At 43.5% G+C, this 71014-nt stretch overlaps 2 protein-coding genes across 3 annotated transcripts; both read left to right on the top strand.

The window, feature by feature from the left end:
• The first annotated feature begins 24736 nt into the window (after window positions 1-24736).
• Window positions 24737-29434, top strand: CKS2 (CDC28 protein kinase regulatory subunit 2). Its single transcript, XM_068974606.1, has 3 exons — window positions 24737-24906; window positions 27788-27915; window positions 29228-29434. Exons 1-3 carry the CDS (start codon window positions 24848-24850, stop codon window positions 29278-29280), a joined length of 240 nt encoding a protein of 79 aa, XP_068830707.1. The 5' UTR covers window positions 24737-24847; the 3' UTR covers window positions 29281-29434.
• A 2209-nt stretch (window positions 29435-31643) lies between these two features.
• On the top strand, window positions 31644-70096 carry SECISBP2 (SECIS binding protein 2). Of its 2 annotated transcripts, XM_068973892.1 has the most exons (17): window positions 31644-31756; window positions 32765-32913; window positions 37631-37901; window positions 38092-38215; window positions 39404-39633; window positions 42776-42857; window positions 44534-44622; window positions 47272-47394; window positions 48704-48793; window positions 50070-50202; window positions 58277-58443; window positions 59149-59296; window positions 60269-60392; window positions 61028-61248; window positions 67951-68105; window positions 68425-68617; window positions 69284-70096. In XM_068973892.1, exons 1-17 carry the CDS (start codon window positions 31721-31723, stop codon window positions 69385-69387), a joined length of 2439 nt encoding a protein of 812 aa, XP_068829993.1. In that variant the 5' UTR covers window positions 31644-31720; the 3' UTR covers window positions 69388-70096. The 2 variants fall into 2 exon arrangements, with proteins under 2 accessions (XP_068829993.1, XP_068829994.1); XM_068973893.1 differs by lacking the exon at window positions 31644-31756 and having other exon boundaries at window positions 32845-32913; window positions 37631-37880; window positions 44417-44622.
• The last annotated feature ends 918 nt before the right edge of the window (window positions 70097-71014 follow it).

The raw sequence follows: 71014 nt of genomic DNA, 5'->3' as shown, positions 1-71014 counted from the left end.
TGTGGGATCTTAGTTCCCCAAACAGGGATTGAACCCAGGCAGTGAATGTGCAGAGTCCTAACCATTGGACTGGCAGGCAATTCCCAGTATCTTTAATACTGGATTCAATAAAAATATTCTCCTTTTTTCTACCTTCCATGCTATCTGTTAGCTTTTTTGTTTTCCTATTTTATTTGCTACTTCAAAAGTTACTGATAAGAAAAACCCACATTTAAAGATAACATCTTTCTAGCTCCCTTGTCCTGAGACTGGCCAGTCTTCACCCTGAGCCCCAGCCCACTGCCTGGGTCCTACAACCAACCACGTGCTACAAGTGACCCAATGTTAGCTTTTAGAAATCCAGGAGCCTGTTGCTAAAGAGTTGGAGCTTGAAACCTGGCACTGGGGGATGATTTACACTGAGAAAATAGGCGCAAATGCTAGACCCTGGAGTCAGTTGTTAACTTAGAGTACCACTGCCAACACACCTACAGCAAAAAATAAAGGAAAGAGGAAAGGAAGAAGGGAGGGGCAGAAAGAAGGAAAGAAGGGAAGGAGGAAAGAAGAGAGCTTGGGAGGGAGAGAGAGGGAAGAAGGTAAAAAGAAGGAAGGGGAAAAAATGAAGGGAGGAAAAAGGAAGAAAGGAAAGAGGAAGGGAAAAAAGAAGAAGAAAAAAGGGAGGGAGAGAGAAGGAAGAAGAGTATCTCTGAAGCCAAGGTTTATAAACACGAGGAGCAGCAAGCCCTCTTGTGGTTGCTGCTAGAATTGCAGAGGATGAGGGGAGATGGCAGCATGGTGGATTTCATCCTGGACACATTTTACATAAGGCTTCAGAAGGAGAGTGCTGATCGTTTAGTTTAATGTCATCTGTCTCTGAGCAGACTTTCCTCAAACCACCCGAGGACATCACTTAAATATTCCTTTCTCAAGAGCTAGAAATACCTTCTCATGAAGAGTAAGCTTTCCTTTGTGTTAGTATAGAAGGACTACATTACTTCTTTCTAAGAATATGAATTCCCTATTGTTTACTGTGGACAAGTCGCAGCAAGGCAGCATGCCCTGAAATTGTCTCTGACCTCAGCTGTCCAGTGAACCCATGCCAGGAAAGCAAACGCCACCAGGCCACCCCCTAATCAATCAGTTCAGTTCAGTCTTCAGTCGTGTCCGACTCTTTGTAACCCCATTGACTGCAGCACTCCAGGCTTCCCCGTCCATCACCAACTCCCGAAGCTCTCTTAAACTCATGTCCACCAAATCAGTGATGCAATCCAACCATCTCATCCTCTGTCATCCCTTTCTCCTCCTGCCTTCAATCTTTCACAGCACCAGGGTCTTTTCTAATGGGTCAATTCTTCACATCAGGTGGCCAAAGTATCGGAGCCTCAGTCCTTCCAATTAATATTCAAGGTTGATTTCCTTTAAGATTGACTGGTTTGATCTCTTTGCAGTCCAAGGGACTCTCAAGAGTCTTCTCCAATTCCCCAGTGGTTTCCTGCTGTATCTAAAATAAAGCCCTAATTCCTCACCAAACCCTGTAACTCAGTCCCATAAATCCTGCTGGTGCTCAACTCCTACCCTCCCTGCCCACCCCTCCCCTCCCCCGCACTCTCCTATTCATTAGGCAGGTGTCTATTCCAGTGGCGTGAGGACCTGCTTTTTTCTGGGGATCTGCCCTAAAGCAGTGCCCACCCACCATCTGTCCCTCAGTCACATCACCAGGTTAGCTTTCCTCTATCTGTCTCTACCTGGAATCACCCTGATTGTTTCTGCGTTTAACTGTCTGACCACCCAGCAGAATGGAAGCTGGAAGCTCCGTGTGAATAATGCCTTTGTCTATCTTACTAGCAATGTTTCCCATATGAAAGGCCCTGGCATTGAGAAGGCAACAGATGTTCACAGACAAAGGAACTGGAAACCCTGCATGTACCCAGCCTCCCACCTGGGTGGGTGTAGGGTAACCAGCTTTCCCAGTTTGCTTGTAGCTGTCCCTCTTTTCACTTGGAAAGCCCTTATCCTGGGCAACGTCTCAGCCCCAGTCATCCTCTAACTGGGTTATATATTTATCTAGAATTACCTTCTGGAGTGATTGTGAAAAGTAACTTAAAAGACACACATTTTTTTTTTATATGAAAGCTTCCTCTGAAAACAGAATTTAACTTGCAGATTATCCTTTAATACTCTGTGAAAAGAAAAGTTATTCAAATTAACAGAATTAACCTATCTTAGTATATTCTTTCAGAGAAGGCAATGGCACCCCACTCCAGTACTCTTGCCTGGAAAATCCCATGGATGGAGGAGCCTGGAAAGCTGAGGTCCATGGTGTCGCTGAGGGTCAGACACGACTGAGGGATTTCACTTTCACTTTTCACTTTCATGCATTGGAGAAGGAAATGGCAACCCACTCCAGTGTTCTTGCCTGGAGAATCCCAGGGACGGGGGAGCCTGGTGGGCTGCCGTCTATGGGGTCGCACAGAGTCGGACACGACTGAAGTGACTTAGCAGCAGCAGCAGCAGTATATTCATTCATATTTGCCTTAGCACTTAAAATATAAATGTACCATATTGTTTTTAAAAAAAGGATCATATTGCATTTCTCAGGTAGTGTTTTTAATTTTAAATGTCACTGCAGAAATAATGTGTTACAAACACTGCACACATGACTCACGGCTGGTAGGATTTGAAATTTCCCACTTGAAGTCATTTATATTCTTAAAATAAGTTTATTCTTATGTTTCTTTTACATTCTATCTTCCTGATAAGAACTCAAAATATTGCATTCTTTCCCATTTAATTTTCCAAAGACATATGCTTTGGCATTTCTATTTCTCCTTGAAACTGAAAGGAAGGAGTGATGGTCTTCAGAGACAGAAGTGATTACACCTAGGATACTGGCTAAGCTATCAAATTTATCTAAGTTGGGAAAGGATCTGTTGGCCTTCTGCTTATGTTTATCGGAATGAAGAACCAAAGGCGCCAAACTTTTCAAATGGCAAATTTAAAATCTCTAGTGAATTAAAATGCAACCATGTGCAATCTGAGACTGCTCAAAGTGTGCAGAAGAGCTGTGATCTCTACTGCATTGCTGAAAACGGGTTAGAGGCCAGAAAAAATATATGTGACTATTGTTTGTATCAACCGATAGATGAGGAGACATCTACTGGTGAGCAGGTGAAGAGGCCAATGGCCACTGAGGACATCGGGTAGTGATGTGGATAAACATCAGCCTCCCATTTCTTTCCAGTCCTCACCCTCACCCTTGTCAGGCTGTCCACCTGCCCTCTGAAAGCAGGAAGAGCCAACAGGTGTGGAGGGAGCACAGAGGCAGCTTGTGATCTGCTCTGGTCTACACTGACCTTTGATCTTGCGGAAGGAACTGCCTCTCCCATGTCCCTCCCCTACTGCTGGTCATATTCCAAGGCCAACAGGAGACTTCCTAATAGACAGTCTTAAGTGACTTACTAGACAAATCTGTGAAGTCACCGCCTTAGTTTACACCCATGGCATTTCTTATGTGCAATCCCGTGAGCACTCACACCCTGAAATCACAGAGGAGCTTTTTAAGAACACAGGTTTCTGGGCTCCACTGAATCAGAATCCCTGGGAGGGTCCCCAGGAAACTATATTTGTAACATGATGGTTCTGGTGCACACTATGGTTGAGGCTCAGTGATCCTTGATCTTCAGAGCATAGCTAACTTTCATAAATCCCCCCTCCCACCCCGCCAAAGACATCTGGCATCCCAGCCCTGCCCATGGACAGCTTCCTTCCAACCTCCCTCTCTGTGGAAAATACCCATGGGTCCTGAGGATCTGAAATGAAGTGCACACAAAAGTACTTCCCTGGCCTCATCTCCTGAAAAGAAGAGCCTGGTTCCTGAGTCAGTGTCACGTATGAAATAGCACACACATCAGTTTTCTCTACAGGACTTGGGCTTCCAGACTTGAAGAGGTCAACTTAATGTTGGCCTGTCCTTGAGCCTGGTTTCTCTGGCAGACAGACCATGAGCCATTTGGCAGGAGGGGCTGTCTCTGTCTCTTGCACAAACCCCAGACCCACAAGCCAGACTCAAAGCTGCCTGGGATGGTGCCACTTTCACACTCTTGCTGACATTCTTCAGTTTGGCAGCACCCTGGTAGGTATTTTTGGAAGTAAAGCTTCACTGGATGCTGAGAAAAAGTAAATATTAAAGCATAACTAAGTTTAGCAATAACTAATTTATTATATGTAACTAAAGAGTTGGACATGACTGAGCAACTGAACTGAACTGAACGGATGGATGCTTTTGAGCTGTGGTGTTGGAGAAGGCTCTTGAGAGTCCCTTGGACTGCAAGGAGATCCAACAAGTCCATTCTGAAGGAGATCAGCCCTGGGTGTTCTTTGGAAGGAATGATGCTAAAGCTGAAACTCCAGTACTTTGGCCACCTCATGCGAAGAGGTGACTCATTGGAAAAGACTCTGATGCTGGGGGGGATTGGCGGCAGGAGGAGAAGGGGACGATAGAGGATGAGATGGCTGGATGGCATCACCGACTCGATGGACGTGAGTCTGAGTGAACTCCGGGAGTTGGTGATGGACACGGAGGCCTGGCATGCTGCAATTCATGGGGTCGCAAAGAGTCAGACACGACTGAGCGACTGGACTGAACTGAACTATGGCACAGAATGATGCCAGATATATTGACATATTACATAGCAGCAGACTTTAAAACACAAAAAGATGGATTTAGATAAGTGCCTAAGTGCAAATAGGGCTTCTCTGATAGCTCAGCTGGTAAAAAAAAAATCTGCCTGCAATGCAGGAGACCCTGGTTCGATCCCTGAGTCAGGAAGATCCACTGGTGAAGGGAAAGGCTACCCACTCCAGTATTCTGGCCTGGAGAATTCCATGGACTGTATAGTCCAAAGGGTCGCAGAGTTGGACATGATTGAATGACTTCCACTTCCAAGTGCAAATAAGTTTTAAAATGCATGCAATTTAAACTACTATATAGTGATTACAAATAGGAATTCGGTGGTTGTCTTTATAAATGTTCCTACTTATTTTTCTGGTTACCAGAATCAAATTTTGGACCAGCTTATTTTGGACTATCTCTAAATGCTTCCCTGGTGGCTCAGCAGTAAAGAATCTGTCTGCAATGCAGGAGTCGCAGGAGACACAGATTCAATCTCTGGGTCAGGAAGCTCCCCTGGAAGAGGGCATGGCAACCCACTCCAGTATTCTTGCCTGGAGAATCCCTGTGAACAGAGGAACCTGGTGGGCCATGGTCCATAGGGTCTCAAAGAGTTGGACATGACTGAAGTGACTTAGCACACATGTACTAAATGCTATGGCTGCTATCAGAAAAGCACCAAGAACTGTAACAATAAAACAGTGAACAGGTATTTCTCTGGTGGTCCAGTGGTTAAGACTGTGCTTCCATCCCTGTAGGGGCCACGGGTTCCATCCATGGTCAGGGAACTGAGATCCCACATGGTTCAAGGCATGGCCGAAAAAATTAATTAATCAAACAGTAAAACAATGAACACTGTCTGGGATAGAAGACCCTCAGCTGACATCAAGCGCTGCCCACCTGCCTCCGTGACACTCAGATGATTGAGTTCCCATTGATACTATCTGAGAAAGGGCATTGATCTTCAAAGCTGGCTCCAAAGAGATGACCATCCTCCCCACAGGGCACCTCTCCCACCTGGCTACTCATTATAAAGCCCAAACCAGCTCTCTCCAGGTTGAGAGCAGCCCCAGCAACTCTCCACCCTCCCAGAAGGTTCTAGACTGGCAAATCCCAACTAAGCAGAAAGCTGGTAGAAACTCAGAGTAAAAGGCATCATCTGGACAGTGAAAATAAATAGCATGAAATTCATATAACTTAATTCATCAGAGTCCCTCACAGCCTTCCTCAGGGCACACTGACTATTCTCACTTAAATTTGTGTAGCCATTTCTGATCACAAATAGCATTAGAAGGAAACATATAGATGGGGCCAAGGAAACTGCTTAAATAATAAAAATAAATTTGTCAGTGATCAGACAAAGAAAAACAGGAGATATTTAGTACCTACTACAAACCAAGCATTGTGTTGGCCCTGGAGATATAACTGAGCCTATGAAGTCTTCACATAATAAAACCTCACACATGTTCTCTGCTTGCGTTTTGTCTGTAGAAAAACTTAAGTCAAAGAATGAATTTAATCACAGAAGTGAGAAAAGGCATAAAGAAAGGAAAACTGTCAAGCATGACAAAATAATAATACTCTAGTCATTAAAGTCAAGGACTTTTAGTTCTGCCTTGAGGACTATGGATAATATTCTGAGGCATATTCTTTGAACAGTTTTGCAGATATAGAAACCCCCACCAGGTGGGAGGAGTTAACTGTGTGCTGCCCACAAGCACAAAGACTCCAGATCAGTTAGAACCAGAAGGTTGATGATGTTGACGCCCAATTACCTCAGTTCAGTTCAGTTCAATTCAGTTGCTCAGTCATGTCCACCTCTTTGTGACCTCATGGACTGCAGCATGCCAGGCCTCCCTGTCCATCACCAACTCCCAGAGTTTACTCAAACTCATGTCCAATTACCTCACCACCAGCCAATCAGAAGAATGCCCATGAGTTGATCATGTCCTGCTCCTTGAACACTGTGAGACTCCTCACTACCCACTCAAGGGCAGGACCCACAGTCTTAAGGGCGTGAGGCCATTGTGGCCTCCTTTGCCTGGCAAAGCTATTTCTTTCTCAGTTTGGTTCAGTTCAGTCACTTAGTCGTGTCCGACTCTTTGTGACCCCATCGACTGTAACACACCAGTCTTTCCTGTCCATCACCAACTCCCAGAGCTTACTTAAACTCATGTCCATCATGTTGGTGATGCCATCCAACCATATCATCCTCTGTTGTTCCCTTCTCCTTCCACCTTCAATCTTTCCCAGCATCAGGGGTTTTTCCAATGAGTCAGTTCTTCATATCAGGTGGCCAAAGTATTGGAGCTTTAGCCTCAGCATCAGTCCTTCCAATGAATCTTCAGGACTGATTTCCTTTAGGATGGACTGGTTGGATCTCCTTGCAGTCCAAAGAACTTTCAAGAGTCTTCTCCAACACCACAGCTCAAAAGCATCAATTCTTCAGCCTCACCTTTCTTTATAGTCCAACTCTCACATCCATACATGACTACTGGAAAAACCATAGCTTTGACTAGACGGACCTTTGTTGGCAAAGTAATGTCTCTGCTTTTTAATATGCTGTCTAGGTTGGTCATAGCTTTCCTTTCAAGGAGCAAGTGCCTTTTAATTTCATGGCTGTAGTCATGATCTGCAGTGATTTTGGAGCCCCTAAAAATAAAGTCTGTCTACTTCTCCCAAAATTCTGTCTCCAAGATTTAATCTAGCACCAGTACACAGAGGCCAAATTTCAGCAACAGAGAGACAAAAATGAGTAATGCCTTGTTCTTGCCCTCATCTGAGACACAATCTGCATGTTAAGACCAACACACAAATGATTAACTATAATATGATGAAAACAAAGTAGCAATTACATTAGTACAGGTGCCAAACTTGACCTAATTCAGCATAAATGGCATTTGCTGGTATGGTGTTGGTGGTATAATTGTTGGTCAGAATAGACAATCAGGGGCTTCCCTGGTTCAGTGGTAAAGAATCTGCCTGCAATGGAGGGGACACAGGAAATGTGGGTTCGATTCCTGGGTTGGGAAGATCCCCTAGAATAGGAAATGGCAACCCACTCCAGTATACTTGCCGGGGAAATCCCATGGAGAGAGGAGCCTGGCGGGTTACAGTTCAAGGTACCACCAAAGAGTCGGACATGACTGAGCTCACATGCAATGCAACTAGGCAATCAGCCCTGGTGGGAGACAGAAACCAAAGCAACCCCAAAGACCTCAGTAACTAGAACTGCTATGCCATCACCTAAGGCTGCTGCCATTCCAACTGCCTTCCATGTCAAGATTCACTTTCCCGAAATAAAAAATGTTCTAAATTGCATTACCAACTACTGTGGTCAGGGAAACAAAGTCCCATAGTCTGCAGACCAAGGCCTGCCTCTCCTGGAGTAAGAACTGAAGTGGGAAGTACCTTGTCTTACCAGTACTCATGTAGATCCATCCTTCCATACAGATCTCTGCTTTACCAAGAGGCCTCTGACCAACATTTGGCAAATACCACCTACACACTCACCTGCTCCCCAATGGAATGCAACCCAAAATGACATCCAGGAACTGCATCCAGGGTAAGATATGGTACCCAGTTGGGGTTACACATTGGGTTATGTTGCTACCAAACTGGACACTTGGTTATGGCTAAGTGAATTGTATAAATAGAAGTCCCTGTTTTTGAGTCCAAGGTAGCAGTTGATTGATTTGTTGGATGGTAAGCCAATAAGTCATGTCTGACTCATTTGTGACCGTATGGACTGTAGACTGCCAGGCTCCTCTGTTCATAGGATTCCCTAGGCAAGAATACTAGATTGAATTGCCATTTGCTTCTCCAGGGGATCTTCTTGACCTAGGGATCAGACCTGCATCTCTTACCTTGACAGGTGGATTTTTAACCACTGAGCAACCAGGGAAGCCCCCAAAGTAGCAGAAGAATTTGTTAATAATTGGTCATTCAGTCCACCTAGCTGTTAAGATCTCTCCTATAGAAAGAGCCCTCTGGTTGGCATTCAAATTGAGCACTGTATTCTTGGATTCTGGGCCTTTTCCAAGAAACTCATTCTCATGTCCCTGTCCCATATCTTCTTGCCTGAAGACCTGTCTTTCAGTCCTTCCAAGATCCTGACCAGTTATAGGATCCATGTAAAGGATGGAAACAAGCATGAGGGAGGGATCTCACTCCTCCCTTGCCTTCTCTCTCATTGGCCACTTTTTTCTTCTCTCTCATCAGCCACTTTTTATCTCTCATTGGCCACTTTTTTCTTCTCTCTCATTGGCCACTTTTTGACTATCTGCCTTCCCTGTCCCATGAACTTGGACTGCCCAAGGGACCCCAAGGCTAGCAAAAGCAGTAGTTGGTAAGTGGTCATTAGTATTGCACCAACCACTCCAAAGAGAGAACATGAAAAGAGGAACCCCACACCCAAGTTTTGTTAAAATAGAAAATGCTCCCTGTGTTAAAACTGTAAGGATGTATACTCAACTTGCTCCTGTCCTATAAGAATGCTGACCCGTCTTCAGTCAGGGGGTGATGGGTGCTCACTGGTGCTGAAGAAAGTCTTTAACCTCTGTTTGGTCTCTTAACTCATTTTTGTTTTTTCCAAGAATAGGTCCAAGTCTAAATCTCAGACTGTCCTGTTTTGCAGGCTCAGTGGATATTGAGATGTTCTACTCAAACAACGTCTACTTGGAAAACATTTGTCCTTCTCTGTTATCCATCAGAGCCACCTAAAAGGGATGCACTGCTTCAGTTGTGCCTTTCTCTTAAGTGCAGCCATATCCTTATACCTTATTGTTTAATTTTTCATTTATGATTCTCAGTCAGTCTATCATAGGACCACATGCTTCCTATGTTCAGACTAAGAGAGAAAGAGTGGAAATTCAGGCAATCTAAGAGGTCTAAGAGGGGGAACAGGGTGATCCCATGTCTTCAGAAGCTTTCTTCTGTTTTCAGGGACTCAGCAGGCCCAGCTTAATATTGACCACCTCCATGTGATCCTGCAGTGTTGTTGGAGGAGGTCATCGAGAGGTCATGGCTTCTGATTGATGTGAGAGCAGGACCCTGGCAATCAGAGCTTCCTTTCCCCTTCCCTGTCCTTGGAACATATGTACACTCCACCCACCATTCCCACAGTTGGAGCTGTTTCAGAGACTTAGCCTTGAAAGAGCAATGTGTTGTCAAGACCATCTGGACTAAATATGAGACTGAACCCAGATAAGGCTTCTCTACAAACTCTTAAGATTCTTGTGGGCAGGTTGAAGGCCTACTGCTCTGCCACCACATGACAGCATCCTATGTAAGTTTCATTGATTATTAAGGCTGTTACCTGCCAATCTGGAATGGTCTGCCTCTTCCTTCGGTCTTTCCTTGCCCTCTGCGTATGGAGGCCACTTTGCAAACCAACAAATATTCCTGGGTACTACTACCATATGGCCAGGTGAATCAGCTGAGCTCAAGTAAGGATGGTAGCTTGGAGCCCTGGGATTCATAATCAGAGGGAACCCTGTGCCCACAACAGGTCTGTGTCTGTACGCTTTTGTTCTGACCGTTTACCTTCCTTCCTATATATTTTATGCCAGGATTCCTGGCCCTATAATGATCCTTTGTTTGACCCAGCATTTAGTCTAGGCTTATGTTAGCCAACACAGGAAATTATTGCAATTGTAACCAGCTGCAAGCCAGCAGCTGAATGCAGAACTCCTGGAAAGGACATCCATAAAAGCAATGTCAGTACTATCCAAAATTAAGTTTTGCCCTTCTTAGTCTCCCACTCTTGAAATTTCTTTCCTCAAGTATTTATTAGTAAACTCATGCAATTCCTCCTCTCTCTTACTCTGTTTCTGTGACACACATGCCCACACACCATATACCACACCCTCATCACACACACAAAACACAACATACTCACACCCCAGGCAGGTGAAGTATGAATCCTGGGAAGTCAAGAGCAGGGGGAAACTGTTTTTCTGTAGAAGAGGCAGCTTCTGTGAGCTAGAGAAGCATAGGGTAAGGTGGTACCTGAGAGGACTTGGGGTCCTCTGAGTCTTCCAACTCAGCCCTGATGACACCAGTTGCTAATTTGGGGAACCCATCCTTTCCAAATTAATGCTGTAACTTTCAAGGAAGAAACCCAGTGAGACAGCAGATTCAACTGGCACTCCAGCTCAGGAACCTATAAAACCCAACCCTGAGGTTTGGTTTTTCGGAGATATCAAAGCCAAAGCATCAAGAATGCTTCCAGGATCCAAAGAAAGACCCCCAGGTTTATCCCCTGCCTCACAGGGGAACTGAGATTCACAGTGTGCTTTTCTCATTTTAAACCAGTGCCTGAGTCTAAAACAATCCTGGAACCCTCTGATCTTAGCAGTTCCCTTCTCCTTTCATGAGTCTCGAGATCCATCTGGAAACCCAGAGCCTCAGGGAGCTGCAGGCAAAGGCTCAACAGGCCAGCTCTCCACTGTGCACTGCCATAAGTAAGGATCAGCTTCACAGAACAGGAGCTGGGGCACAGCCCTGCCTCAGGTAGCTATCAATTTTGATGTCTCACATTTCCTCCAAGGTCCCACAGGCCTGTAGAACACTCCTGCCAAAAGCCTTTTTTTTTTTTTTTTTAACTAAAAAGTCTTTATGGTTGTTTAGAGCCTAAATCTGTAAAACTAAATGACTGCCAGGTCACTCACAGGATCCAATAGTAGGAATGGGGCAACCAGGGGTCTGGGAAAGACACGCAGCCCCCACTGTGGGGACATCGCCACTGGACAACTTGCTTCACTGGTGTTCAGTCCCACTCAACATCCAGACTCCAGGAGACAGGATGACTTGCTCGCATAGGGCCATGTGCTCTTCAGGCAGTTGAGGGTTGGGGTCCTAGGTTCTGTAGCCACAAATAAAAGTTGTGATGAGACTAGTGGGAGAGAATTAATAGAAAGATCTATGGATACAGAAAGAAAAGACTACACTGATTCCACTTGGCTTAGACAGAGGAGTGGAAAATTGCCAAACAGGAAGGAAATCAGGACCAACACATTCCTCAAAAAACTCGAGTAATAATCCTGAGACCATGGGTAATAAACCTCAGTCAGCCCTAAGCTAGCGATCAGAACCACTGTGATTATGGGGAAGGGCACACTCCCCATGTTGGTGTGTCCCATGGGCAGGTGTGGGCTGTAGAACCAAGCAGCTTGGGACATGGAATTGATGAGTTCTTAGTCAGTGCTGTTCCCTTAGCCTGGCCGGGGTCACACACTCTGGCAGCTCCCTTGGGGATGCACTAGCAGGCTCAGAGCACAAGATGACAGATAGCGTGTCGAGGGTCACTAAGGATCCACAGAGGGGTTCTTCTACATACAGAGAAGGGGGAGCGCTGAGATCATTCTGTCCTGTGGCTTCCTCATTTCTTCTTAGATTTATTGTCATTTATTGTCATCCCATTGGTGACAGAAGTCAGGGTCTGCAGACCCAAAGCCTGTCCAGGGAAGCCAAGTGCTTCCATATTAAATCTCCAAAATCAATGCTAGTTTTTTAAAAAATATTTATTTATTTAGCTGTTCCAGGTCTTAGTTGCAGCATATGGGATCTTTAGTTATAGCAGACAAACTCGTACTTGCAGCTTGCGGGATCTAGTTACCTGACCAAGAATCAAACCCAGGACCTCTGCATTGGGAGCATGGACTCTTAGCCACTGGACCACTGGGGAAATCCCTATGCTAATTTTAACTTAGGAACTTCTAGGGTCACATACAGTGACTTTTATTTTTTATAAAACCATGCTTAAATGTATAATTCATTCTGATTTTTAAAAATGTTTTACCTTGAAATAACTTCAAATTTACAGGAAAATTACAAGAATAATATAAAAAACTTCCCTATTCCCTATACCCCCAATTCACATTTTTTAAAATTACCCCAAATCACAATTTTTCACATTCAATCATATTTGTTTTATCATTTTCTTTCTCTTTCTTTATACACTCACAGACACATTAAAGAATGTCCTCATACTGAGGAAATTACTGTATTCATATATACTACAGTGTTTTATATACAAAATATACATAGCATGTAAGATATGTAGATATAGTATAACAGTTCATGCATATTTAAATTTTTAAAAATTTCTTTGGCTGCACCAGGTCTTAGTTGCAGCATGTGGGATCTTCAGTTCTGTCTTGCAGGACCAAGTTCCCTCAACAGGGGTCAAACCTGGGCCCCCTGCATTGCGAGCATGGAGTCTCAGCCACTGGACTACAAGGGAAATCCCAGTACATGCTTACTTTTGAACCATTTAAGAGTAGGTTGAGGACATGCCTCTTGAGAAACCTATATGCAGGTCAGGAAGCAACAGTTAGAACTGGACATGGAACAACAGACTGGTTCCAAATAGGAAAAGGAGTACGTCAAGGCTGTATATTGTCACCCTGCTTACTTAACTTATATGCAGAGTACATCATGAGAAATGCTGGGCTGGAAGAAGCACAAGCTGGAATCAAGATTGCCGGGAGAAAATATCAATCACCTCAGATATGCAGATGACACCACCCTTATGGCAGAAACTGAAAAGGAACTAAAAAGCCTCTTGATGAAAGTGAAAGAGAGTGAAACTGAAGACTGAAAAAGTTGGCTTAAAGCTCAACATTCAGAAAACGAAGATCATGGCCTCCGGTCCCATCACTTCATGGGAAATAGATGGGGAAACAGTGGAAACAGTGTCAGACTTTATTTTTGGGGGCTCCAAAATCACTGCAGATGGTGACTGCAGCCATGAAATTAAAAGACGCTTACTCCTTGGAAGGAAAGTGATGACCAACCTAGATAGCATATTCAAAAGCAGAGATATTACTTTGCCAACAAAGGTCCATATAATCAAGGCTATGGTTTTTCCAGTGGTCATATATGGATGTGAGAGTTGGACTGTGAAGAAGGCTGAGCACCGAAGAATTGATGCTTTTGAACTGTGGTGCTGGAGAAGACTCTTGAGAGTCCCTTAGACTGCAAGGAAATCCAACCAGTCCATTCTAAAGGAGACCAGGCTCGGGTGTTCATTGGAAGGGCTGATGCTGAGGCTGAAACTCTACTACTTTGGCCACCTCAGGCGAAGAGTTAACTCATTGGAAAAGACCCTGATGCTGGGAAGGATTGGGGGCAGGAAGAGAAGGGGAAAACAGAGGATGAGATGGCTGGATGGCATCACCGACTCGATGCACATGAGTTTGGGTGAACTCCGGGAGTTGGTGATGGACTGGGAGGCCTGGCGTGCTGCGATTCACGGGGTGGCAAAGAGTTGGACATGACTGAGTGACTGAACTGAACTGAACTGAGGACATGCTCCTTTATCTTTAACTGAAGAATGTATTTCTTAAGAGTGAGGACACAATTTACCTAACCATAGTGAAGTGAAGTGGAGTGAAAGCCGCTCAGTCATGTTCTACTCTTTGCAATCCCATGGACTATTCAGTCCATGGAATTCTCCAGGCCAGAATACTGGAGTGGGTAGCCATTCCCTTTTCCAGGGAATCTTCCCAACCCAGGGATCGAACCCAGGTCTCCCACATTACAGGCAGATTCTTTACCATAAATAGTAAAAAATATTCAGGAACTTTAACATCAACACTTTATATGATCTACCATCCTTCAAAAGTCTCAAAAATGTCTTTTGCAGTCTTTTTACTTTTTCCTGATTCAGGATCACATACTGCATTTAGTTGTCATATCCCTTTGGCTTCTTTAACCTGGAACTGTTTCTCAAACATTGTCTTTCATATCAACATTAAAAAAATTTTTTTGGTGTATTTTCGGCTGTGCTGGGTCTTCACTGATGCTTGGTCCTGTCTGTAGTTGCAGCAAGCAGGAGCTACTCTCTAGTTGGCAGTGTGTGGGCTTCATTGCAGTGGCTTCTCTTGTTGTGGAGCATGAACTCTAGAGTTCAGGCTCAGTAGTTGTGGCACATGGTCTTAGTTGCCCCACAGCATGTGGGATCTTCCCCATCCAGGGATCAAACCCATGCTTCCTGCACTGGCAGGTACATTCTTTACCACTGTTTCACCAGGGAAACCCCATATTAACAATTTTTAATACTGTTGTTCACTTATTTTAAAGACCACCCATCCATTTCCTTTTGATGTTTCCTCCCCAGGAGATTCAGGCTGTGTATTTTTGGCTTAAGTGGTGGCGCGACCTTCTCAGTGTTGCACATCTGAAGACACGTGATTTCCATCTGCTCTGTATGGGTGATGTGCCTTTGATGACTTGGTTAAGGTGTTGTCCAGTTTCTCATCTTCATAAGTAGAATTTCCCCATTTGAAATTAGTTAAGGAACTTGTGTGGAAATTTGTCACACATTTTACCAAACTGTCAGAACAGACAAAGAAAAACTTTTTGCATATGACTCGGTATGCAAAAATGACTTCCAGAAATACTTAACAGACTCAGAAATGGGGACATCACTGCATCCAGGTCGCGGATTCCCAGAGGCACAACTGTAGCTCTCAGCGCTGTCCAGAACCTTGTAATGCTCAGACAAATGAATGATCACTTGAGTCATCATCCTCCTCTTCTTTTTAAAGGTCTTCACGGTACCATGACTGAGGTTTGTTGCTCATGACCCCAGGATTATTGGGTCTTTTTGCATTTTCTGAGGGGAACGTTCTTCCACAATTTTCTTCCATTTAGCAAATCCCCACTGCTCACCCTGGAAGCAGCAGACATCACTTTCTCCCTGAAGTTTACCTGGGGCAGTCCCCTCTACACTCCAGGTAAGATAAATTTACTCCTCCTTTCCCCCCACCTCCAAATCAAAATCTATGCGACCACATAGTACAATATTTCAGCTGGGAACTAATAGAAAAATCTGTTTAACTGAGGGCACTTCTCAGCCTTCAGATGTGAAATTTTTCTGTCTTGAGGGAAGATTTGCATGAGTTAACACAGGATACACCCAGTACTTGCTCACACAGCCTAGCAGTCTGCATGCAGCCAAGTTCCAGAAGGCTCTGCCCACGTAGACCCTGTGCAGCTCCTGGGCATGGAAGCCTTTCTGTTTCCTCATTTCTTGTTTATAAGGAATAGACTCCAGCCTCCTCGACCTTTCCTGAGTCCCAAAGGGCAGATGAGAACAGTTGCTAATCAGGGAAGGTAAGGGATGCAGAGACAATGGTGGGACAGCCAAGAAACAATAGTGCAGCCCTGGGGCAGGGTCTTGGTTCTACCTCAGTTCAGTTCAGTTACTCGGTTGTGTCCGACTCTTGCTACCCCATGGACTGCAGGACGCCAGGCTTCCTTGTCTGTCACCAATTCTCAGAGCTTACTTAAACTCATGTCCATCGAGTCAGTGATGCCACCCAACCATCTCATCCTCTGTCATTCTCTTCTCCTCCTGCCGTCAATCTTTCCCAGCATCAGGATTTTTTCCAGTGAGTGAGTTCTTCGAATCAGGTGGCCAAAGTATTGGAATTTCAGCTTCAGCATCAGTCCTTCCAATGAATCTTCACAACTGATTTGCTTTAGGATGGACTGGTTTGACCTCCTTGCAGTCCAAGGGACTCTCAAGAGTCTTCTCCAGCACCACAGTTCAAAAGCATCAATTCTTTGGCCTCAGCCTTCTTTATAGCCCAACTCTCACATCCATACGTGACTACTGGAACAACCATAGCTTTGACTAGATGGACCTCTGTTGGCAAAGTAATGTCTCTGCTTTTAATATGCCATCTAGGTTGGTCATAGTTTTTCTCCCAAGGAGTAAGTGTCTTTTCATTTCATGGCTGTGGTCACCATCTTCAGTGATTTTGGAGCCCAAGAAAATAAAGTCCGTCACTGTTTCCATTGTTGCCCCGTCTATTTGCCATGAAGTGATGGAACCGGATGCTACGATCTCAGTTTTCTGAATATTGAGTTTTAAGCCAACTTTTTCACTCTCCTCTCAAGGGATACATATAACAATATATTTGAGTTCTTTATAGAACTAAAGAGGCTTTCCTGGTGGTTCAGACAGTAAAGAATTCACCTGCAATGCAGGAGACCTGGTTTGATCCCTGAGTTGGGAAGATCCTCTGGAGAAGGGAATGACTACCCACTTCAGTATTCTTGCCAGGAGAATTCTAAGGACAGAGGAGCCTGGAGGGCAACAGTCCACAGGGTCGCAAAGAGTGAGACACAACTAAAGTGATTTATTTAGCATGCAGCCCAACATAGAACTAAGAGCTCAACAAGTAAAAGATGTTAGCGTTACAGAGAAGACCACCTGAGGCCAGATTAAAGGAGTGCAGGCTCTGCACACAGTCGAATCCTTATCAGCACTTTCTTCCTTGAATGATTGCTAAAAAATTTCTCACTAAATCCTCCTGGGTTGGTACACACAGTTTTTCAGGGGACAAGTCTGTGTCCCCTTTTGCCTGGTAAAACCATAAAGGTATTCTTTTTCACTTCACCCAAAACTCTGTCTCCAAGAATTGATTTGGCACAGTGCATTTAGACTAGTGGTCAAGTTTTTAGCATCAAAACCATGAGGTAAAGGGTGTCCGGAGGCTGTGCCTCATGGCTGACCAGAATGAGATAGCCCTACATTTTAGCAGAGATTTTCAAATGTAAGAAGTGTACAGGTCCCTTTTGAAAGTAAATAAATCCCTCTGACTACCAGTGTTAACTTTACATCCATTATACTGCTGCTGCTGCTAGGTCGCTTCAGTCTCGTCCTACTCTGTGTGATCCCATAGATGGCAGCCCACCAGGCTCTGCCATCCCTGGGATTCTCCAGGCAAGAACACTGGAGTGGGTTGCCATTTCCTTCTCCAATGCGTGAAAGTGAAGTCGCTCAGTCGTGTCCGACTCTTAGTGACCCCATGGACTGCAGCCTACCAGGCTCCTCCATCCATGGCATTTTCCAGGCAAGAGTACTGGAGTGGGGTGCCATTGCTAGGGGGGGAGAAAAACATTTTTATTATAATGTTACTTAAATACATAAAATAGAATAAAGTTTAAAACTTTTATACAAAGAAAGTGAAGTGAAGTGAAGTCGCTCAGTCGTGTCTGACTTTTAGCAACCCCATGGACTGCAGCCTACGAGGCTCCTCCATCCATGGGATTTTCCAGGCAAGGGTACTGAAGTGGGGTGCCATTGCCTTCTCCAAAGAACAAAATGCTAAATGCAAACTAAACTAACTTCAGTTTAAATAGGAATTAAATTGACTTAAATTTAATGTGGTAATGTTTTGCTGAAACCAATCATCACTTCAGCACACTATGACAGTACTTAAGATGGGTTTTTTTAGGCCAGCATGATTTACCAACCGCATTGGGCTTTTTGAAACTTCATATTGTGTTACTGTGATTTATGACAGCAATACTTATTTGGTCTTTGACCCTGTTCCTGGTACAGATCTTCTTAAACCCTAGCACTTGCCATGAGAACCTCATGAACTGTATAAAGGCCCAAAAGATACGACACCAAAAATTGAGTGCCCCAAGTCTGAAGGGGTCCAATATGCTACTGGGGAAGAGTGGAGAATTACTAGTAGCCCCAAAATGAATGAAGGAATTGGGCCAAAGTTAATACAGTGCTCAGTGTGGATGTGTCTGGTGAAGAAAGTAAAATCCAATACTGCAAAGAACAGTATTACATAGGAACCTGGAATGTTAGGTTCATGAATCAAGGGAAATAGGACATGGTCAAGCAGAAGATGGTAAGAATAAGCATCCTAGAAATCAGTGAACTCAAATGGATGGGATGGGTGAAATTAATTCAGATGACCATTATATCAATTATTATGAACAAGAATCCCATAGAAGAAATGAAATAATCCTCATCATTAACAAAAGAGTCTGAAATACAGTACTTGGGTACAATCTCAAAAATGACAGAACGATCTTGGTTCATTTCCAAGGCAAGCCATTCAACATCACAGTAATCCAAGTCTATGCCCCTACCACTGATGCTGAAGAAGCCAAAGTTGATCAGTTCTTTGAAGACCTAGGAGACCTCCTAGAACTAACACCTAAAAAAGATGTCCTATTCATCATCAGGGATTGGAATGCAGCAGTAGGAAGTCAAGATATACCTGGAATATCAGGCAAGTTTGGCCTTGGAGAACAAAATGAAGTAGGGCAAAAGTTAACTGAATTCTGCCAAGAGAATGCACTAGTCATAGCAAATACCTTTTTTCAATAACACAAGAGATGACTTTACACATGGACATCACCAAATGGTCAAAATCAAACTGATTACATTATTCATAGCCAAAGATGGAGAAGCTGTATACAGTCAGCAAAAACAAGGCTTGGAGCTGACTGGGGCTCAGATCATCAGCTTCTCATAGCAAAATTCAGATTTAAACTAAAGAAAACTGGGGAAAGCTATAGGGCAGCCAGGGATGACTTAAATCAAGTCCCATATGAATTCACAGTAGAGGTAATGAATAGATTCAAGGGACTAGACCTAGTTAACAGTGTGCCTGAAGAACTACAGACAGATGTCCATAATATTGTAAGGGAGGTGGAGAACAAAACCATCCCTCTGCCAAAAAAAAACAAGAAGGCAAGGTGATTATCTGAGGAGGCCTTACAAATAGCAGAAGAATGAAGAGAAGCAAAAAGCAAGGGAAAGAAGGAAAGGAACATCCAGTTTAACAGAGTTCCAAAAAATAGCTGGAAGAGACAAGAAAGTTTTCTTCAATGAACAGTGCTTAATAATAGAAGAAAACAACAAAAGGGGAAAGACTAGAGATCTCTTCAGGAAAATTGTATATGTCAAGGGAGGATTCTACCCAAAGATGGGCACAATAAAGGATAAAAGTGGTAGAGACCTAGTAGATGCTGAAGAGATCAAGAGCAGATGGAAAGAATACATGGAAGAACTGTATAAAAACATCTTAATGAACCGGATTACTATGATGGTGTGGTTAGTTACCCAGAGGCAGACATTCTGGAGTGCAAAGTCAAGTGGCCCTTAAAACACACTGCTGTTAATAAAGCTAGTGGATCCGATGAAATTCCAGCAGAACTATTAAAATCCCTAAAGGAGAATCCCATCAAGTTTTTGCATTCATTATGTGAGCAAATCTGAAAGACCCAGCAGTGGCCACAGGACTGGAAATGGTCAATCCTTATTCCAATTCCCAAGAAGGGTAGAACCAAAGAATGTGCTAACCATCAGACAATTGCACTCATCTCCCAGGCTAGTAAGTTCAATTCACTTCAGTTCAGTTGCTCAGTTGTATCTGACTCTTTGTAACCCCATCGACTGCAGCACGCCAGGCCTCCCTTTCCATCACCAACTCCTGGAGTTTACTCAAATTCATGTCCATTGAGTCAGTGATGCCATCCAACCATCTTAACCTCTGTCATCACCTTCTCCTCCCACTTTTAATCCTTCCCAGCGTCAGGGTCTTTTCAAATGAGTCACTCTTTGCATCAGGTGGCCAAAGTATTGGAGTTTCAGCTTAAACATCAGTCCTTCCAATGAATATTCAGGACTGATTTCCTTTACAATGGACTGGTTGGATCTCCTTGCAGTCCAAGGGACTCTCAAGAGTCTTCTCCAACACCACAGTTCAAAAGCATCAATTCCTCAGCACTCAGCTTTATTTATAGTCCAACTCTCACATCCATACATGACTACTGGAAAAACCATAGCTTTGAGTAGATGGACCTTTTTTGGCAAAGTAATGTCTCTGTTTTTTAATATGCTGTCTAGGTTGGTCATAACTTTTCTTCCAAGGAGTAAGTGTCTTTTAATTTCATAGCTGTGGTCACCATCTGCAGTGATTTTGGAGCCCAAAATATAAAGTCTGACACTGTTTCCACTGTTTCTCCATATATTTGCCATGAAGTGATGGGACGGGATGCCATGATCTTAGTTTTCTGAATGTTGAGTTTTAAGCTAACTTTTTCACTCTCCTCTTTTACTTTCATCAAGAAGATCTTTATTTCTTTTTCACTTTCTGCCATAAGTGTGGCATCATCTGCATATCTGAGGTTATTGATATTTCTCCCAGCAATCTTGATTCCAGCTTGTGCTTCATCCAGTGTTTCTCATGATGTACTCTGTATATAAGTTAAATAAGCAGGGTGACAATATACAGCCTTGACATACTCCTTTTCCTATTTGGAACCAGTCTGTTGTTACATGTCCAGTTCTAACTGTTGCTTCTTGACCTGCATACATATTTCTCAGGAGGCAGGTCAGGTGGTCTGGTATACCCATCTCTTTCAGAATTTTCCACAGTTTAGCAATCCACACAAGTCAAAGGCTTTGGCATAGTCGATAAACCAGAAGTAGATGTTTTTCTGGAACTCTCTTGCTTTTTTGATGATCCAGCAGATGTTGGCAATTTGATCTCTGGTTCTTCTGTCTTTTCTAAATGCAGCTTGAACATCTGGAATTTCTCGGTTCACGTACTGTTGAAGCCTGGCTTGGAAAATTTTGACTGTTACTTTGCTAGCATGTGAGACGAATGCAATTGTGTGGTAGCTTGAACATTCTTTGGCATTACTTTTCTTTGGGATTGGAATGAAAACTGACCTTTTCCAGTCCTGTGGCTACTGCTGAGTTTTCCAAATTTGCTGGCACAATGAGTGCAGTACTTTAACAGCATCATCTCTTAGAATTTGAAATAGCTCCACTGGAATTCCATCACCTCCACTAGCTTTGTTCATAGTGAATTACTATAAGTTCTTAATAAATCATGATCTGCTAGAGTCCATTAAGTGTCTTTGCTATTCTTAACCATTTCCTTATTATTTTAGAGTCAAGTAAGTCCTTTGAATGTGGTACTTTTATTGGAATTAGACTAACTCTACAATCAATTTGGAAATAATTTATATCTTAACCATACTGAGTCTTCCTAAGCAGGAACACAGTATATTTGCCCATTTATTCAAGACTTCATTTATGTTTCTCAAAGTTTCATAATTTTGCATATCCTTTGTTAGGCTTATTCCTAGGTAGGTGACATTTGATGCTGATACATTATTTTTAAATAGGTTTTCTAGTTATTGTTTCTGGTGTACAGGAATGCAATAGACCTTGGATATTAATCTTATACATACAGATGATTACATCAGTTGCAAACAATTTTTGTTTCTCTCTTACCAATTAATTTGTCTTAAACCTCTCTTAATTGTGCTGATTTTCAAACACTGTTTAATCTAATTGCAGATAATAGAACATTTTAAAGAGAATGCTTCCAATGTTTTCTCATAAGAATTATGTTTTTTATAGATAGCTTTACAAGGTTAACAAAGCTTCCTCTTACTTCTAATTGCGAAGAGTGGTATCACCAGTGAGTGGTAGGTTTACTAAGAGTTTGTATTATAGGAGTAGTTAATTTTAGCAATTTTTTTTTCTTCACCTATTGTTGTTGTTGAGTCTTTAAGTCCTGTGCAACTCTTTTGCAACCGCTTGGACTGTCAATGGGATTTTCCATGCAAGAATACTGGAAAGGATTGTCATTTCCTTCTTCAGGGATTCTCCCCACATGAATTGAACCTGAGGCTCCTGCTGCACTGCAGGTGGATTCTTTACTGCTGATTATAAGAGTATTGAATTTTAGCAAAATTTTTTTCCTGCATCCGTTGGGAGGATCATTTTTTCTCCTTTACACTGTTAATGTGGTGAATTAGATTAACAGATTTTATAATATTAAGCTATTCTTACATTTGGAGATAGTAAAATCATCCTTTTAAGAAACACAATAGGATTCAGTTGGCCAGCATTTTATTTGAAATTTTTACACGTATGTCTTTGAGTGAAAGGGACATCTACTTTCTTTCCTCGTTTTTTTTTTTTGAATCAATATTATTCTTGCCTAATAAATTGTTATAGAGCAGAAGAGTTTATTCTGAAATAAATTCTTGGTAAAACTTGGAAGCTTGGTAAAACTTTTCTGTAAAGCCATATATGTCCAGTGGTTTGCCTTTCTTGAAAATTTACATTTGAGCTGAAATATTCATATACCATACATACAGCTCACCCTTTTAAAGTATAGTTCAATGTTTTTCCCTGTTCACCCTTATGCAGCTGTTACCATACAGTTGGACTTTCAATTACTGCTCTAGGTTAATTGACATAGGATTCTTCAGTCTTTCTCTGGCTTCTTGAGCCAGTACAGGAAGACAGGCAGGGGGAAGCAGATGAAGGAAAGACAGAGAGACCAAGTAGAAAACAACTATTAGAGAAAAAAAGAGGAATCACAAGTGTAGAAATGACATGGTGCTAAAATATTTTTAAAAATTTTCTTGAGACTGTACACTGTACGGATATATACAAAAATGTATTATCTCAGAGTGAAATGACATTTTATTTGGGCTCTCTTTAGAGATATTATAGGGAAAAGGGGAAGAGTTGAAACAAGATGGGCCAAAGGTTAACAGCTGAAGGTGAGCAACTGGTCTATGGAAGCTGATTTTACTATTCTGCTTTTCTGTTTGAGATTTTTCACAGCAGTCTCTTACATACCTCTTAGTAAGATTTTCTTTCCTAAGTTCTGCCAAAAAGTTTGATTTCCTTAACCGTCTCTCATAACGGTTTATTTATATCTTTTTTTTTTTTTTTTTGGCCCTGATGTTTGGCATGGGCAGGATCTTACCTCCCCCACCAGGGATCCAACCCCGTATCCCCTACAGGATAAGCTCAGAATCTTAATCATTGGATCGCCAGGGAAATCTCTTTATTCTCATCTTTATTATTATGGCACATTATTATGTTTAATTATTTAGGCATACATTACTTGAAAAGTAATTGCTTTAAAATTAGGGAGTGGAGCACAAGGAACCGTTACGTGCTGGGGTATAAAGTGGTGAACAAAACAGACATGCCTGCCACACTGGTTTGCTGGAGGTTATGTTATAGTGCGGGTGGGGGCACAGTACCCGACCGAGCGTGCACCTGCTGGGCAAGGATGGAGAGGAATGCGGACGGTGGGGACTTCCTCCGAACAGGTGATGAAGACGACTTTCTTAGCTTAGGCTGAGAGTCGAGATAAAGCGACCATCCTGTGGGAGGGAGGCAGTGGCAGGACAATGAAGCTCTTACCGGTATTGTGCTGCACTACCCACAGGCGCTCATTGCGGAAAAAGTGAAAAACACTTTCTTCTTGGCCACGGGGCATATGAGATCTTAGTTCCCTACCAGGGATCTACCAAGGGTCCACGACATTGAAAGCGCACAGGCCTAACCACTGGACCACCAGGGAACCCCGTACAAGTACCTTAATTTTAAATTAGATTTCAAGCATAACAAGCCAAAGGAATTTTTACAAATCACTTTTAATACCGTCGTCCTCCACCAAACATCATTATTTTAGTAATTTTTATTTTCCCATACGCATGCACGCCTATCTATAGAGTTGTCAGAATGTGCGAAGGACGTGGGAAGACAATTTTCCCCTAAGAGAGGTCTCTGGGCAACGGCCTCGCACCGCCACCCCCGCAGCACTCAGTGGCGAGGTTCCGGGATACTCCATGCGGCCTCGCCGCTGTGCGGTATTCTGACGTCTTCCTCACGTCCCGGCACAACTTTGGCTTTCCGGATCTCTACTCCACAAAACGGCTGGGCGCGCCCGGGTTAAGACTCTCCCCCTCACTCTTTCCTCTTTCTCTCAGTCTTTCCCTTAGTCTAGGGCTGCCGGCCTTCCTCAACTCCCACGTACTTCGGGCACGTAGCACCTGCAGCGGAGGGTGCGCGGACAAACTGACGACAGCTCTACAGGCAGCCCCCTCCCACTCCCGGGTCTCGCCAAACCTCGCGATACCGTACCCCTCCCGCAGGTTCGCTGTCCAAACGGCTCAGCGGACCTGGAACCTTCTAAACTCCTGCGCACGCGCTCTACGGTCCCTAACGTCCCGGTTCCGCCCTTCCCTGGCCGCGCCCTTCTCGTTAGGGAGCTCCCCACCCCCACGCCACGCCAATCATCACTTCTTTCCTAGGGCGACCTCGCAACAGGCCTCTGATTGGCTAATCTTGTGCAAACGCCACAGAAAGGCGGTGACGATAGGCTAGGAGCTGGTTGCAGCCTTCCCGCAGGATGAGCGGAAGGTGATTGGTCGGCACCGTTACCCAATCAGCGGCGGGCTGTCGGATTCAAACCTGGCTCGTTCGGCTTACGGTCGGTTGGTCTCAGTCGAGTCGTTGCCTTCACCTGACGCAGACGTCCCCTCACCTGCGCCCTGTCTTCGTGCCGCTTCGCTCTAGTCAGCTGCTGCTCACCGCCCGCCTCCAGGATGGCCCATAAGCAGATCTACTACTCGGACAAGTACTTCGATGAACACTACGAATACCGGTGAGCAGGCCGGACAGCCTACCTCTGCCGCGGCCCCGGGCGAGCCTGGGCTGGAACTCCGGCCAGGGGAGAGAACCTGGGACCCAGAGTCGGGGTCGAAGAGCTTCGGGCTGGGGTTAGGGTCGGGGTCCGGAGTTCAGGTCGGGGGCCAGCCGGAAGTCGCTGTTGTGTTGGGGTCGGGCCGCTGGGGTGGGAGCGCGCGCCTCTCCTCGTCTGGCAGGCCGGCCCAGCCGGCTTCCGCTCTTTGTTCCTGTCTGTGAGGGGGACGAAGCTGGAGCGCAGAGGGGGCCGCTTCTGGTGCAGAGTTGCCGCCCTAAAGGAAAGGGACCGAGGGCCTAAGGGGGCCCGGCGTGGCCGAAGCCTGGCGCTGAGAGTCCGACTCCTGCATAAAAGCGCAGCTGTTCCTAAAAACTTCGGCCTACCTGGCATTCAGGCAAACGCCCCCCCACCCCCAGTCACAGAGGGCGAGGGGCGGTCGGAAGGGTGATTTTGGTCAGGTAACGTCGCCAGAGAAACGCTTCTCTTTTGAAGTTGATGGCACTAAAAATTAGTTTGTGGGGGAATTTCCCCCCCCCCCCCAAACGAGCTTGCTTGGGATTTGAATATGTAGTGGGTATGGCGACTTTGAGCGGGTGCTGGTGCGTGGTAACCTTCTTGGATTAATATTGAAGGGGGTTCTTTTGGAGACTAAATTGAGAACTCGAACAGCTTTGGGGCATTTTTTTCTGTTAGTTTATATCGGCCAAATAATTTTTTGCTTTGAGGCTTTTTTGTGTGTGTGTGGCTTCTGCATCATTATGTGATGGGACTAGAGCGTAGTTTCCAAATGTGATTAGCAAATTGGATTGTGGGAGGAAACGAACTCTCAATCGCCTTAACGCTTGCCGGAGACTTAACTAGGGTGTGGCTTCAAACACCAGCTCCGCCCAGTCCTCCTGGGTGGTGACTAGGACGCTGCATCCTGGGAAACTGCTAATGTGTAGGCGGGGCCAAACAGTGACGTTTTCTGTCTGCTATCCTTTTAGATGTCCAAGAAAGCTGTTTTGAGTTAGAAAGCGTACATTCAGTAACAGTGGGTGGGTCTCCTCTTTTCCCCTTCCCCTAATGTCTTGTAAATCTGTATTCTCTGGACAGCCTTGCAGATTAGTAATACCTAATTGCATTGGAAAAGTCTCTTTGTTTGAAGTCAGTTGTCTTGTTTTTACATACTACACAGTTCTAATCCTGTAATGTGTTGATATAATGTTCAATTATGTGATGTTGACCAAGAATTCAGCTGGGGATACTGCAATAATGGACAGAATATAACCACAATCTTAATAAAATCTGGATTAATATCTAATCCAGTATTAAAGCTGTTGTTTCTTGACCAAGCCACTTAAACTTTTATGAAACAGGGCAGTAATCTTCAGAGAAGGGAAATTTAATTGTATCCTGCAATGTTATCTTAGTAGCTCCTTTGTTTGTATTGTTATTGCCTTTTTTACCTCATCACCCTCCATGAAAAGCACTTGGTACTGAAATGTTAACTTTGGAGAACAATTCTCCTTATACGTAGTTAGAAATATATATAGTTTTGAAAGTGTGAAAGTGTTAGTTGTTCAGTCCCGTGTCCGACTCTTTGTGACCCCATGGACTGTAGGCCACCAAGCTCCTCTGTTCATGGGATTCTCCAGGCAAGAATACTGGAGTGGTTGCCATTCCCTTCTGGAGGGGATCTTCCACATTGCAGTAGATTCTTTACCTTCTGAGCCACCAGGGAAGCCCAATATATACCCATGCAGGGGGAAAACAAATACATGTAGACTCTCCATCTGAGACTGAAGCTACAGATTTTTTCCTTGTCATCAAACCTTGATGATGGTTAGCCTATTTCTGTGGTTTATGGAGAAGGTAGGGATGTGACTTCCACTTAAACATAAAATATTGCTGTATTTTGTAGGGTATACGTAAGGTGAGTACAAAAGCACTGTACATTTCTCTTGAGACTAACCAACAATTAGAAGATAGAAATCAGGTAACAGGTTATTTGCAGCTCTTACAATCAGGGACCATTCTCAATTTATAATCACTTCTGTGGTCTTAGTGGAGAAGGAAATGGCAACCTACTCCAGTACCCTTGCCTGGAAAAATCCCATGGATGGAGGAACCCGGTAGGCTACAGTCCATGGGGTCATGAAGAGTCGGACCTGACTTCACTTTCATGCATTGGAGAAGAAAATGGCAACCCACCCACTCCAGTGTTTTTGCCTGGAGAATCCCAGGGACAGGGGAGCCTGGTGGGCTGCCGTCTATGGGGTCACACAGAGTTGGACACCACTGAAACGACTTAACAGCAGCAGCTGTGGTCTTAGATGACTTCTCTTGCTCCCTGATCACATCAGTCTGCTTCCTAACCAACAGGAAGGAGAAAAATGAAAACGGGCATGCTCTTTTCTTTTCAGGATGCTTTCCATAAGTTGCATATTTTCTGCTTTTATCCTATTGGTCGATTTAGTCATGAGACCAGAGGTAGCTGCAGGGGAGGCTGGGGTGTTTTGGATAACCATGTGTCCTGCTTAGTTTTTGAGGTTCTATTCCTGAATAAGATTGAGACAATTAGCAAGCAGCCTCTATTAGGGAAAAATGTTAATCGTAAATAAAATGCTTTGTACTTTTGGAGTACATATTCTAATTTCTAATTTGAACACAGGCCATCAAAAATCAGAATTAAAGGTGGTCGGGTGGTCGAACTACTTAAGTAGTTCTTAAGATTGATGCCAGTGATAACGTAACAGGGTTGCTTTAAGTGTCCTAAAGATGCATGTGTAACGTGACCATAATTTTAAGAAACGCATATCCACACAGAGTACTAATATTTGGTTATATATTTTTTTAACAGACATGTCATGTTACCCAGAGAACTTTCCAAACAAGTACCCAAAACCCATCTGATGTCTGAAGAGGAGTGGAGGAGACTTGGTGTCCAACAGAGTCTAGGCTGGGTTCATTACATGATTCATGAACCAGGTAAGTTTTGTTATTTAGAGAAGCATTAATTGAAAATAATAGTGGTTGTTGAAAATTTGTTAGTAATACTGATGTTTCAATGATATCCCTAAGTAAGTCATAAGCTTGAATATTTTTGAATGACTTTTCCTTCCTAGAGAAGGTTCTAATTTTATAGTAAACAAAGTGAAAAGAATGCATGCATTCTTGTATCTGCAAAAATAACCTATGAAGTAAAAAAAGAAACAAACAGGTTATTCTGTTTTATTTTAAAATGTGTGTCATTGCTAGTAGTTTCTTGAAGTATTTTGTCATAAATATATTTAGAATTCTGGTGTCTATATGAAAACTAAGAAAACTTAAGATTGTGTGTCTAGAAGTTCTGTGTATAGAAACTGATGCAATTTGAAGTGATTTGAACAGTTTTCTAGATTATTGGTAAACTATTAGTAAGATATACTAAGAAACTCTGGTGTTTTGGGGTTATCAATAAATCTAAATTAAAGGATTTATATTGCTTTGAACAAAATTTGAAGGCATAGAAGCTGAATTAGGTGTGGTTTAGTTACTCAGTCGTGTCTGATTCTTTGTGACCCCATGAACTGTAGTGTGCCAGGCTCCTCTATTCATGGGATTTCCCAGGCAAGAATACTGAAGTGGGTTGCCATTTCCTTCTCCAAGGAATCTTCCTGACCCAGGTTAGGAATCGAACCCAAATCTCCTCATTGCAGGTGGATCTTTACCAACTGAGCCATAACTTAATGATATGAATTAGGTAAAGCTAAAGCTATCTTGATTTATACTTTTAAAGAAAAGCATCGGCAGCAAAAACTCAAACTTGTAACTATCTTGGGATCAGAGCATGTAATTACATTTAAAAAGGTCTTTCTCCAGATAATACAAAGCAACTGAGGACCTTACCTGTAGGTTCCTACTCAGTCCTCCACCTATTGAAACAGAATCTACGAGGAGGGCCCCTGGGACCTACGGTTTTTTAATGAAGTGTTAACTGTGTTTTCCCTACAACAGATAACCTTTTTCTTTACTTTTCATTGGAATTGAGATTCTAAAGATAGAAACCCTTCTCCTCAAATGACTTCTTTACTTTCCTTTTCTCCAGTGTGTAAAATTAATTGGGGGGAAATGCTCGTTGTTAATGTTGATTTCTTGTTTATTGTTGATAGTAACTTAAAAGCAAAATTTCAGATACCTTAATAAATAACATCAGTTGACTGTGGATTTATTTTATTTTGGTTCAATTGAGAATTCTCTTAATTTTTTGTTGAAGGAATGAAAATTAACCATATTAATATAAAACATTTTGTTTCCACAGAACCACACATCCTTCTCTTTAGACGGCCTCTTCCAAAAGATCAACAAAAATGAAGCTTTATCTGGGGATCATCAATTAAATCTTTCTCAAATTTAATGTATATGTGTATATAAGGTAGTATTCAGTGAATACTTGAAAAATGTACAAATTGTTCATCCATACCTGTGCATGAGCTGTATTCTTCACAGCAACAGAGCTCAGTTAAATGCAACTGCAAGTAGGTTACTGTAAGGTGTTTTAAGATAAAATTTCTTCTAGTCAGTTTTTCTTTTAATATAAGTGCCTGTTTGACATTATCTGTTACTTTTGTTAAATAAAGTTTGTATGTTGCATTTATTACTCTTTGAAGTTACTGAGGTTTGTTTTCTTAAGGTTAACTTGTGACTGTTAAGGATGTTGAATGATTTCAGTTTTATAGTCCTGAGGAAATAAATTCACTTCAAAGAAATAAAATGTTAAGTGGGTTTAAACCTATCAGCTTGGTGTGATTCAGGGTACCATTTAAATTCACTTATAAAGATACTAAGAACTAGGGGTAAGTTTAACAGAGTCAAGATAGATTTTATAGCTCTGTTTAGTTCCTAGAGAATTGTCTAGAATCTCCAACTGAACAGAAAGAAACCCAACTTAATACTCTGGGTTACTTCACTTATTTATGTAATTACTGCCTTGGGAGAAACCACTTAACCCCATTTCTCTTCTCCATGTGCCAAAGGAGGATAATTTTATATAAACTATCACAGCACTTTTAAAACTTATAACATGGTGTGCATTTTGTGTCAAATTGCTTTAACTGCTAAGGAAATATTTTAGTTAATCCAAACACAGGCTTTTTATCATCATTGCTAATGCTGAAGAAACCTTTTAGCTAGGCTGCCAATAAGCATGAGACCCCTAGTATGCTGGTCCTCTGTATGCACCTCTCTTTGAAAAGGGTAGTGCTTTCACATAATAAGCATGATAAATATTGAGGGCAGTGTAGTGATGGGCAAGAGCCTAGAACTTATTCCCATCCCCATGGGTCCACTGGCTACAGGTTCAGGGTTAGGCCAACAGAAAGACGTCAGAATTGTTAAGTAAACTTGATTGTATTTAGCACAGACCAACATAGGCATAATGCTCAATCTCCAGAACAGCTTACTGTCAGACCCCAAGCCTCATTCCACTCGAGGTTTGGATGTATGTTTAATTGACCTGTGGGAGGCGCACAGAACACAGGAGATGAGCTGGAATTGCCTGCATTTACTGCTTGAAATACCTGGTAGTCACTCAATAGAAAGTGAAAGTGAAGTCGCTCAGTCCTGTCCGACTCTTTGCAACCCCGTGGACTGTAGCCCGCTAGGCTCCTCTGTCCATGGGATTCTCCCGGCAAGAATACTGGAGTGGGTTGCCATTTCCTTCTCCAGGGCATCTTCCCAACGTAGGGATTGAACCCGGGTCTCCTGCATTGCAGGCAGACGCTTTATCCTCTGAGCCACCAGAGAACCCACAATTAGCCTCCAGTTTGGGATCTCTACTGGTCAAACAGCTTCCACTTTTCACCAAGTAAACAAGAGTTCTAGGATCTGCACTCCCCCTCCCTCCCTCATTCTCCCAAGCAACACCCTGCATTTCCCATTCTACCTAACACCACCTGCCCTAGGATTGCTTACTTCCACTCTGCTTTTCCATCTCTTCCTCTCCCAGCACATTTCCTAGTGGTCAACAGCCCTTTGTTGAACTGAGCAGTTTTGAAATTCTTTTTCGTGGTTACTTCCAAACTGCTCTGCTGCTGCTAAATCGCTTCAGTCGTGTCCGACTCTGTGTGACCCCATAGACGGCAGCCCACCAGGCTCCCCCGTCCCTGAGATTCTCCAGACAAGAACACGAGTGGGTTGCCATTTCCTTCTCCAATGCATGAAAGTGAAAAGTGAAAGTGAAGTCGCTCGGTCGTGTCCGACTCTTAGCGACCCCATGGACTGCAGCCTGCCAGGCTCCTCCATCCATGGGAATTTCCAGGCAAGAGTACTGGAGTGGGTTGCCATTGCCTTCTCCAAACTGCTCTAGGTTCCTGGAAATGTAAGATGCCAACTCTTGTTGACTTTCTCCCTTTGTAGGTCCACAAGGTGTGCGGTTTCCTTAAGGCCCCCAACTCCCCACAGACCTTTCTCTCGCTCCAGGTGCCCGCCACCCCGTGCACCGACCCCTCGTGGGGGCCTGGCTAACCACATCCCGCGGTTTGTCCGCTATCTTTGCGGAGACAGTCTCATGTTAACTCCAAACTACACGCACGACGATGCAGCTTCAAGTACTCACCTTGCCGGGTACCTCGCGCAGGCGCAGAACTGCCGCCCCACGCATTTCCGACCGGAAGTAAGGCGGGCCGAGGCGCCTTTTTGTGACGCACTTCCTGGCGTCCTCCTCCGACTGGAGGAGGACTGTCGCCCTTCGGTCCAGCCAGCCGACGGGGCGGCTACTGGCCTCCCCGGCCGGACCTCTCCCCAGCCGCCCGCCATGGCATCGGAGGGGCGGCGGGAGCCCGCGGCCGAGGTGAGGATGGTGGCCCTGGGCCTCCCAGAGTGCTGGCCTTGCGCGGATGGGGTGGGAACTGGATTAGCGTGGGCCGGAGGCTGGTTGGGGACAGGGCAGGGGGTGTCGGGCCGGGCGGCCGCGACCCCTAGCCCCGGGCGCGTCCCCACGCCCCGCGGTTAAACGAAATGAGGAAGGACTCCGTCAATGGGAAACTGCCACTAGTCCCGAGGCTGCGGAGGAGCTGCGCGACCGTGTCTCCTTACCGCAGTGAGCAGGAACCACTTGTTTAAAGCTTGTGAATACGTTTTCTGAAGCGGAAGTCTCTGCTCGACTAGCTTAAGAGTAATCTCTAGCAGGAGCCCTGACAAACGGAAAAACCGGCTTTCAGACGCACACGAATGAAAAAACATGATTATACGTTGCTAGTGAAAGTAAATTTCTCAATACAGATATAAAAACGGAAAGAAAAATCCAACAAATATTTTATATTCATATTTCAAGAGCTCGTGGCGATACAAAGATTTTCTGGCAAAGCCTACTTTTGGTTTTTAACAGAACAGCCTTTATTGGTTGGTTGAGTGAAAAGCAGCTGTTCTAAGTTCTTTGAGAAATTTAATAGAACCAATAAAGGCTAAGGAGCATGTGTGTTTTTGAGTGCTACAGTTAAGTTTGATAGTTTGTTATCCTTTAACTCAGCCCAGAGGTAAATTTCTGTATTCTATCTTAAAGATAAGGAAACGTCACTTATAGTTCTAACTCTACAGTCTGGGTTGACTTTTATTCCCACTTTAAATGGTTATCCTTATTTTCCATTTTTTATATTTGATAGACTGGCTTTTCTAGTGAAAAAGGGTTTTGGAAGAAATTGCTAACAAATTCTTGTCTTTGCTGGGCAGATATATTTGAACGGCAGCATTGGGATTAGCATTTCTGGGGCTTTGAGATGGGAGGGACTCTTTGTTGTTTTTTCCCCTAACTTGGTTCATCTTACAAAGTTTGTGGCTATAACCCCCTTTTTCTCCTCAGAGCATCAAGTTGTCAGCAGATGTCAAAGCATTTGTCCCCAAATTTGCTGGGCTCAATGTGGGATGGTCAGAGTCTTCAGAAGCACGGGTTTTCCCCAGCTGTGCAGCCACCTCGTACTACCCGTGTGTCCAAGAACTAGCAGTGCCTGGGTATGTATTTTTCCAAACGTCTTGCCTTAAGATGGGGACCTTGTTGCTTGGCTTTAGTGGTAATTAGACTTGAAATATTCTACAGCTATATGTTAACGTTTTCAGAGCAACTGGAGAAGACGCTTCTCATCCAAGAAGGAAATGTACAGTACAGCTGAACTGTGTAGCACACCAGAAACTGAAGATTCAGCTCTTCTTTTTTTTCTCCATATTCATTTGGTTATTTGGGACAGAGAAAATATGGAGACTGCATTGCATTTATTAGTGGGGAATGCAAGTCTGTTGTGCCTACAGTTTAAAACTGTATCATGTATTTATGGGTGATGAAATGGCAGGAACAAGTGGGTGAGAGCAAATGAGGCAAAGAAAAGCCCAAATAAATAAATAAACATGCTCCTCAGTTTTAGGGTGTAACATTGAAAACGCTGCTCAGTGATGGAGCAGGGCTAGCAACCAGGGCTGCCTCTTTGTGCAGATAAAGTGTTTGGAAATTGCTGAGGTTTGCTTTTAACTGTTGTGCTTTATAACTGTCCTGTGGAGATGGATCCTACAAATTTTTGGTTATAAATTCTTCTAGATTTGAGCTGAAAGAAGGCTTATTTTGTCCTTTAAATGTTGTTTTTCCTCCCTGGGATTTATTCTCTAGGTAGTTAAAAAATGGTTTCCATTTTATTAGCTGAAGTTAGAAAGATAAGTGTTAAGTTTTTCACATGATTGTGTGGATTACTTATAGATTTATTTTTAAGGCATGAATCACCTTTATGCTTATGTGAAAATCCTTATCTTTATGTTTTGTTGTTTTGGGTCAGGCTTGTTACCTTTTCCCCCCATAACTGCATGGTGTGCTTGAAAATAGGTTATACTTCATATAAATTCTAGAGCTGTGTTCACAAAAATGAAAGTTGGAATAAATAAGAAAATCATTGGATTGTCTGGTATATTTAGGAAATAAGAAAAGTTATATTTTTTGACTGAAATTGAAGTCCTGACAGAATGTGCTTTTGAAGGTCTTTGGTAAGAATGCCAAGTTTTCCATTGTAATTTCTTCCTTTGTAGCAGGAAGGTTGACATGGGTCTCAGTTAAGTCATTTCCTAGCTTGAATAGGCTCACATGAAAAGTACAAGATGTATCTCACTCTGTGATAAAAACTTTAAGCCATCTGCTGGGTAAAATTCTAGTGACCTAAAATAAAGGTGGAAATAGTTGTACAGCTAAAGCAGCATTCTAGCTATAACACGTTGAGACTAATCAGAGGTTTAAGGATGCTCAATGCTGAATTTTAAAATTATGCTTTTTTAACCCCTTATTCTCTTATAGCTTTGATTTTTTTTTCTTTTTTAATATTTATAACCACTGAAAAGGTTGACTGACAGTATTCCTGCCTGAGAAGAAAACGATTTAAGGACAATGGAGTCATGAAACCAAAGAGCAAGCTTAGAATGAGAGCCTTTAAAGTGGGGATGAAGTGGTGAGACATTACACAGTGAAGAAGTGATTATCTAGTTAATCCTAATATAAGTTAAGAATTGTTTTGCTGTAATCAGATTTTGTTTAGAGATCACTTGCTGCCTTGAGAAAAGGACTGAAATTCTCTATAACAAGCATATCCTTTTCTACTTCTTCCCCTATAGCAACCTAGTTCTCTGTGTCCTTAAAGGAGTGAGTGACCTTTTGCTGAAAGTCCACCTCTAGTACTTATAGCAGTGCCTGCCAAAGGACTTCATCTATTCATTTGGAGTTCATGAGCTAAAGGCTGCTATATGGAAAAGCACTAGTTCCTAAGTGGGGGCAGGCCTGTCTCGTGAGCTGTGGTGGAGATGGAAGAAAACGTACTACCAGTCTCCTTCAAGTTTATGTTATAGGCAGGACAAATATCATTAGAAGTATCCTAGTATGTAGAATGGCCATGTTTGGGAAGTACTGAGTATTTACTAATAAAGGTTATGCAAACAAAGTAAGTTCTCTGTTGCCAGTCATCCTCAGAAAATGCTTTTGTTGATTATCATAGTATGTGCTTTGTGACAAATCCTGTGTAACACAGGTGTGAGGAAGTGTGTGTTTTGTTTGGGAATTACTGAACACGTTGATTTCATGCTTGCCAAAATCCATGAGTTTGGCAGGGAGATGTAGTGTTATTTCTGTACAAGAAAAACTGAGACTACAAATGCTTGTCCACAGTTTCTCAAGGAGGTAGCACCAGGACCAGAATTAGCATTCAGTTCTTCTGACCTGAGTTCAGCTGCTCTAGCTCTTGGTATCTTGTAGTATAATGTGAAAGTTACAGTACCAGTGGTTGCTTTTAGGTTAAAACTCTCATTTGTGAGAATTGGGGCTTCCCTGGTGGCTCAGTGGTAAAGGATCTGCCTGTAATTCAGGAGACCTGGGTTCAATCCCTGCGTCAGGAAGATCCCCTGGAGAAGGGAGTGGCAACCCACTCCAGTATTCTTGCCTGGGAAATCCCATGGACAGAAGAGCATGGTGGGCTCCATGGGGTCTCTAGAGTCGGACACGACTAAGCAACTAAGCACGCACATACACTATGTGAATTAGTGGTTCTCCACAGAGTGTGGCTCATGTCAGGTTGGTGGGTGGAGGAGTGACTGGATTCCTGACAGGTCAGAGGGGACTGGATGCAAGATACATGTTTGGGAGACAGTAGAGAAGTAAGATCGCGTGAGCCACTAGTCAACTGGCCTACATGGTACAGCTGAAAAGTTAGGTTTGTTGGATAGGAAATAGAGAACTTTGGGAGTGTTTTGGGTGGGGATCATGATCATCACACCTGGCTTCTGGCTCAGCTTTAAAGGAGACAGGCTTGAAGGTTTTTGGGTTCTTGTCGGTGGTGGTTTAGTCGCCAAGTCGTGTCCGACTCCTGTGACCCCATGGACTGTAGCCTGCCAGGCTCCTCTCTCCATGGGATTCTCCAGGCAAGAATACTGGAGTGGGTTGCCATTCCCTTCTCTACTAAACGGGGCTTAATGGCATCGACCTCACTGGGCTGTGAAGGGGCTCAAGAGAGACAAAGACTCCTAAAGTTCTCAACACAAGGCTTGGTACCCAGGAAGTTTTCCACACACAGTAAGTTCACTGTGAGCAATGATCAGGAACACTCCTGGGGGCCTGCGGGATTCCGATTGAGTTAGGCACTGGAAATAGAGAACAAAATACAGGGAGACCTTCTGCAGGAGAAAAGGGTTCATATGGGTTTTGGTGGGAAAGATCCTAGCTAGTTCCAGTTGAATACATGGAAAGATTTGGAATCGTTTGGGAGAGCCTAAGTTGGCAGTGGGGCTGGTTTGGGGATCATATGTTACGTTTTGGATCTATACATGCTAGGTGAGTGAAAATGACCTGTAAGTTGGAGATAGACGCCTAGAGGTGATAAAAGTGCTGGAGTTCGAGTATGTTGAAGTGAAGTCCTGAGCAAAATGAGGAGAGGTTCTGGCTCAGAGTGAGTCTGACAGGTGAGATGGGGAGAGTGTAGTGGGGAGCATGCCACGGAGGAACCTTTGGAAGATGGGTGAGAGCAAGGAGAGGGCAGAGGTTGTCAAGTCCAGGCTAGTGGAGCTTTTCAAGTGGTGTGATAGAAGTAGATACCATGTAGTAGAGGTTAATGAGATTGACAGGAAGGAGGTCGTGGGAGACTTGGCAGCTGTCAGTGTGTTACAGGTCTAGCCTGTCTATAGTGACTCCTTTCCTTCTTCATTGTAGACTCTTACTTGTAGCAGAGTAGAAATACAAATTCTACTAGTTGGTGCCTGTGCTTGTATCTCCTGACATTCGAACAATTGGAAGATCATATGGGGTGTGTTATCCTTAGCTTTGACTCTTCCCTGCCTTTCAGTGGACCCTACACTTCAGGATTTCACTGATTTGCTACAAATAATTCAAAGCCCTGGAAAGTCATGGAAACACCTGCTGGTGCTTATTTGTGGGAAAGAGAATACTGTGATTTGTATTAAGTCAGTTGCTTAGCATTTATCATTGTATAAACCTTCATTTCAAAATGGTTGAAACCTCTGGCCTTGTACTAAATTTGCCAAAAAAAAAAAAAAAATCAGTGTTAAATTATAGTTCTCTCCAGCCTTGTGACTTGAGCAAGTTGAGGCAGTGGCAGTGTTCACAGACAGTTCCATCTTATTAGCAGGACATGTAGTTCTTGGACCACATTGTGCATAGTGGTCCCAGCCCCCTGAGTCAGTAGAGCACAGGGTGTGGCATTGGCTTGGAACCGGAAAGGGGGTCTGGGCAGGCTGTCTGCGGGCACCCAGAGGCCTCAGGGAGCAGTCCCTGGAGGTTGTCAGGGTGGGATTTGGATGGGCAGTGGGAACTCTATAAAAGCCCCCTCTGCCGAGAGAGTGGTCTAGGTGGCTTAAATTTTGGTCAGGGTTGCTGGAGTGAGGCATTTCCAAATATTTGACAGCATGAGAGTGGAAAGCTGCTGGAGCATCCTTGGGCTTTTCTAATATTCCTTATAATAGGGTCCTGTTATGGAGGTTCCAGCTGCGTAATGAAAAAAATGGAACTAGGTCAGCATCTTTCTTTGCAGGTTAAGAAGAAGTGCTCAGAGTTTTATTTGGTTTTTAATTAGAGATATTTCAGTGCTAGAAAGAATGACCTCAAAAATAGTATGTTTAAAGTTTGTTTATTATAAAATATTAAGCTTCTTGGTTTGTGGTATGAAATCTGCAACTAAAATTTACCCTTTTTATTTAGACAGAAACTCTATACTGATGATATGGCTTTTGGAGCTTCAGCTTTTCCATCTCAATATTTCTCTGCTGAGATCCCTCTTCATCCATATGCCTACTCTCCCTACACCCTGCAGTCACCACAAAATGTTTGCCCAGTGCCTGGCTCCCCATATGATGACAACCAACCCAGTTGTTTTGGAGGTTTTCAAAGAGTGAAGCCACGAAGTGAGCACACGTGCCCTCTCCCGCAAGACACAAAAGCTGTGTTTAAGGTCTGTAAATGTCTTGGTGTTGTTGGCCACTTTAGCATTTAAAACATAAAGAACAGGCATGTTCTTGCATATTATTTAAGGTATTTAAAATCTGATATCGTCTAACCTTTTAAAAAAATGATTATGTATGAGTATTTATGAATTTTCAAATTCAAGCCTTTTTTATAGTGATTGTGTTCTTAAAAATGTTATTTTTTAATGTTTCCTGCAGAAGAAAACCTATGATGAACAAAAGTTTGACAGTAAGAAGACTGATGGACCTGTATCATCTGATTTAAAATTAGTCAAAGGTTCACCTCGTGTGTTCATTCATGCTGAGAATAGTTTGAAATCAGGTAAAAATAACACACTCTGTATATTATCTTATTCTACCCTGTCTACTGGCTTAGTCATCATGAAAAACTGAGGCAATCAAGTTTCTTGTGGGATCCTGGAGTTTATCCAAAGATGGTATTACATTGTCTTATGCAAGAACTTCTGTAAAATCACATAGCAAGTAGGTGACAATCAGCCACCTCAAAACACTTGTTAAATAGTGAATTACAGCCATATCCTTGTACTGTATTTGATCATGTTGATCCCTAAAATAGCTTCTCTGGTTTTCTGTTGGAACACTTTTCGGTAGGGGAGAGAGTTGACTGCAGTTTAAATCCCATCCTGAACAATACCAAACACAGGGCAGGATGGTTATTCAAAGGACATGTCTGTTCTGGGCTTAAGAACTGCTGTTCCAGTCTCTGGTTGAAAGTTAGTGATTATACATGATACCTTGGTTTTTTTTCCTGCTAATTATTTACTATTGCACCTGGATCACAGCCATCATCTATTTATGTAATAACTTAAAACCTCTGTAATAATATACTTACTGGGAATGGTTTGTCATTTTATTTACTTGTGTAATTTACTGTTATTTGATACATAACATTTTCTCTTTGTGTTGATGTCATTTATAAATCTTCTGGTACATAGTAATGTGAAAGAAGAGTTGAACAGTTAACTGGAATAACTCTAGCCTTATAATTAAACAATTTTTAAAATGCTGGGGCTTTATGGAATTGTAACCTACGGCATCATGCGTTTGCATTTGAAGGAGAAAGGTGGGAGAGAGGTTATAAGTTTAATTCTATTAATACTTGTTTTCCTCTAGTTCGTTCCAGCAAACTAAAATATGGAAAATTTATTATTTAAAGGAAATTCGCAAGAGTCCCCTTAATCTCACAAAACTCTAAAGTGTGTTTTGAGAATAATTGAAATGCCCAGCTGCACAATCAGGTTAAGGTAACTATTTCATCCAGTTGAGAATTACTCCTAAGATTTGCAGCATGTTGCTTTTTTCTGCTTGGTGACCCCCATGTTTTCCACTGTTTCAGAGGTTAACAGCGCTACCAAAAATCAGGCTGTTTGGACAATAATATGTTGTTGCATCAGTAGCAATAGACTTTTTACACTGCAACTGAAGTGTGAGTACAAGTCATCAAACAACCTCTAAATTTTTACCCTTACTTTTAATTCTGTAAATGCAGATGGTTATTATAAACGAACAGACAGGAAATCCAGAATCATTGAAAAGAGTGGATCTGCCTCCAAACCTGAGTTTGGATTTACCAGGTTGGATTTTCCTGAACTGCAGAGTCTAGAGAACAGTGAGATACCAAAGATACAAAAGCAGCCCAAGTGGGGGCCTTTACGCTCCACCTCTACTGACATTTCTCTTCTCAGAGAGATGGGGACACCCTCTGCAGGGTTATCAGAGGTGAGTGCAGCCTCCTGCTCTTTGTTCCCCTCTTCCTTCTTTTCCCCTCAGTGATGGACAGTTACGCAAGGACATCACCTGAAACACTACATACACTTCACATCGTGGGGTGGCAGGGGCCTCTTAAGTGCGCTTAGGTGACTTTCTGTGTTGTTGGAGCTGTTTATGGTCAGGCTGTAACACCTGGTGTTGCTCTTTCCAGAGAATCACTTAGCAAGTGTCTTCATGTCTGGTGGCTAGAAAGCATTGCCATGCCTCAGGAGGAGAAGATTCTGGCGTTGGTTCAACTAAATTCCATAGCCCATTGTTGTCTCTACCGTTGCATTCTGATGACACTGTTTTCAGTACAGAGAAAAGTATTTTTTAAAATCAAATAGTAATGTTAGAACTGCACAGTGTAACTTCTGATTTTCCCAGGCAGTTTTATCTGCACCTCTGTCCTGTCAATTATAGAGAAAATCTCACTGCAGTAAGTGTTAAATTGCACTGTATTCAGTGTTTGATCTCAAGTTTTAGTCCATCAGATTGAAGCGTTTTCTTGTCACACAGATTTTGAGATTTCTAGGAAAAAATTTTGTTGGGTTATAGTTGCTAAAATGGCTTTTGACAAATTGAGGCCCATTCCTGTGTAGAGGCAAGGAGAAAGAGGAAACAATGAGGAAAACAGAGCTTCCCAGTTCATATACCTTTTGAATGGAGAAAGAATTTACATTTCCTGCTCTAGTGCTTTTGGGTGCCTGGATCCTGAAGCCTCTGAAGACTTGGTGGTAGCGGCTTATATAATGTGCTGAAAACAAATCATTCCCAACATGTCGACCCTTAGGCTGTCCCACCTGGGTGTTTTCCTTTTACATGGTGGCGATAAGTAAGGCTGGTTGACTGATATAGAAAAATCACTGTTTCATTTAGCAGTTGTGTGGCTGTTTTCTGGGCCCTGGCTGGGTGTATAGAATAGCTGAGTAGTTGAGGGGCTCCATACCTTCGTCATGGGTGGTCAGTGGATAATTCCAAGCCTGTGAGCTCTCACAAAAGTAGTGCAGGGAACATAGGGTCCAGGGTGGGCAGGGGCATGGCTGACGCTTTATGTCGTGCTCACTTGCTGTGTGAGTACTGCACATGTGGACGAGTAGGGCATCTCATGCTGTGTGGGGAGGTTTACACACTCAGTGCCTTGTATATTCACACTCTTGAATTGTATGTGGAGTTGTTTTGTTTTTCCTCAACTTTCCCATAAAAAGAAACTTTTTTTCCTCATGGTGTACGTAGTAACAGGATACCAGAAAAATATTAAGAAAAAACAAACTGCCTAAAGTTGTACAACCAAGAGCAAACCATGTTTGGCACTTAGCCTTTTTTTAGTGTGACATTGTGGGAATTGAGGGGCATTCCCTTCAATTAAGAATACATACGTACAAGTTTCTGTTTGAATTTTTAAAAACTTTTATGGTAATCTTCCCATATCATTAAATAGTTTTTGGACATATAACTTGCATTGAATCTTTGATATTGATACATATAATTTACTTAATCATTCTTGAATAGGTAAGCCATTTCTAGTGTTTCATTGACTTTGGTGAGCATAAACATTATGTTTACTCAAAGAGCAGGCTGCATTTTAATCATTTATTTTCTTATTTGATGGATTTAATTTTTACTTGATTACTTAACATGTTTATATACTGTGTCTGTCTGGAATCCCCTAGAGAACACAGCAGCCTACAAATGGGGCCAGAAGAGAATTTGTTTCTCAGAGTGTAGCCACTTCCACAGAGCTATGCTGATGCCACATCACCTCCTCCAGAACTAGCCCAGTGTTTTGGAAGCTGAGAAAGGAGAATGGCATCTTTCTCTTTGCCTAACTCTGTACCTCCCCATACCTTTGGAGTTTCCAGAAATGCTTCATTTGAAAGTAAAAATTTACTTCCCTAGTGGCCTTTGTCTTGCATTTATTTGAGGTAACATGCTGAAATTATCAAGATCCTATTCAGAGGTGGGGCCTCAGGCCCCCAGCAGATTGAAGCAAACAGCCCCGGACTCCCTCAAAGGGGCAAGCGCTCTAGGCGACACCTCCTGCAAGATTTGTATGCTGTGTCAGGCAGTGATTTGGAATTTGCAGGTTAGCAAGTGATACCTGCCAACCCAGGAACCCACGCTTGCGCTCTGGAGGGAAGTGCTGGGTCCTTGCCTGGGGAAGTCCTGGGGCAGGAGGGCCCAGGGCGAGGTAAGCATTTCCAGGCTCTTAGTGAGCTCTGCTGTGGGGCCAGGAATCAGCAGATATCCCTTGGAGGATTTTACTGTATTTTTGTTTTTAATGAAAATGGTGGCTTTCTGCCCTAGTTACAGAGCATGTTCTTTCCGTGGTTCTGAAGCCGCTCTTTGAGGTTGCCAGGTTTCTACTAGGTAGAGAAGTGGCACAAGGCGTATTCAGCAGTCAGCAGTTTTAGCTGCTGCACAATTTTTTTTTTTTAACTAAGCTTAGATGAAATGGTAAAATGGGTAAAATTTTGAAGCATATGAACTTCAGAATTTATTTTAAAGCCACTTAGTTTATCAGTTTCCTTTCGCCTTGGGTGCTGCTGGTCACTTTGAGGTCTCTCTTAACGTACTCTCTTGTCCCTGAGTGTCATTCTTGTACCCTCTTGTTCCATGCACGATGCAGCTTTCTGTCTGTAAAAGGAAGTACACATTCGAAGACTTGTATTTGCTTTTGTGGACATTTTCAGGAATATTTTTTTAAGCTTTGGTGTGGGGTTGTGATGAAAACAGCTTTTCCTTTCACAGCAGGCACTTTGGCTTTTAAGAATCTTGGCTGACTTGGAAATTATTATGTTAACTTGATACTCTGGTGTGGTGTGATCCCGTTATTGAGATCCATTTAAAATGATACACAGATGTTTATCTCTGAAGCAACGAAATGCTAAGATGCTAGTAGCTAAGCTGTAGATGGGTGGTTTTTCCTCTGGGGAATGAGATTTGGTAAAAGAAAGTAATTTAACTTTGCACGTTATGTACTTACATGTTTGGAATTTTTAATTAGCCTATATTTTGCAGATTTTAAGAATGGTGAAGGAGGCTATATGTTTTTAAAATAATGATTATTTTTAGTTTGAACTAGTAAGAAAACAACTGGTTTGCTTTTTAGGGTGAAATAGTGGTGAAAAATAATAATCGGACTGAGTCTGTAACCGATAATGCTGTTACCAGTCCCTCTTCATGTACAAGAGGTAAGAGTGGCTACCAAATACTATTTTAGAAAATCAGTTGTCTACTTTCTTAGTTTATTTTCAGGCTAGTGCTGTTGAAATGTTTGTTTTTAAGGCCTTCTTTAAGGGAGTTGGTGGGTTGTTGATAAACTGGCATCGTTGTTAGAAGATTGAAGTTAAGTGGGTAAGATCCCACTTCCTTGCACAAGGAATATAAACTACATACAAGTAAGGAATTGTCAATGAAATGTTCATCAGGCTAAGGGAGACATTTTGTGAACTCAGGAATGACCACTTTCTTAAGCATTTCATATACCAGTAGTTCTCACAGTTTTTGGTCTTAGGACCCCTTAATACCCTTTGAAACCCCGAAGAGTGTCTGTTTATTTGGATAATTGGCAATGTTTGTAAAATCTGAGGGTTAAAACTGCGAAGTACTAAAATACTTATTAATTTGCCTAAAATTAACAGTAAACTTATTATAGGTTAACATAGCATGTTTTAATTTTAAAAGGTAGCCATTTCCCAAAGTTAAAGTCAGGAGAGGAGAGCAGCCTTGACATTTTAGCAACTCTTTAACACCCAGCTCAGGAGATCTGTTTTGGCATTCAGCTGTTTCACTGTTCTCTGTCATACTGTCTTAAACCACTGTACTATACCTCTCTGAGCAAGAGAGTAGGGAAGGCAGATGACACATTCCTATTATCAGGAAAACAGTTTTGACTCTGGACCCCTGAAAGGGTCCTGGGAGTCTCAGAACTTTGAGAACTGCTGGTCTGTCCTAGCCTGGTGCAGAAGTGAGATATTCAGAATGAGTTCAGTAGATTCTGCTTTTGAAATTTTTGTGGGTAACTTGTCCTAACAGAAGATCTTTTTACACAATTATTCTTGGTTTATGCACAGCTGTGTTTCCTATGGTGTTAGCATGTTTGGTACATATGTGATTCAATACAAGATCCTCACTTCAGCAGCTGCTGTGAAGATGTGTAGCTCTATGGTGACAAGAACAGTCTGTCTTTCCACTGTGGGGTGGCCACAGGCTGCTGACATGACCTGCCTGTGTCCTGATGGATGTCCTTTTGTTTTGTCTGTGTATAGAGTTTCATGAGCACCTAAGGAGTAGTGTTGCTGTACTTATGCCTGTGTTCTAAAAAGAAATAAATTACCAGTTACTTTGGTAGCTGAAGTCTAGTGATCTTTGACTTCTGATGTTTAAAAGTACACATCAAGGTTAGTAGGGCCATAGTTTGATCTTCAGCTCAGTATTTCTGTGTGTTTGCCATGTGGATGTATTGTGGATTATTATTTTTTAATGGGAACTATTATTTGTTTACTGCCTGCACCCCCAAGTTAAAAAGAGCAGATCCTAGGATAGTCAGTCCCCCTTTCAAGTTAATTCAGCCTGCATGTTCCAAGAAGAAAAGCAAATTTAATGGAAACTGTAGTTTCCTAGAGTGTTCTGAACAGTACCTTAGTTTAACTATGCTCTTGAGTACTTCATGTAATGCATGCTTGGAATTTCTAAGGAATTTCCTTTTTACTGTTGGGATTGTTCAACAATTTTGGTTATCTTTGAGCAGAATTATCTTGGACACCAATGGGTTATGTTGTTCGGCAGACATTATCTACAGAACTGTCACCTGCCCCTAAAAATGTTACTTCCATGATAAACCTAAAGAAGGTTGCTTCACCAGCAGATCCTAAAAATGATAGTATGCCATCTTCTGAAGTTTTATCTTTGGAGCCTCCCTACAAAGAGAAACACGTTGTCCATCTTACTGAAAAGGTATGCGACACACTTTGTTCATGTTGCTCTCCTGTACCACTCACTGGATAGTTTTTCTCTCTGAAAGCCTCAATGAAGGTGTTTCATTCGGTACTGTAGGCACTAATCTGAGTTGGTTGTACTTGAGGTCTTACTGTTTTTTCAAGAGGGACACAAGTATTTGAAGGGCACAAGTGATCCCTTTTAAACATGAATGAGGATGTGTGTTTTAGACCTGTGGTCTTAAAATGTCAGTGACTATTTTGAATTCTTTAAAAGAGAGATGCTGGAAGAAACTTAGGCTCTGGTATTTAAACTACTGCAGTCTTTTGTCTGTTGAATTTACATTGCTACGAGTACTGATAGCAAAATAATTGTATGCCCCATTGTGCAATTATCTAGTATGCTAATTGATTCTTGATTACTTGCCACCTACTTACTGTAAGATAGCATTTCAGAATTCATTTTTCCTTTTCAGTTCAAATAATTTTAAGCTGTTATTTTTCAATCCCTAGATTTGTTTCTTGAAGAGCATTTTATAAGGGGAGGCTAGATTTTGTTCTTGTTTTTCTTTCTATACTGATGCATTATTTTAGATTGAAGTATGGGGTAGTATTTGTTTTGTACTGGTTTCCTAGCATTTTGAGTATTGGGATACTTTTCAGTATCCAAAGTATCTTAGACCATCCCACACAAAAAAGAATTGTGTGTTTATGCTTGGTTGATTGAGGGAATCTGCGCTGGTGACAGTTAATGGTGAAGTTAGACTGGTGGTGAGACCCCTTCCAAGTAGACACAGAGACTGGCCAGCTCCAAGGCCCCATCGACATCTGGGCGCAGGTTACACAACAGGCCACCATGTTACCATCTAAACCAGCATTTAACACTTTAAGAGTTACCAGATTTTGTTTTATTTTCCTAGCATCTTAAAAAAATTTTTTTTCATTTTTTAAATTATGAGATTATGGTAACACGTTTACAAGAGACTAGGAAAATACAGAACAAAGTTACATATAGTTCCCACTATATATTACAATTGTTTAAGTAGATAAATTAAGATTTTTAGTTGGAGTTTCAGTATCAAACTCTCAGAAATTAATGGAATGAATGTACAGAGAAGTAAGAGACTATGCTAGACCTGAATAAAAATTATTTTTTAATTAAAGGTATAAGAGAAGTTTATTGTTAAGAAGTTCCAAAATAAAGATTAGAAAATGAAGATCACTGGTAATCTTATGACCCAGATCACTTTGCATTGTGGTCTTAATGTTTTGGTTATTTTTTCCCCTTCCCTCTAAAACTGTCTGTGTTGTGAGTTTTTATTACTGAAAAAGCACTTGTAATATTACAAAGATTTAATTATGGAAAAAGTCCTTGTTCTATAGCCCTTTGGTCACCCCTGCTCCAAGAGCCTTCATTAGCAGCCTGCTGTCTGTTCCACCTTTTGTGGTGATGTGCTCAGCCTCTCAGTCGCGTCTGATTCTTCACGACCCCACAGACTGTAGCCCACGATGCTCCTCTGTCCATGGGATTTTCCCAACAAGAATACTGGAGTGGGTAGCCATTTCCTCCTCTGGGGAATCTTCTTGATCCGGGGGTTGAACCTACATCTCCTGCAATGCATGCAGTCTTTACTGCTAAATCACCTAGGCAACCCTCTGTTCCACCTTAGGGCTCCTGAAAACAGAAATAAATAAAGAAGTTTATTTAGTTTAATTTTTTTTTTTTAAGAACAGTAATGGGATAATTCTATATATATTACATATGAAAGTTGCCTTTTTCACTTAGCAGGCTACCATGGATGGCCCCTCCGGGTTAGTAGATAAATATTCTTTTTAATTAATTCTTTTTAATATTCTTTGTAATAATTATTCTTTTAAATATTCTTTTTAAAAAATCTCTTGAGACTTTTTACCTCTGAAGGGTGAGGTCTCATTGGGGCAAAGCAGGGTCTCAGACATTAAAAATGTCTTGTCCTCTTAGAGCCACCATTCTATTGGAGAGAGACTAGCTGTCTGCAGACCAAGACAGAGTTTGTCAGATGGGGATTAGTGCTCCAAAGACGATGGAGAGTGAGAGGTTAGATAGAGGTGGGATGACTCTTGAGCTAAAATGAGGAAGTAAATGGTAGTCTAGATCCAGCTATGTGAGTGTTAAGTGCAAAGGGCCTGAAGCTAAAGCATACTTGACCTGACTGAGGAAAGGCCAGGGGGCTGAGTGGAGAGTGAAGGTGGTGAGGTCAAATTCTGCAGGTCTGGGATGAGCCCAGACAGAGGTCTGAGTCACAGGCTATATTGGTGATCCTGAGGTACAGTCAGGTTTAGGAGCCTTTGGGCTGTTGTGATGGAAGTGGCACACCTGGACTCACGGAAGGGCTTCAGGTTGACATCAGTAGGGTCGTTATCATGACCTCCTCAAGCTGAAAACTTAGGTCCAAATCCACCTGTTTCTGCACAGTTGGATGTGGCATCTGCTTTAATGGATTTTTTCCTTCAGAATCATTCTATCAAATGCTGGCTCTTTGGAAAATAGGGAGTAAGTCTGAGTAAAGTTGCCTTGTGGTTGTACAACTTGATATCTTATTCTGATGCATGGAATTAAAATGTTTATTGAATGCTCTAAAAACCATAATTTTTGCTTTTTTTGTTTTTGTGTTGTTGTTGTTGTTAGTCCAAAGCATCACAAGGTGGCAGTCCTGAGCAAAATGAAGCCTCAAGAAAGAATAAGAAAAAGAAAGAAAAATCTAAATCTAAATATGAAGTCCTGACAGTTCAAGAGCCACCAAGGATTGAAGTACATTTATATTTATTACTCACCTTGTATGATATAATAAGTGGGTCTTCCTTAATAGAAATACAGGTTCTATTAAGAACCAGAAATACTGGTAGCCCAAGTGAAAAGTCTCTAACATTTGTAAAAATAATTGTTCTCCTAGTGCTAAAAAAATAGGTATCACCCACTTTCTTCACTCCTTCAATTTGGTGTCTCCAGCACAGTGCCCATCTCATAGCAGGCACTCAGTAAATATCTGAAAAGAATGAATGAATGGTCTAGAGACAAAACCGCCTGTATTGAAATTTAGCGGTGTGTATGCCATACTACTAATATATACCATACTCCTCAGTGTCCTCTGACCTGTTTTTCCTTTGCTTTGGCATGCTTGCTTCTGCAGGGCCTCCTTTTCTATTTAGATGTCTTGCTATAACGTGCTCCACTATAGAGAGAAATTTACAATATCATAAATCTGTTGTGGGCCCTGGTCAAGAAGAGAGTATCGCGAGCTTCCAAAAGTGTGCTTTAAATTGTTGTCCTGTGATACTCCAAGAATGTCCTTGTTCTCCATGAAGCCATCCTGGATTCTGATTATGTTTCTCCTGGGTTGGGAATTATCAGACTCAACAGCCTGGTGCTGACAGGAAGGGTCTCAGCAGTGCTCCCCCCGGCCACCAACTTAGGGTCAAGCCCAAGGTGTTCCCACAAACTTGAGGGGCTCCCAGGGCTTTTGAAACATTTCCTTGAGAATAATGGGATTGCCTATTTGAAAACCTGCGACTGCATTAGAGCATTATTGTTTGGGCCAACAAATAATTCATGTTTCCGCCCCTCATTTTTCACATAATTTCTCCAGGGTGCCTAAAATATTGACAAAAGTACATAAAACATTTTTAAATGATTTAAACATTGTTTAGAGACTTGTTTGTTTTTTCTAACCTAGGATCAGCACACAGGACAGGATGCTTAAATCTCCTGTGTCCCAAGTTGATGGTTTCCCTAAAGAAAACATAGTTGAAGGATAGTGCTTGAATACTCTTGTGCCAGGATGGTTAGAGGCAGTTCGTAGACTGCTTGGTGAACCCATCCTTGAGGCCCCGCACTCTCTGGGGGCAGGGGCATTCAAACTAAGGTCTTTAAGTTTGTTCTAAAAGTGAAATAAAGCCAAAGTAGTTACATTAGTTTTTGTTTTTGTTTTTTTTTAATATAACTTCGAGCACTTCTATAGGAGATTTTTATGGAAAGAAAATACGAGCGAAGAAAAGATTGTAGTTGGGCTTATTTGATTCTTGTGATGTGTGAAGAGCTAAAGGGTATGTGGTTTACTTAGGATGCCGAGGAATTTCCCAATCTGGCAGTTGCATCTGAAAGAAGAGACAGAGTAGAGTCACCGAAATTTCAGTCTAAACAGCAGCCACAGGTAATTTTTAGATTGAAACCACAGTTGGTTTAGGCTTAACTTTTCTTGCTAAACTAAAACTCTCAAGAACACCCCCTTTCCAGACGTCTTCCTTCATGGGCACAGGTGGTTTTGTTCTGATTCATTTCTTCACTGGGGAACCGTATCCAGGGTGTTGAAACAAACTTGCCCTTAAGCCAGAACTGCTTCCTCACTTTCGAAATTAGATGATTGGTTACTGCTGTATCAGAAAGGAGGGGAACACATACTGCTTGTCTAAGTTTGATTTAAAGAAAAAACATTAACTTAGTGTATTCAGGAAATAGAAGAATCCTTTTGTGAGGCAGTTCTGTCTGACAGAAGCATAGTCAAGTAGTCAGGATCAGAGAAAGAGATGAATCTCCTTGAACCTCAGCCCCGCTGTAGATTCAGGAATGAGTTTGTAGTTCATAATCTAGATAGGAACTTGTGTCCTTTGAGCATTTTCATTGTCCTTTTGCCTCTCAAAGCGGGGTGGGTTTTTTTCACATTTATGAAGAGTTAAGATTCTTACCCCTGTAGCTTTGCATTGCCATGTTGTAGTTTGGGCATCTTCCGTCCCCACAGAGGTCTCTAGGTGCCGGTACTGTGCTTAGCACTCCCTCTTGCAATGAGCGCTCACCCAGTGTGACTTTGGCATCAGGGAAGAGAACAGTGGCTGGAGGGCCGGAGCGGAGGCACTAAAACACCAGAGACAGCATGCCCATACAGCCTTTATATAGTCTCAAAACCCATGTCACAGTTATTTCAGAAATGACACTTGTTTAGAGTATATCTGACTTTGTGCCTAAATTTAATACTTAGGACTTGTGTACATTTTTTGCTGTGCCCCTGTGATTTCATGGTAGGTAGCTTTGCTCACTTAGGCAGTTGGAGGGCAAAAGGCGCTAGTGAGGCAGCAGTCCTAACCAGCTAGCCTCACGCAGACTCTGCAGCCAGGGACTGTATTCCAGCCTTTGTTCCTTATCTGTAGGTGTATGCTCTTATTCATTCATAATGGAGATGCAAACAGAAATGCCAGTGGCTTAATTAAACTCGTGTTAAGAAAGGAGAAGGCAGTAAGCAACCTTGGTGGTAATATTGGCAGATAATTTGGAATTGATGGGTCTTTTCTTTAATTACTTTTAATATCAAGATTTTTATAGTCTCTGTATCTGTCTTTTTTTATCCTTAATTATATGGCTTTTTGTTACAAAATGAAAAGTACAGTTTGTAAAATAAAGTATTATGAGTAAACTTCTGATTTCTAATTTTTTAGAATAATTTTAAAAGTAGTAGAAAGAAAAGCCAGATTCCAGTACAGTTGGATTTGGGAGGAATGCTAACCGCACTGGAAAAGAAGCAGCACTCCCCGAATGCAAAGCAGTCCTCCAAACCAGTGGTGTTCTCAGGTAAAAGAGCTTGTTCATTTCACACAAATAATTGACGTCTTTTTCAGGTGACTATTTTGTAACGGTCTTCTCTGGTATCAAAAGTTGAATGAGTGAAAGTCACTTAGTTATGTCCAACTCTTTGCAGCCCCATGGACTGTAGCCTTGCCAGGCTCCTCTGTCCATGGAATTCTCCAGGCCAGAATACTGGAGTGGGTAGTTGTTCCCTTCTCCAGAGGATCTTCCCAACCCAGGGATCGAACACAGGTCGAATTGCAGGCAGATTTTTTACCATCTGAGCCACCAGGGAAGCCCAATCAAAAGTTATTGATATATAATCAAAATAGTGTAGTGCTGGAATGAGGATAGATGTAGACCAGTGGAATGGAATTGAGAATGCAGAAATAAACACACATATCTGTGGCTAGTGAAATTTTGATTAGGAGTGTTGTTTATTAAAAGGACAAAGAACAATCACTTAAAAAATGGTACTAGGACAACTGTTTTAGCATTTCCATATGCTAAAACAATAAAGTAGTGCTGTTAACCTCACACCATATACAAAAATTAACTCAAAATGGATCACATTTAAAATATGAGCTAAAACCTTGAAACTGTTAGAATAAATAAAACAGGATAAATCATCATGACCTTGGATTCGATGATGCAGTTTCAGAAAGGACTCCAAAAGCACAAACAACAAAAGCAAAAATAGGTAAATTGGATTTCATAAAAATTGAAAACTTGTACCAAATGATGTTATCAAGACAGTAAGAAAACAACTTGCAGCATGGGAGAAAATATTTAAAAATCATATATCTTATAAGCATTTAATATACAAATATATAGGAATTCCTATAGTTCAATAACTCTTATTACAAAATGGACAAAGCTCTTGAAAGACATTTCCCCATTAGAAGATACACATATGGCCAGTAACACACAACAAGATACTCAACACCATTAGTCATTAGAGAAATACAAGTTAAAACTACTTTGGAGGTAATTCTTCAAACTTACTATGATAACTGATCAGAAATGTGGAAAACAACAAGTGTTGGTGAGGATTTGGAGAAACTGGAACTGTTGCTGATGAAAACGTTAAATGGTGTAGTTGGAAAACAGTTTTGAGATTCTAGAACGCTAAGTAGAGAGTTGTCGTGTGACCTAGCAGGTGCCCTCGTCTGAATGTATCCGAAAGAATTAAAAACAGAAACTCAGTCACTTGTACACCAGTGTTCATAGCAGCATTATTTGTAGTAGTCCAAAGGTGTAAGCAGCCCAAATGTGTATCAACAAATGAATGGGTAAACAGAAGGTGGTATATACATATAATGGAATACTCAACCTTAAAAAGGCAGGAAATTCTATCGTAGAAAGAATGTAGATTAGAGGTTACCAGGGGTTGAGGGGAGTAGGGAATGAGTAGTTACTGTTTAATGGGGACAGATTTTTATTTGGGGGCATGAAAAAGCTTTGGAAATGGGTAGTGGTGATGGTTGCAACAATATTTTGAACATAATTGATGCCACTGAATTGTGAAGTGAAGAATGGTTAAAATAGTGGGTTTTATATGTTTTTACCACAAAAATTTTGAAGTTAATTTAGTGTGATGGTTTTAAGAAATAGGTTTTATTAAAAGATGGGTTTTCCACTGGATGTGACGACCTGATGAAAATCTTATAAGTGCCCTGTGCAGGTTATAAAGCTGCATCTGGTAGAAATGAATTACCTGCTTGTCCATGGGAACACAGCAGGTGGCAGTGTTAACTCCTTAGTGATGTAGTCATTTTCTCTGAATCATGCCTGAGAGCCAAGACAGTTAAAATTGGCAATATGTCATGCAAAGAAATAATGTTCATTTGCCACCATAGTCTTGTAGATATGTTTCTCTCTGAGGTGGTTTAAAAGTGAAAAATAGGATCCAGGAAATGATGAAGCTTACTTTTTTTTTTCCTGAAGCATTTTAAAGCAGTTCATCATGTAATTTTACTTATAAACCCCTCCTTCTGGAGAGGGAAATGGCAACCCACTCCAGTATTCTTGCCTGGAGAATCCCACGGACGGAGGAGCCTGGTAGGCTACAGTCCATGGGGTCTCAAAGAGTTGGACACAACTGAGTGACTTCACTTTCACTTTCTGGTGATAATTTTATTATGGCATCAATCCTAGAAAGGATAAACATAATTTGTTTCCTCAAGGGAAGGGAAATAGAATATTTTTATTTTTTCCAGAAATTTTCAAGCATCTGGAAAAGGTGAATAAAATCATGCAGTGAATACCCATGTACTCACCACCTAGACTGTACAGTTGTTCCTAATTTTCTCAGTCACATAACTTTTCCAGAGGTCAGCCAACTATATCCTGCTGGTTGTGAGTGTGTATGTGTGCTCAGTTGTGTCTGACTCTTTGCACACATACAAAGAGCGTGTGTGTGTGTGTGTGTGTGCGCTGTAAGCTCACCAGGCTCCTCTGTCCATGGAATTTTCCAGGCAAGAATACTGGATTGGATTGCCGTTTCCTACTCAGGGGATCTTCCCGACCCAGGGGTCAAACCCATGTCTCTTGTGTCCCCTGCATTGGCAGATGGATTCTTTACCACCACACCACCTGGGAAGCAACCTGGATACTTGTATTATTAGAACGCAACCAACACACATTTATTTAAGTATTATCTGTGGCTGCTTTTGAACTAGAATGGCATATGAGTGTTGAAATACGTATGCTCATTAGCTTAAAATATTTACTCCCTGGCCCTTTAAGGAAGTTTGCTGCTCCCAGTCTATCCATCAGTTTATCCAATATCAATTTACTTGTATTTTATTTTTGCTGCATTTCAAAGTAACTTGCAGACATTAGTGTATTTTACTCCCAAGCATGCATATCATTAATAGAGTCCAGTATTTGTGATTCCTATTTTCCTTTGGTGGCGAAATATGCATTTAATGACATGCACAGATCTTAGATGTATCATTTTAAGAGTTCTGGCAAATATATAACTTTGTAACCCAAACTTCTGGCTGTGTAGATCATCATCATCGCCTTTGAAATTCCAGCCCCTTCCCATCCCAGTCAGTCCCTGCTGCTACTTGCAGGCAGCCAAGGTCCTGATTGTTTTTTCTGACATTTCCTGCCATAGACTGTTTTTTCCTGCCCTAGAACTTAATATAAATGAAATCTTAGTTTGTTGGTGGAGGTGGAAGTTTTTTGAAGCTGAAAATTCTAAAATCCTAAATGCTGTTTCTCATATGGAGTATTTTATATGGGCTGCTGAATGGTATAGTCAGAAGTTTCCTAAATAGCCTTCTCATAGGTATACCAGAAGTAAGTCTTAATGAGTTTCATAGTGACCTTAATTAAAAGCCCGGAGTACAAATTTAAAATGTGTGAATGCAATTAATTTAGTCCAAGTATACAGTGGCTGAGGCACCAGTTGACAACGTGTCCCTGAACCCAGTATTTATTTTTCATGCAGTATCACCAGGACTGCCAGCAATGGCACTACTTGGGAGCAAGCTGAAAGTGCAGGTTCTGGGAACACCTCTGATGTGGTACAGTTAGAACCACTTGGTATGGGATGGGCAGTAGGTGTTTGTAACAAGCACACAGTGGGACTGTTGGTTTTGTTTTGTCCTTGTGTTTCACTTTTTGTGGTGGAACATTTAAAACATAGTCAAAAGTAGAATATGATAAAGACTGCCACCATATGCACATTACCCAGCTCCATCAGTTACCAACATTTTGCCAGTCCTGTTGCATCTGGAACTCTGTTATTTTCCCCTGAAGTACTTGTAAACATCATGTCATTTAACCTGGAAATACATCAGTCAGTATCTCTAATAGATGGTGATTTTATTTTTAATTGATCCATTCTGCCATTCTCCCTTCTAATAACAATAAAAATTATTTTTTTGTTAGCATCTTGTATCCAGTCTGTATTTAAATTTCTTTCTCAATGAAATTGGTGATTTTTTTCATTTCAGGATCATACATCACATGTATGAATAATTATTAAATGTATCAAAGCTTAGGATCACTGCCTTCTTAGGTATTCCTCCTTCAAATTTACTTTGCTCAGCGTCTGTTTGGGAAAGGTCTGCAGTGTTGGCCTTTCCAGAAAAGTCAGGAAAGTGCTTGGCCAACCTCTGATTCTGAAAAATGTAGTTTCTTGGGGAGCCTGCAGGGAAGCATGTGAGCTACTAACTGAATGTTCTAGACCTCCAGCCAAAGGCAAAAGCAAGGAAAGTGAGGGAACTACCTCTGAGGCTATATAAGGTGGCTCTTTTGCAGCTAGATTCAAGTTGGACCTTTTTAGATGGAATTGTATATGAAGTCCGAGACAATTTGGCAAGAAGTAGGGGCCCTCAGTCAGATGATATTTTTAAGTAGCTTGAGGTTGTTAGATTGTAAGGTTGATTATTGGGTTGTTGGATTTTGATAGTATTGAAAGGATATTTTGGCCACAGATCCCAGTAATGCCCAGATACTGACATGTCCATCATCAGTAATGGAACCGTTCTTACCAGAAAAAGTAAAAATTAGCTAAGAGGAATTCAGTTTCTCTTTATTTTTAGATTCAGTTCAGTTCAGTTCAGTCACTCAGTCCTGTCCGCCTCTTTGCGACCCCATGAATCGCAGCACACCAGGCCTCCCTGTCCACCACCAACTCCCAGAGTTCAATCAGACTCACATCCATCGAGTCAGTGATGCCATCCAGCCATCTCATCCTCTGTCATCCCCTTTTCCTCCTGCCCCCAATCTGTCCCAGCGTCAGAGTCTTTTCCAATGAGTCAGCTGTTTGCATCAGATGGCCAAAGTACTGGAGCTTCAGCTTTAGCATCATTCCCTCCAAAGAAATCCCAGGGCTGATTTCCTTCAGAATGGACTGGTTGGATCTCCTTGCAGTCCAAGGGACTCTCAAGACTCTTCTCCAACACCACAGTTCAAAAGCATCAATTCTTCGGTGCTCAGCTTTCTTCACAGTCCAACTCTCACATCCATACATGACCACAGGAAAAACTATAGCCTTGACTAGACGGACCTTAGTGGGCAAAGTAATGTCTCTGTTTCTCAATATGCTATCTAGGTTGGTCATAACTTTTCTTCCAAGGAGTAAGCGTCTTTTAATTTCATGGCTGCAGTCACCATCTGCAGTGATGGTGCAAAAAATAAAGTCTGACACTGTTTCCACTGTTTCCCCATCTATTTCCCATGAAGTGATGGGACCAGATGCCATGATCTTAGTTTTTTGAATGTTGAGCTTGAAGCCAACTTTTTCACTCTCCACTTTCACTTTCATCAAGAGGCTTTTTAGTTCCTCTTCACTTTCTGCCACAAGGGTGGTGTCATCTGCATATCTGAGGTTATTGATATTTCTCTCAGCAGTCTTGATTCCAGCTTGTGCTTCATCCAGCCCAGCGATTCTCATGATGTACTCTGCATGTAAGTTAAATAAGCAGGGTGACAATGTACAGCCTTGATGTACTCCTTTTCCTATTTGGAACCAGTCTGTTCCATGTCCAGTTCTAACTTGCTTCCTGACCTGCATACAGGTTTCTCAAGAGGCAGGTCAAGTGGTCTGGTATTCCCATCTCTTTCAGAATTTTCCACAGTTTATTGTGATCCACACAGTCAAAAGTTTTGGCATAGTCAATAATGCCAGAAATAGATGTTTTTCTGGAAGTCTCTTGCTTTTTCCATGATCCAGCGGATGTTGGCAATTTGATCTCTGGTTCCTCTGTCTTTTCTAAAACCAGCTTGAATATCTGGAAGTTCACGGTTCAAGTATTGCTGAAGCCTGCCTTGGAGAATTTTGAGCATTATTTTACTAGTATGTGAGATGAGTGCAATTGTGCGGTAGTTTGAGCATTCTTTGGCATTGCCTTTCTTTGGGATTGGAATGAAAACTGACCTTTTCCAGTACCAAATACTCCTACAAGGGGCTTTCTTGCCAGAACACAACTTAAAGGCCTTTGGTGACTTATATCTATCCTGGAGCCCAGGTTTGGTCTTCCCAACTGGCTGAGCAGATTAATGAGGAGGTGAATGCTTTTACCAGCAGCATAGGGAAGAGTAACTTTGGCCACCTACCAGTGTCTTTAAGATGTGTTTCTGGTAGACAGCTTATAGTTGGAGCTTTCTGTTTAATCCAGGCTAAGAATCTCTTCCTTGTTGAGTGTTGTGCTTTGTTCATTGTTCATTCGCGTTTAATGCTGTTGTTACAGTGGTTGGATTTACTGCTGTTACTATTTTTTTTCTGATTCTTTCATGTCTTAATTTATTCCTCTGTTCCTCTTTAACTGTTTTCTCTTATGTTAAATAAATACATAGTACCATTTTGATTCCTTTGATTTTTTTTCCTTTACTTAAAAAAATTAAATTTCTTAAAAGTAAGAAAGTAAGTAGTTGCTTATAAATAAATAAATCAAGCAACAAATTCAGTCCTTGTTTACCTAGAAACGTCTATATTTTAGATTTGTTTTTTGAAGGATAGTTTAACTGGATATAGAATTCTTGATTGACAGGTTTTCCCCATCACTTCTTTGAATGTCATTCCATTGCCGTCCTGCCTCCGTTGTTGCCAGTGAGATTACTTGTCTTGTTGTTGCACTTTCTGTGATGTTTGTTTTTCCCTTGCCGTTTTTGTTTTGACCTTCAGCAGTTTGACTATGATGTTTCTATGTGGGAATCTCTGTATACGTCCTACGTTTGGTTGAGTAATATTTATCCTATTTTGAATTTGTCAGTTGAAATATTAATTGAATTTGGGAAGTTTAGGGTCATTATTTCGTCAAAATATTTTCTTTTCTCTTTCCTCTCCTGGCACTCACATTATATATATACACTAGTATACTTGTTGCCCCACAGGTCTCTGAAGGCTCTTTTAAAATCTTTTCTTTAAATTGAATGGTTTCTGTTGATTTATCTTCAAGTTCATTGATTTTTCTACCATCTTCAATCATCTGTTGAGCCTTTCTCCTTTATTATTTGTATTTATTGAAATTTTGGGTTTATTATCTAGTCTCACAGTTGCCTTCATTTCTTGATCAGCTGGGGGCACTCACTCAAAGACAGTTTCTGTTAACTTCCTTTTTTTCTTTAGGGTGGGTTATACTTTCTTGTTTCTTGGAAAGTTTCACAATTTTTTGTTGAATAGTGACTTTTAGTTAATACATTGTCACAAGTGGGTATTTTATTTTTTCCTTCTGAAAGTAGTGGTTGTGATGGGTTGCTTTTTGTCTTGTGTAAGGAACTGCCTGGTCTGAGTCTGGTTGCTGCCTTCCCCACAGTGTGTGGTTGCTGATGTCTCTGCCTAGTTGTTGTTTTCTTGTTTTTGGGTCTCCTTTCCAGGAGTCACTCCTGTGTCTACTCAGTACTTTAACAACATGTACCAAAATTAAGGAGGGTGGGTAAAATATATTTGGAAAAACACTGACGGTTGTTGAAGCCAGACAGTGAATACATGGGTGTGTTGTTATACATTCTCTTTTATTTGGTGTGTGTTTAGAAGTTTTCCTAATTAAAAAGTTGGGGGAAAGTAGGCACAAATTAACTATTCCCTTGGAACAGGAACAAGATGGGAAGTAGAGCAGAACCACAGTGTGCAGTGGAAGTGCTTGGAGCAGTGATCGTGATCATGTATTTACTCTCTGCAGGGAATTTAGGAACGTATGTCTAGAAAACTGAAAAGAATCAACTCGAAATATTGCTAGGATCTTAAAGGGCCTTTTAAGATAGTGAGGTAGAAGGTATATATATATATATATACATGAGGTAGAAGGAAGCCAGTGGCCAACTTCTGCAAAGGCAAGGTAAGCTGAAAATCATGGAGTAAAAGGGGCAAGCTACCTGGAAAAGCTCTTCATCAAAAAATGAGACCCAAACATATCATCAGACTTAGCTGAAAAATGTAGCAGGTTTGATTATGGGGATAGGAAGCTGGTTCCCTCAGGGACAGTTTGATGGGGATGAGGAAGGTTGTGGGGGTGGGTGAGTGGCACAGGGAGCTCCTGAGACAGATCTGCAGCGAGCCTGCCTATGGGGCCTGGCAGGTGGTGGGTGGCAGCCTGAGCGGCGTGTCCCTGCTATGTTGCAGTTGGGGCAGTGCCCGTCCTCTCCAAAGACTCCATGTCAGGGAAGAAGGGCCACCGCCTTGCCCAGGTGAAGACCCCGCACAACCCGTTAGACTCCACCTCCCCCATGACGAAGAAAGGAAAGCAGAGGGAGGTCCCCAAGGCCAAGAAGCCAACCCCGTTGAAGAAGGTGTGTGGTGTTTTGTTTGAAATTGGGCGCGAGTAAACTTGTAGGCTGCTGTATCCATTCTACTTCTTTCGACTCTTAGGTTTTTAGATTTTTAACATTTACTCTCATTTGAACCTGCTTTTAATCAAGATGCAAGCATGATTCTCTGAAAGATGATCCCTTGCTCTCCCCTCATGGTGTGCAGAGCACCTCAGCTGCTGGAGGGGGAGGCCTTATTTATTTATTCATTTCATACATATTCATGTCCATACTTTGGAGTGACATGGACAGAAATCCAGAAATGGGGGGAGTCTGTTCTTTACATTTTTTACCTTCATCTTAACCCCGAGGCATTGTGTCTGATGCTCTGATTTGGTAAATATTGGACACTTCCTGCCACATGTCTTTGATTTAACTCTCAAAGCAGCCTGTGGGGTATGGTGAATCTCAGATGGAGGAAGGCATGCCTTGCCTGGGGTCAGACTGAGCTGCACAGTTGCATCAGAGCCCAGATCTCACGTGCACTGCTCTGTTTCCCCAGGGGAGCCTGCTGTTCTGGGCCATGGGTGAGAGGATTGGGCTGCTCACAGGGAGGGGGCGGGCGGCGGGGGAAGTAAGGGCACAAATAGGTACAATGCCAGCCAGCTGAATGTGGATGGCTTATTTCACAGAAGAGCTTATTTTCAGATGTGTTTAGGTGTTTCAGTCGTTTATTTAATTTTAAAGATTATTTTGAAAGAACGGCAGGAGAGAAAGCAGCAGCGTCTCCAAGAAAATGCTCTGAGCCCAGCTTTTCCCAGTGACGACGTGCAGGATGTGCAAGATGAAGAGAGCGGCGGTGACGACCAGCTCCTCAGGCCGCCTGACGTGTTAGGTATTGAGTTCCATTGGTTTGCTTCTTAAAGAATCCCTCTGCAGGAGTAACCATGTACACAGCCAATTGTCTGGCCTTTGCCCAGCCCCGGTCCCTGTGTGGTAAAAGCAAGTGGGCCTTGAGCTTTGGGAATGCAGACGTTTTTCAGTGTCCTAACTTGACAGTAAGAGGACCTCTTTGTGAACAAGTGGAGTTTCTGGTGCCTCTGCTTTCCGGGGCTTTGAGAGTTAAAGGGGTGAAGCCCCTGAGCTTGATGTGTGTGATACTCGATGGTCCTTGCAGTTTGAAATGGCCATGAGAATTAACACCGTTAACTGCAAAGCTGCTTGCCCACAAGTGTGTGAGACATGGTGTCATTCCAAAAGAAATGGGTTAAGTAAGCTTCTTATTGACTTATCCTTTCAGAACAGTACACAGATCATACCCAGTTCAGAGGCAGAATGGCCCCCCAGACCCCATGATTCTGGTCCAAGGCCTCAGCCCTGTCTGCAGTTCACCCATGAGCTTTCAGGCTTCATTCCAGTGGAATCTTGGGCGGTGTTCTGGCTGGCAGTATGTCTGTGGCCTGTAAAAGTAGTTCCTAATTGTCAGTGCGGCATAGCATTCAGGTGTACAAACATGCCAGGTGGCACGCGGGTGTTGTGTGAGTTTCCACGTGGGCTCCGTTAGAAGCAGAGATGCTGTGGCAGCTTGGGGTGTATATAAGAAATGCGAGCACACCTCCTGCTGGAATTTCCCCCTGGTGCATCTCCAGCCTGAGTCCACTGCCATCCACCCTAGAGGCCCCTGCCACACAGGCTGCCCAAGGTTTTATGAGCTACACCCATGGGTGGCGGAGAGGCCAGCCGCTGAGTCCGGGTGCTCTGACGATGCTGTTGTGGAGGCGCTGTCGCGTTTCCTGCCCCAAGCCCCTCAATCTGTGCACTGAGCCCTGCGGGGGCCCTGCTGTAACTTCTTTCTCTGAAACTCCAGGGGAAATGAAAGAGTCTGTGTCCTGTGTTCCTGTGGCGGAGAGCAAGTCAGAGGAGCAGCTGGGAGCTGAGCCCCAGAAGGAGACGGAGGCCTGCCCCAAGATCCACAGCCGGCGGTTCCGGGAGTGAGTGAGCCGGGGCTTTGGGCTCACTGTGGGACCTGGGGCGCTGTGCTCAGTCTGATCTTGGGCCTCGAGTTCTTTGCCCGCCATGCTTAGCACAGTAAAGCTGGGCCATGGTGTTGTGTCCTGGTGGAAGGTGGCTAGGACCTGGTCTTAACACATGCCAGGGCTACATAATCTGCTCACGACAGGTCTCTGTCCTCATTCCGTGATCCCAGAGGTGCCCTTGAAGCCACTTTTGTGATTGGGAACGGGTGGTAAGGTGACAGCTCATGATGTGATGTCCCTTTCTGTGTGTAATTTCTTAGGGTGCCCTGCCTCTTTCCCTCCCACTTTTCTTCAGGGTAAACTCTGTAGATGTTTGTCTTCACGAGGAGAGGTGCCCAGGAGTGGCTGCCCTGGGGATGTGGGGCCCAGAAGTCTTTGTCCCTTGTGGTTGGGGGTGAGGAGGATGCCTCCATCCATATCTTTTATAAAATTCTGTCGGTCAGAATCCTACCTTTTTGACTGGCATTACTCATCAAAAGCAAGATTTCTTGAGAGGAGCCAAACTGCCCACACCTCTGAGGTGTGCCGGGAGCAGCACGCCGGACTGTCACGGCCAGAGGAAAGGTGACCATGTCTAATGTTCCCTTCAGCTACTGCAGCCAAATGCTCAGTAAAGAAGTTGATGCCTGTGTTACGGACCTGCTGAAAGAGCTGGTGCGTTTCCAAGATCGTATGTACCAGAAAGATCCAGTCAAGGCTAAGGCCAAACGCCGACTTGTGTTGGGGCTGAGGGAAGTCCTCAAACATCTGAAGCTCAGAAAGTTGAAATGCATCATCATCTCTCCAAACTGTGAGAAGATACAGTCGAAAGGTAAGGGTGCCGTGTGTCCCTGGGTTGTGGCTCCTGCCGTTCATGCCCTCTGGCCCCCACAGCCCCATCAGCCACTTGGGGTTGGGGACCTTGGAAGTGCAGTTTGCTTCATTTTCTTTTAGTTGAGTTTGTTTTAATTTATTTTTAGTTGGAGGATAATTGCTTTACAGTTCTGTGTCACACATCAACATGAATCAGCCATAGGTATACGTATGTCCCCTTCCTCTTGAACCTCCTTCCCACCTCCCACCCCAAACCATCCCACCACTCTGGGTTGTCACAGAGCACCAGGTTGAGCTCCCTGCGTCATAGAACAAATCCCCACTGGCTGGCTGCTTTACATACTTGTTTCCAAGTTGGTTGGATCACCAAGTGATGACTCTGTGAGCAGCCGGGCCCCTGCGGTCTTCACAACAAGGCTCAGCCTGGCCCATGCAGACCAGAGAGGGTGTGTCACCTCGTACAGCAGGCCAGGTGCTGTGCTGCTTGCCTTGGAGCTGGGGGGGTGGTCCCTCATATCGCAGAGATTTCGTGACTGGCAGCTAGGCAGTCCCTGCATTGGGCTTTTCCTCCGTGTGTGACTAACTCGTCTGTTCACTTACTAAAGGTTTGGGTTTGTCCGAGCCCTTGGCCATCTTACTGATGCTGGAAGGTTGGTTCTCTTTTTCGACATGTGATGTGCTAGGTGAGGTGACCAACAGACAGATGTCTGACATCTCCCTGGCCCTCAGCTGACCCACTTTGTATCCTCTTGGGGTGCTCAGCAGAGGGGCTGTTAGGAGCAGGATGCCATCACTCAGACACTGGTCTTCCGTCTTAGTCTCAACATTCAGACTCCTCCTCTGGTCCCATTGCTCTCTCCCATGGTGTAGAATTCCACTTGGCTGGAACAGCGCTTTCAGGGAACCAGTCCAGATCCCAGTGCTGAGTCTTTCCGGTTGCTGTTTCCATCTGAAGACTTGAGGTTTCCTGACTTGTCTGCAGCATCCAGGGGCCCTTGGGCAGCAGCTGGACCTGCTCATGGCCAGCCCTGTGAATTCATCCCCGTCCTAGCTGGAGGCAGTCCAGTCCCTGCCATTGGAAAGGGCTCTCAGGTTCATCCCTTTGGTTGTACGCTGGTGGTGTCTTGACCACAATCCCATGGCAGACGCTGGGCTTTACACGAATCACCCCTCAAGCTCTCAGCCAGCTGCCTGACTGCCCCCTTAAAGTAGTGGGTTCTTCAGGCATTCTGCAGCTCCTCCTCGGGGGCCATTCTAGCTCTGTGCCTCCCATGCAGCTGTCTTGCTGGAGATGTGTCTTCTGGTGGGCTGTGGTGGTTGTTGGCTCTCACATACTGCCTTGTCTTGGGGCGTGTGCATCCCCGTGTCAGTGGCTTATGAGGAGGAAATGGCGGGACATCTAGAAGATGGTGCTTGAAATCCAGTCTTTCCAATTTCTGACCTTTATTTTTTTTCTCCCTTCTCTCTGGAAGCTTGTGGGAACTCCCCTGTTCCCAGGGTTCTGGGGGGTGGGACGGCGTACAGGCAGTGCGCTCAGTCCTGGGACATGCTGCGGGCTTTGTGCTCTGACTCTCCCTCCTGTTGGTCCTCTCGGCTCCCCCTGGAACTGTGTTGCCCGGATGCTGGGTCTCCTGCACTGTCATCCACCTGTTAGTTTTCTTCTTCTTTTCAGCTCTTCAGTTCTGTTTTCTGTAAGGATTCTTCAGTTATGCTTCTTAATCTTTCATTTCTACTGTTATTTTTAATTTCTGGGAGCTATTTTTATTGTTCTCCAAAGTTCCTGTGTTTGTAGCGGTTGCTTCATGGATGCGTTTCCTCCCTGAGAATCATAGTGATGTGAGGGTCTCTTCCCCCTGCACAGCCTCCCTGCCGAGGTGGTTTGCTTTTTGAGCTCACGGTGGAGGTTTCTGCAGATGCCCAGGTCTGTTTGTCTGTCTTTAGCAGCTGCTAAAGCTGACTAGGGACTTCCCTGGTGGGTGAGTGAATCCCCCCACCAGTGCCGAAGACTTGGGTTCGATCCCTGGGTCGGGAACATCCCCTGGAATAGGAAATGGCAACCCACTCCAGTATTCTTGCCTGGGGAATCCCATGGACAGAGGAGCCTGGTGGGCTACAGTCTAGTGGGTCACAAAGAGTTGGACTGAACAAGTGACCAAGCAACAACAAAGCTGACTAGAATTCTGGGGAAGAGGCTAGCACTTAAAGGCTGTGAGCTGCCTTTGAGAGCAGTGGTTCTCGAACTGTAGTGAGTCACCTGGGAAGCTGATGAAAACATAGACTTCAGAGTTTCTCCCTGAGCAGGTCCAGCAGACCCCCAAATTTGTATTTCTAGTAAGTTCTTAGTTGCTGCTGCCACTTCAGAGACCCCAGGCTAGAGCCTCTGCTGTGGGATGGCAACTGGGCTGCTGCTCTGTTGAAAAGCACCGTACTGGGTGCATCTCTGATGCCACATTTCCTGGGGAAGTACTCTCTTACTTTCTGCTGGGAGTCTGGGGTGAAGGGGTGGAGGCCTTGACCTCTACCCTGTGACCATGACCTTATCCTGACATGCACAGTTAGAAGTGTGGGCCCAGTGTCCTGCAGACCTGCCGCCCTGCTGCACCGCAGGCCCAGCATCAGGGTGTCGGTTGAGTGAAGCAGGTCTGGACACCAGCTTGCTGTCACCTTATCTGAATTCCACAACTGTCTCAAATGCCCGATGCTGCCAGTTAGTTGCCGAGTTCTGGGGGATGAATTCTAGGGTAAAGATGTTTTCCCACTGGTGCTTCTAGGCGTTTTCCTGCTGGTGGCTTAGGTCAGCTGAGTCATCTGTTTGTGTTTCAGCTTCCAAAATTTTTTTACTCATCTCAGAGTCTCCTGTGGATTTTCATATTTAAAAGACAAACCAAAAACCGGGAATATGTGTATTCAGTCAGTGGTCTGCCTTGCTCTTTCTCTAAGTCCCCACTCCTCTGATCATGCCAGAGAATGGAGCTGAGAGGGCATCTTAAGGATTTGTTAATGCATTTAAAATACGCTGTTTACTCATTTGTTCCTACCTTTTTTTTTTTTTTTTTGCCTTGGGGCATAAGGAACTTGATTACATGTTCGAGGAATGTTTCTTCCTTGGTTAAGACAGCCAATAGATTGTGGTCATTTTAAAGGTAAAATTGAGTATTACGGCCTGGGATTATGTTGAAATACTATTATTTGCTCAGAGTGGCATTTTGCCGAATAATTCTGAACTCAAACTTTAAATGGGAATTGTTGATCAGATATAGCATTTACTTGTTTTGTGTCACTGTGAAACTTTGAGAAGCTGGCACTTGGAGATATTTTTCAGCTCTCATGAGTGAGGTTGGCAGGGAACAGGGCTGAGCAAAATCATTGAGACTTGGCTACTGCGTCAGGAAAAGTGGTGCATGCCTGCAGCATCCTCTTCCAGGGGGAGTCAGACAGGACAGGCTGAATTCCCCAAAACGAGATGCAACAACACGTGTAAAGTGTCATGTCATCTACCAGGGAAGCTCAATAGAGATAAGCAGCCAGGATTTTTATTGGGGATGGTCACAAGGGTACCCTCTGCCAGGCAGGTCCCCACATTCCAGACTTGCAGAAGGAAAGCCAGTGTTTAGTGTAATTTGCATATGCATTTTAGGAACAGTAGTCACTCCTACCAGCTGGGTTCACAGGGGCACCCCCAAAGCCCAAGTTCAGGGACCAGCCAAGGGTCAGCCAAGTACGCTGGCCTTTTTTAGGAGAGCAGCCATCCCGCCAGTCTTGTTATAGCTCTTTTCTGCACACTGCTCAAATAGCCTCTCTGATCAGTTCCTGAGCTGGGGTGGACACAAAGCTGAGTCACCCTTGAGTGAGAGACCATGGAGCTGATGTTTAGGAGAGTCGTCAGTCTCCTGTTGGAAACATTTTGCTGTAAGGAACGCAGCCATCACCTAACCTCTGGTCCTGCCTCCGCCTTTTCCCCACCTGCCAAGGAGTAAATTTTCTTTGAAAAATTCATATCCCCAGAAGTTGCTTCCTCATCACCTTTGATCTCTGCGGGTAGATCTGGGGAGAGGATGGACAGATTAAAAGGATGTGGGGCTTAACCATTAATTCCCTATTAAATCAAATGTGGAAAGAATTCCCAGTTCCCTCGAAAGCAGTTGTTTTTCAGTCATTAAGTCATGTCCAGTTCTTTGTGACCCCATGGACTGCAGCATGCCAGGCTTCCCTGTCCTTCACTACCTCCCAGAGTTTGCTCAAACGCATGTCCATTGAGTCAGTGATGCCATCCAACTGTCTCATCCTCTGTTGTCTCCTTCCCCTCCTGCCCTCAATCTTTCCCAGCATCAGGGTCTTTTCCAGTGAGTCGGCTCATCATAACCAGATGGCCAGAGGATTGGAGCTTTAGCTTCAGCATCAGTCCTTCAAGTGAATATTCAGGGTTGATTTCCTTTAGGATTGACTGGTTTGATCTCCTTGTTCTCAAGGGACTCTCAAGAATCTTCTCCAGCACCATAGTTCAAAAGCATCAATTTTTCAGTACTCAGCCTTCTTTATGGACCAACTTTCTGTATAGTCCAGCTCTCACATCCATACATGACTACTGGAAAAGCCATAGCTTTGACTCTATGGACCTTTGCAGGCCAAGTGATTTTCTGCTTCTTAATACACTGTCTAGGTTTGTCATAGCTTTTCTTCCAAGGAGTAAGCATCTTTTAATTTTGTGGCTGCAGTCACCATCCACAGTGATTTTGGAGCCCAAGAAAATAAAATCTGCCCCAGTTTCCACTTTTTCCCTCTATCTATTTGCCATGAAGTGATGGAACCGGATGCCAGGATCTTAGTTTTCTGAATGTTGAGTTTTAAGCCAGCTGTTGTACTCATCAAGAGGCTCTTTAGTTCCTGTTCGCTTTCTGCCATTAGAGTGATATCATCTGCATATCCAAGGATGGATATGCATTTGAGAAGTTGTTCTTTTGAAAGAAAATCAGGTAATCATATGTAATTAGGTACCAGGTGATAAGAGATCTTAGGAGATTTTTCCTTTCTCCTGTAGATGTTGTGTGTTCCCTCAGGAAGTCGTCAGTTTGCAGAGGAACCGGGCTGGGGCCACACTTCCTCTAGGGGGCACTGCAGCCCCCACAGGTGGGCACACTGCTTCCTCCAGCCTCCCTGGTCTTCAGGTGCTTCTGTTAGCATTTTCTTGTGAGGCAAGGCTGAGCAACTTTCCACTTGTTTAAGGGCTTGGCATTTTCTGTGAATTGTTGATTATTTGCCCATTTGTCTTTCAGGGGGTCAGTCTTCTAAATTCACATATACTTTTTTTTTTTAAATAATAATGAGCCACTTTGGTTAAGAATTGTGAATATTTTTCCAGTTTGTCATGTGCCTGTTTTTCTTTAAGCCTCTTTGGCCATTCAGAGATTGGGTGTGTACATGGGGATATTTTTTATTCTTGTTTTTATTGCATCTAGGTTTTATGTTATTCTTCAACCTTCTTATTCCAGGGTTATTAACTTTTTAATTCAGTTTTTTCCCTTGTTCTTCTTTGTTTTTATTTATTTAGGAAGAATGCATTTCAGTCTGAGATGGATTTTTGCAGAGGCTGACCCCACTGTCTCTTTGCACCTTCTGTGCTTCAGGGGACTCTTGCCAACCTGCTTAAGTGCCACTCATTCGGATGATTTCTGGGCCTTCATTCTGTCACCCTGTGTCCCATAATTTACGTTCTTACAGTTCTGTGGCAAAGCTTTACTATCTGGAAATGCTAGCCTGACATCAATTTCTTTTTTCAAAAGGCCATTCTCATTTTGTGTATTTCGTATTTCTCAAAAAAAAGTCCCACTTAGAGTAAGTTACATTATAAAAAGTTTTAGATTAACATAGCATTGACGTATGATCATATTGGTTTGTTCCACCCAAGAGCATAGATGCCTTTGGCTTAGATTTCCTTTTGTATTTCACTAGCATGTTGAGGCTGCTTTGTAAATCACTCACGTTTCTTGCTACATTTATCCTCACCTGTTGTAGCCTTTGGTTGCACTTGTACGTGGAATCACCTCTCCCATTCTGCGTTCTAGCTGGCTGATGTTTGCACGTGTATGGGTGGTTTCTATGTTACTCACGCACAGATGCCCGGATGTGATTCTCTTATTGGTAACAGCTTGTCGGTGTTGCTGGTTTCCGACTCTGCGTGAGCATCACTCACACACACAGCTCCTTCACCCTCTCTGCCTGTAGTGCCACCCCTCCCCTCCCCACCCTCCTTCTGCCAGGCTGTGTCTCACTGGGAGGCAGAGTAGGATTACTCAGGGACCTCCCCTCTTAGGGTTTCCATCTTTTTAAGTGGGTACCGCCTCCCCTCTTAGGGTTTTGTGAGGATACAGGAGCCAATCCACCCAAGGCCATTAGACCCAGACTGGCACACAGTATTCATCGAACTAAGGCTTCCTTGTCCCGTTTCACACAGTGCCAGCTGCTGGCTTGATGTGGACTTATTTTATAGTGATTTATTGCTTTAGAAGTGTCTCCTGAACAGTTGATTTCTTCCATGTGGCCAAGGGTAATAGTGTACTTCCACCACAGTGACTGGCTTTCCTGGTGAAACCTGGCCTGGGGGGGAGTGTCACCCTCCATCGGGAAAAGCTCTTGGCAGCCAGTGTCGCCAGCGTGCTCCTCGGATGCCCTCCCCTGTCATTTTTCCTTGTCCTCCGAGCAGGTGGGCTAGACGACACCCTGCACACCATCATTGACTACGCCTGTGACCAGAACATCCCCTTTGTGTTTGCTCTCAACCGCAAAGCTCTGGGGCGCAGCCTGAACAAGGCTGTTCCCGTCAGCGTGGTGGGCATCTTCAGCTACGACGGGGCCCAGGTGAGGCGGGGGTGCTGGCCTGTCTTGCTCTGGGAGGGAGTCAGGGGGGATGGTGGTTGTCTGTACTTCACTGGTAGAGTAGCCCTGAGCCCTTGGGGCCCCAGTCTTAAAAGCGGTAGCCTCGGTGGCCGGGTTTCCTTAAAAACCCAGAAGTGTGATTCCAGTTTTGCTCTGGGCTCACTGGTGTCACAGAGGAGCCTCAGGAAGGCCTGAGGGCAACACCCCTGGTACCTAGGCGGGCATCAACCCTCCTTTCCCTGTAGAGGGTACCTTCGCCAGTTTGCAGGCGACCTCACTTGTACTCTGGTTTCTGCTCAAGGACCAGTTCCACAAGATGGTGGAGCTGACGATGGCGGCCCGGCAGGCCTATAGGACTATGCTGGAGAACGCACGCCAGGAGCCGTTGGGTGAGCTCGGGCCCTGCGCCCCCGCCAGCCCACCCAGTCAGGGCCCCAGCTGCCCTGCGGAGGACAGCCCCCTGGCCCCTGCTGGAACAGAGGAGCCACCCTACAGTGAGTGCTGGGGGAGTGGAGCTGGGGCCTGTCGTCCTCTAGGTCTTCATCGACGCTGATTGAACAGGGTGCCCGGGAGAGCGGCATGGCCACTGTGGCAAAACTAGCTGCAGAAGGCCTTGTTAAGCCCGGCCCGTGTTTAAGAGGTGGTCTCAGGTGCGGGAGGGGAGGGCTGGTGAGTGGGTATCTCAGACAGAGCTTCCTTGGGTCACATGGCGTCCTGAGGGCAGCTGAGAGGACAGCTGTACCCCTGGCGGGTGGTTGTCAAGACCGGCATGCACCAACCTGCTTGATCCTGTTCGCGAGGGGGAGGTTGCAGTTGGGGAATTTTGCTCGAGTCCTTTCCAGGCTACACTTAGGGAGCCAGTTTGCTGGGCAGGCTGTGTGCTGCTTGCTTTCCAAGAGACTTCCCTGACTATGGTGGCCCAGAGGCTAAACAATCCGCCTGCAATGCAGGAGACCCGGGTTTGATCCCCAGGTCGGGAAGATTCCCCTGGAGAAGGCAATGGCAATCCACTCCAGTACTCTTGCCTGGAGAATCGCATGGACAGAGGAGCCTGGTGGGCTACAGTCCACGGGGTTGCAGAGAGTTGGGCATAGCTGAGCGACTTCACTTTCCCTGGCTGATCCTGCCTGTCTATTAGTGGTGTGCTTTCTTGTTCCCAGTTCAAGTCTGGAGAAACCATGTGGAAGCATACAGTCGGTGTGCCCTGGAGCTGGAGGAGTCGCTGGAGGCTTCAACCTCTCAGATGATGAACTTGAATTTGTAACAAGAGTTCGTTCCTGTGTGTTTGTGTATTTGAGGTGGGGGTGGGGGGTTGAAAGACTTTGGGGCCTTTTTCTTCTTCTGTTTTTCGTTGACTTACTTGTGTTGTGTATGGCTGTTCAACTGGGGAGGTAACCAGCAGTGTTTGTAGCTGTCCAAGAGCTGCGAGTCCTGCAGAGGGGCACTCGGTAGGCTGGCGGAGACCCTCACAAAGCCTTGGGATGCAGCCTCGTCTCTCTGAGCACAATATGAGTCTGGAAAATGCTGGACAAGGTGGTACTCAGAGTACTCTGCTGCTGTGAACAGCTGAGCCAAGTTAGTTTGTGGAAAGCAGCGGTGGGCTGAGGCGATGTGGCTCCGAAGGCGGGGTAGTTCCACCCCGTGTTCCCAGTCCCGGTGACCCCCACAGCCCTGCAGAAGCCGTGGGGGTGGGGTACGGGGAATACTTTTCTCAGGATATGGCTTTTTAGCCAGAAGATTTGGGGATACTTGGAGGGTCTGCTAAAATGAGCCTCAGAGGGAAAATCAGTTCTCTAACCTGTGACCTTTTGACATGAATATTCCTTTTATTGTTTATTTTTCAAAGGAACAATTTTGAAGTTCCTAAATCTCAGTTTTGATAATTTACAAATATTTTCTTTCTTTTGTAAATGAACATATTGCGAATGTGGTTTCTTAGAGGCCAGAAGGATAGTTTACTTTCATATTTTCCTGTAAGTAAGAGGGCTTATTTATTTTGAATAAAGAGTGATTATTTAATTTCACTGGAGACTCTGGTCACCTTGGTCTAATCAGCGCTTCCTACATCCTGATCTGTATTTTGGGGGCACTCTTCTTTGAACTGAAGGGGGCCGAGCAGGAAGAGGTTTGCTGCTCTCATATCTCTTGGATCTCGAAGGTAGTGACTGTGAAGTCTCCAGCCCTTAGAGATCCTGTTGCTGGACCCACCTTGGTCCAGCCTGCTGGCGAGCTGGTCACATGAGAAATGGCAGGATCAGACTTTGACTGCTTTGCGTTTGTCAAGCAAGCAAGGTACCTGGTGGGATTTGCAAGTGCTGTTAGTTGAATTCAGTCATGGCAGATGTACTTTTGTGAGTGAGTGGCCTGTGGGAAGCAAAATAATGTGAAGTAATGAGTTGGAAGGGCGTCCCGCATGGCTCAGTGGTAAAGAATCCACTTGTAATGCGAGAGAAGCAGGAAACGTGGAATCAGTCCCTGGGTTGGTAAGTCCCCAGGAGGAGGAAACGGCACTCTACTCTAGTAATCTTGTGTGAAAAATCCCACGGACAGAGGAGCCTGGTGGGCTACAGGCCGTGGGGTCAAAAAGAGTCGGACATGACTGAGTGATGGGAGCACAGCGCAGTGAGTTGGAAAGAGCCTGCTGTGGCCAGGGCTGATGGCGAGGTGGAGGTTGTCTGTGTAAAGTACCAGTCTGTCTTTTCATCTGTTGTTCCCAATGAGTACCCTGCTCTCGTACACTTGGTGAGCTGTTTCAATGAGGAACATGCAATCTGGTCCAGCAAGCTCTCCATCCGGTCACAGGTTTCTCCCTTAGGGCCACCAGAAGGAACAGCAGCAGGGAGGGTCCCCACCCCACTGTCCCCATCAACTGGTAGGTTTGAAAATAGATT

The sequence above is a fragment of the Capricornis sumatraensis genome, chromosome 6 (genome assembly GCF_032405125.1).
Source record: "Capricornis sumatraensis isolate serow.1 chromosome 6, serow.2, whole genome shotgun sequence".
In the NCBI taxonomy this organism is placed as follows: Eukaryota; Metazoa; Chordata; class Mammalia; order Artiodactyla; family Bovidae; genus Capricornis; species Capricornis sumatraensis.
Note: the sequence above shows the minus strand (reverse complement) of the source record. Positions and strands in the feature narration are given on the sequence as shown.

Excerpts from the sequence above, each read along its gene's own strand:
- SECISBP2 (XM_068973892.1), top strand. The coding sequence starts at position 31,721 with ATGGCATCGGAGGGGCGGCGGGAGCCCGCGGCCGAG. Across the intron at positions 44,623-47,271 it reads TTGTCCATCTTACTGAAAAG|TCCAAAGCATCACAAGGTGG; the intron begins GTATGCGACACA and ends TGTTGTTGTTAG. Across the intron at positions 48,794-50,069 it reads AGTCTAAACAGCAGCCACAG|AATAATTTTAAAAGTAGTAG; the intron begins GTAATTTTTAGA and ends CTAATTTTTTAG.
- CKS2 (XM_068974606.1), top strand. The coding sequence starts at position 24,848 with ATGGCCCATAAGCAGATCTACTACTCGGACAAGTACTTCGATGAACAC. Across the intron at positions 24,907-27,787 it reads GATGAACACTACGAATACCG|ACATGTCATGTTACCCAGAG; the intron begins GTGAGCAGGCCG and ends TTTTTTTAACAG. Across the intron at positions 27,916-29,227 it reads TTACATGATTCATGAACCAG|AACCACACATCCTTCTCTTT; the intron begins GTAAGTTTTGTT and ends TTGTTTCCACAG.